Consider the following 72,089-nt stretch of genomic DNA (forward strand, 5'->3'; position numbering starts at 1 on the left):
CTATGATGGCCGTGTGTGTGCTCAGAACGGAGACCCTTAAGAAGAAGGCTATTGTAGATGGGGGGAGGGGTAAGAGCCTCACAAGGACATGGGAGGATGATGAGGAAATGAATTCAGAAGACCCTTCAGAGGACAACAGTCTTGACAGCAAATTTCACATGGGTGAGAGAGAGAAAACGGACAGAACGAAGTCTGAACATCCTAGCTTGTCTGATGTGAACACTGATGCCATTCACGGATGCATACAGCAGGGAGCAGGTTGAAATGTTCTGGGAAGAGAATGATCAGAATGACATGATTGGACCTTGGACCTTTTGATCTTGAGGTGCTTGTGAGACACTCAAATGGAGGTTCCCAATCAATATTTGGATGTTGAGTTTGGAGCTTAGGAGAAGGGTGGAAATAAAGGTGGACATTTCCAAGTTGTCTGCATGTATGTGATAGACAAAGCTCTGGAAGTAAATGAGAAAAGCCAAGAAAGTGCAAATGAATGAGACAGAACTGTGGATGTCGTCTTTGGAGAGGCAATATGCCCAGTGGGAAAAAGCTGGGACTTTGAACAACTTACTTAACTTTTCTGTGCCTCAGTTGCTATTGCTGTACAATGGATTATTTATAGTAGTAACTCCCTTGTGGAGTATTGGGGAGATGAATTCATGGTATGCAAAATGCTTATTTAGGACAGTGCCTGGCACATTATTGGATCTTAAGGTACCCCGGTTAAGAGAAGTGGGCAAACAACCTGAGTCAGAAGATACTGTGAGAGAGCAGTTCTACATGGGAGCACACTGAATAGTTTCAGCAAGGGTGTGGTCAATAGTGTCAAATGTTACACTAAGTTTCCCTAAATAAGGGTTTATGAGAAGTTTTTGGCTCTGTCGGTTAGGGAGTCATTTGAGTCCTTAGAAAGGGCAGGCTCAGAAGAATGGTTTCAGAAACCAGACTGCATGGGTTTAACAGAAATGGAAATGACCTCTGTTCAGAGATGGTAAATTGAACACTTTCACTTCCCTCCACTCCTACGCTCCACTGACATAAGCGTGAAGTGTTTTTGTTTTGCTTTGCTTTGCTTTGCTTTGTTTTGGGCATAAACAAAGAGAAAGAAAAGACAAGAGATAACAGCAACAAAATTTGGAAACTGGAAAGAAGAGGGATGAGTGTTACCTTTCTTACTACAACCAAAAAAAAAAAAAAATCCCAAAAACTAAGGCAACAGTGAGGGAAGGCCAGAAGCAGGCTGAGTTGCTCTTCAGAACCCCAGAAAGGCCCAGAAATTAGGGATTTCAGGGGTCTCTGAAAGCGGGATTGAGAGTGAAGATGAAAACAGATGGACTACTTTAGAAGCAGTTAGACTCCTCCTTACCGCCTCGTAATGCCCCATCATGACTTTCCCTGGCCCTGTGTGGCCCAAGGGACTGAAACTCTCACACTAGGGCAGACACCTGGCAGTAGAGAAGGTGAAGAGAATGACTTTGATGGTGCAATATCACAGTGAAAAGAGGAAGGTTAAGTGGAAGTCCACATGCGGAATGGTAAGATACCCCAGCTTCGTTCTCTCACTCTCTTCCCAGGTGCTGCAACCAAGTGTGTATCTTCTGGGAAGAAGAATGGAAAACTTTTTCTCTGGATTTGTGAGTGCCTCAGAAGAAATGACCTAAATATACTGGCATTTAGGGGTCCCCCAATGAAATGACTCAACCAGGTCATCTTACAGTGATGTCCACCAGTTAACAAGACTTGTTCATGTGCAAAGCACGTCCATAGTCTTTCTGTGTGTGTGTCTAAAATCTAAAAACAGAAGACAAATAGCACCTTGGGTATTTCTCTCTATCTCTCTCATCTTTCTCTATAGTGTCTACATTATGGTGTGAGTGCTAAAAGCCAAAGAGAACAAGCCAGAAGAAGTTATATCACCTTCAATGACCTAGCCTTGGGAATTACTCAAACATCATTTGTACACCATTCTGCTTACAAAGGTCCACCAGGTTCACCTAGAGGCAACATCGTCCCCACCCTTGATGAGGGAGTGTAAGTTGTTATTCTGTAAGAAAGGATGGGGAAGGAGAATGACATCACAAGTCCTTAGCAGTGCTGGATGCCGGCAGACAAGGAACACTGCCTCAATGAGGAGCAAGGAAGATAACTTTCAACCTGGATTTCTATACTCAGCCAAGCTATAACTAAAGAGTTAAGACAGGATGAAGACATTTGTATATATTCAACTTTTAAAAAATTTATTTATTTATTTCTGAGACACAGAGAGCATAAGCAAGAGGGGCAGAGAGAGAGAGGGAAAGAGAGAATCCCAACCAGGCCCCATTCTGTCAGCACAGAGCTGTGTACAAGACTCGATCTCACAAACCATGAGATCACGACCTGAGCTGAAATCAAGAGTCAGATAGTTAACCAACTGAGCCACCCAGGTGCCCCTATATTCAATTTCCCAAGGAATTTATCTTGTGTATCCCTTGGCCAGGAAATTCTTGGGAGCTCCATCAATATGAAGGCATAAACAGAGAAGGAAGGAGAGCCAGGAATTGAGGCTCTGAACAGGAAGAAACTAAGGGAACGCCCCCTAGAATGACAACCAGGCAGTAGTTAGGATTAGAGAGGACAGAGGACTCAGGAGTAATGTCCTCATAAAGGAGATATATTTTCTGACATGTTTGAATGCCCTGAGTGATAGGTACACAGGAAACTGAGAAAACCAAGAAAAAGACAATATTTAAGTCTAGGAAAAACCATAAGATTTACGTGAAAGTAAATATGTACATACATGGCTAACCTGTGAGTAAAATCTGCATATTCATAATAATATGAAAAATTAAATCTCTATTTGGAGAATAAGAAACTGTGGGGGGTGCAGTGTACTTAAAGGAGCTAAACCCTAATTTCCAAAGGACAAATTCAACATATAATATTTAAACTTTAAAATAGTCTCAAAGTCAACATAAGCACATTATTAGAAAATGTAGAAACAAATATGCGATGGAAAAGTGAAAGAGGTAAAAGCAGTTGCCACTGGGGAGCAAAATTTGGAGGAGAAATTATTTTTTACTTAGTGACTTTAATGGAAATATTTCACTTAAAAACTGTATACATAGTTGATTTAAATAAAATTTACCATTTAAGAAATCATGAATGAAAATTTCTGTCAAAATATGGAGATTTGCAAATGTCTTCTTCCCTTCCCAATTCCACTGAAAGCAATAGATCAACTTACAAGGACAAAGAAAATGGAAGAAGAAATGAGAACTAGGTAGGCGCTTATACAATTGAAGACAGCAGGCCCTCGTTTAGAAAAAAGTACAAAATTAGCTGTGAAAATGAATTTAGAAGAGGAAAAGACATCACAACAAAGTACTAGTTTTTAAAAATCTAACAGGGGCACCTGGGTGGCTCAGCTGGTTAAGTGTCTGACTCCTGGTTTCAGCTCAGGCCATGATCTCACAGTTCTTGAGTTCAAGCCCCACGTTGGGCTCAATGCTAACAGTGCAGAGCCTGTTTGGGATTTTCTCTCTATTTCTCTCTCTCTGCCCTTCCCCTGCTCATGCTCTCTCTCTTTCTCTCAAAATAAATAAATAAATTTAAAAATAATCTAACCAACATCATGAAAATATAAAAATAACAGCATTGGGGTGCCTGGGTGACTCAGTAGGCTAAGCACCCAACTTCAGCTCAGGTCATGATCTCGTGGTTCATGGGTTTGAGCCCCGTGTCATGCCCTATGCTGATGGAACCTGCTTCAAATTCTGTGCCTCCCTCTCTCTCTACGCCTCCCTGATTCGTGCTCTGTCTGTCTCCTTCAAAAATAAACATTTAAAATTTTAATTTAAAAAGTAAATAAATAATAAAAAATAACAGTATTTTATTAAGTTTATATATTTATTTTGAGAGAGAAAAAGTACAAGTGTGTGAGTGGGGGAGGGCAGAGAGGGAGAGAATCCCAAGAAGGCTCCACTCTCTCCGCACAGAGCCCACTGCAGGGCTCACTCCCATGAACTGTGAGATCATGATCTGAGCAGAAATCAAAAGTCAGATGCTTAACCAACTGAGCCACCTAGGTGCTCCCCAAAATATCAGTGTTTTATTAACTACCTTAAACATTTTATAATGTTTTTTTCTTACATCATTGGCTATCTATCCTTTGATCTCTTATTCATGGAATAAACTGTTAAAATATCATTTTCTTTAGTGTGAACAAATTTAGTCTTCCCTCTAATACATTTCATCAAAAAAATTTTATTATTGGTTTTGAAAACTTTCTTTCAGCTTCAAAATGGATTATTGGTAATGTGAAATATCAGGACTGTTGCTAAAAATAGGAAAATTGCTATGACTTTTTTCTTCATATATAACCTGTAGAACTTGAAAACATACTGAGTTTTCTTATGCTCTAATTATAAATACATTTGAATTGAGATTATTATTAACCATTTTGTCATTGATGTCCTTACATCATAGTGACATATTTTGAGCATGATAGTGCCTTTCTCTGCACCAGTTTTTTTGTATGTCAAGTCAGCTGGAAATTTATCTTTTTCTAGTTCTTCTCATTCATTCCTCTTCATTTTATGGATTATCAGCGCTCGAAGAACATATTCATTGCTTCTATGCAAAACACGTATCTTGCTTTTAATCGTAGAATGGGGATATTGGTACTTGTCTTATTGTATTCTTGATATGAGCCAAAAGCTTTTTTGATACAATTTGGCTTTTAGCACCAGAATAATTCCTACTGATTTAACTGCTCAGTTTTATTGTTTTTATTTCATATTTCGATAATTTTTAGTGTGGATTCGCTCCCAATCCTTTATTAAATAATTTATAGATAGCTAAATAAAGTACCCTTTATATGTAGAGCCAGATGAGGAGTCTGTAATTTCTCACGTGCTTTATTGAAATTATCCTAAATTTATTTCCAAATTGCAACAGTTATTCCCTACAACTACCAGACATATACACAAATTCTGATCAATCTTTTTTGCGTGAATTCCATCAAAAATAGAGACGAGGGGGGCACCTGGACAGCTTAGTTGGTTGAGTGTCTGACTCGATTTCAGCTCAGGTCATGATCCAAGGGGGTAGAATCAAGACCCACATTGGGCTCCTTGCTGAACATGGAGCCTGCTTAAGATTTCCCCCCTCTCTCTCTACCCACCCCCTCCTGCCCCTTTCCCCAGCTCATGAATGCTCACTCTCTCTCTTTCTCTCTCTAGAAGAAAAAATTAAAAAATAGTAGAAAAAAAGTAGAAAAATAAAAAAAGTATGACATGTTCAACAATTATATACATATTGAGTTATCAAATATATCCTGGGAGGAGTTCTGTTTTAACTATGAGAGTCAATGAGAATCAGATGCCTCAATTATAGTTTTACACTTGACACCCCTGGAGTAACTTTTCCCAGAATAGCTTCTGACTCAGAGTCATGTGACACCAGTCTTGCGTGTTTATATCGTGACAGCACAAGTAGCCATGGAAGGCAGTAAAAACAGTCTTGAAAGCCATTTCTACACTAGGATGGCTGGTAATAACATGGAAGCAATTGGAATCTCACTCACATATCCTTCTAAACCCAATCTAAATGTAGCCCAAACTCATCTTCCCCTTAGTTAGATCCCAAAATGCCTGCAGTGACTCCCAAACCACCCCTACACATAGGAAGTGAAATAGTGGAGACTTCTGATTGAATGACACAGCAAGTTTAGCCAATAACAGTTAAAACAGCTCACTTTTAAGGTTTATATAATCATGTGACATATTGTTAGGACACCTTCCAGGACCATGGAAATGAAACTCTAAACTCTGAATGAAGCAACATTTATCTTCAAGGTTAATTTGCCTCTAAAATAGCAGTGAGATTTTGGAAAACAAATGGATGTGTGTAAATGGCTTGTCAGACCAGAGAATGTTGAAACATGAGCTAGAAGCAGAAGATCTAGAAGCAAGCAAATGGCCCACTACAGATCCACAAATAGGATCAGGAAATGGAAGTGCCAGGTATTTCTGAACATGGTGGTAAATGCCAATCTGAAAACAAGAGGCCTGTGGGTGAAACATAGACTCTAGGCGAGAGGAAATGCTTCACACACCACCCCCAACTTCTCTCAGTGTTGTCAATATCTTACTTTCCACTCTTTTTCTTTCATGGCTTTGGAGTAAAATTATCTTTTACGGATGAAGATTAGCAGCCAATCTATAGCCCTCTGTCTCCAACCTGTCTAATAGGACAAGTACCAATACCACCATTCCAGCAGAAGACTGGAGGTTTATTTTCTAAATGGGCGAAGCCAGAGGGTGCTTGGATCCAAGGGCACCTACCCGGCAGGGTGGAGAGCATGTGTACAGCGATCCCCATCCCTGGGATTCAGTCCAAATTGAAATACTGAATCCTAAAATTCTCCCTGCTTTGCTCCTCTGCCTCCCTTGATTCGCTGGGGAAAATATTAGAAGGCAGACAAGAGATTTTAGAATTCCTCTCTGACAGAATTGGCCAGTCCAGGAATAGAGAGTCCTTTTGGAGTCCTCAGCAAAAGAACACAACCTAATTACCTAGCACCCTTCCATTGACAAGCCTTTCCACAAAGAGTTTTAATTAGTTTTCAGTGCTTCCCTCTGAAATAGGAACGGACAGCCAGAGATCACCTGACGATTGAGAAAGCCGCTAACACAACTAACCAAAACAAAGAGAAAGATGAGACAATTTTAAAAAAGGAGAAAATCTTGACAACAGCAATGACATTCTAATAGCCTTAGAGGTAAATAAAGATACAGGATCTCTGAAACAGAACAGGATCCTGGGGCACCTGGGTGGCTCAGTCGGTTAAGTGGCTCAGTCGGTTAAGTGTCCAACCCTTGATTTTGGCTGGAGTCATGATCTCATGGTTTGTGAGTTTGAGCCCCATATCAGACTCTGTGCTGAGAGCATGGAACCTGCTTGAGATCCTCTCTCTGCCTCTCTCTCACTCCCTCTCTCTGTCTTTCAAAATAAATAAATAAACCTTAAGAAAACAAAAACAGATTTCTGTGAAAATGAAATATTCAGTGAAAAAAAAGAGCATTTAGAATCAAAAGTCTGATAACACAACGGGAAATATTAGTGGAATATTTAAAAGATAAAGTTGAGAGGTGTCTGGTGGTTCAGTCAGTTACACGTCCAACTTCATCTCAGGTCATGGTCTTGAAGTCCATGCACAGTCCTACATCAGGTTCTGTGCTGACTGACAGCTCAAAGCCTGGAGTCTGCTTCGAATTCTGTATCTTCCTTTCTCTCTGCCCCTTTCCTGCTCATGTTCTCTCCCTCTCTCTCTCTCAAAAAAAATAAACACTTGTAAAAAATTCTAGAAAAAAGAAAGACAAAGTTGAGAAGAAATCTCCCAGAAATTCCACTAGTTTTGAATGGTGGCAAATAAGAGAAGAGAGGTTTATATTGGGACCTAGTTAGTATGAGCGGAAGACAGTGAGTTTTTGGTAGAGGAAACACATAAATATTAATATAAGTTGAAGATAAAGAGTCATCAGAGGTCAGGAATGGGAAGTACGAGAGAGAGGAATAATTGAGCCAAATCTTAAGAAATCTGGGGGGAGTATTACAGTGTTTGGGGCAAGGGTTTGTCTTGGAAGGAGTAAAAGCTGTGGGCAGGAAGTGAGGGTGGCTGAAGTTGCTGCTATGAAGGTGGAACTCAGAGGAGAGAGATCAAAGCACTGACACTGTTTTCCCCATGAAAGTAGGAGGCTAGGGGCGCGTGGGTGGCTCAGTCCATTAAGTGTCCAACTTCGGCTTGGATCATGATCTCACGGTTCGTGGCTCTGTGCTGATGGCTACCTCAGAGCCTGGAGCCTGTTTCAGATTCTGTGTCTCCCTCTCTCTCTGACTCTCCCCTGCTCACGCTCTCTCTCTCTCTCAGAAATAAATAAAACATAAAAAAAAAAAAAAAGTAGGAGGCTAGTTATTCTCCTAGGAATAGAGGAGGAAGAGGCGGGTTGGATCTTTACAGGAGATTGTGGTGGAGAGGAGGAGTTGGAAAGTACCTGGAGCATTTAGGAAAGAAGAGTAGAGTTGCCAGCCTTAGCAAATAAAAATACAGCTCACTCAGTTAAATTTGAATTGCAGATTAGTGACACATAATGTTTTTGGTATAAGTCCCATATATTACATAGTATTTTCTCTGGCAACCCTTAAAGAGAGATAGTAGTGCATGCATAAACAACAGTAAAGTTGCTTTGAAATAAGAAATGTGGAATGGAGCAACCTCAGTGTGAATTGGGCATCAGATGGCAACCTCATTGCCAGGAGAAGTGAGGTAAAACACTGGGCTGGCCTTCTAGGCAGCAGAGGAAAGGCAGCTGGGCTGAGAGCCAGGAGATAGCTTGAGGATGCAATTCTTAGGGCCTCTCCTGAGAGTAATGGGAAGAGATATGTGTGGGAACCAGAGACTGGGAACCGGCAGGGAAGCCATTTGCTGCAGATTGTTTTGCCCTGCTTTCCAACTTTGCATTTTGTATCTTAAAGGTGTGCACTAAGGATGGAGAATGCTAAGTAATCATCTGCAAAGGACTAGAGCTCTTTAAAACACTGGATTAATACTGAATGAATGTTGCCCTCACCAGCGGTATTCACAAGAAAAAGACTGATCTCCCCGACGTAATTCTTTGACATGTTTTGAGGTTTATCGTGGTGGTTTGTACTAGTGGTTAAGAGGCTCCAATCCATCTATGGTCACAGCCCACGTTAACCAAGTTACTTAATATAATACGTCTGAGACTCAGTTTCCTTCTTTGTACAATTTGGGTAATAATAATTCCTAACTGTTAGGGTCATCGGAAGGATTAAATTAATTAATATGTATAATACTTAGAATCTGGTACCCAAATGTACAACCTTACATTAAATGTTAGAGGCGGATAATGAGAAGTTTTAACATTCATTATTTAATTCATTATTCATTATTCATTATACATTTGTATACACTTTGTCAGGAAATATATAGTCAGGAAATCAGTGGTTTTTTAAAAAGACATTCATGGGGGAGGGGAGACATACATAGACAGAGCACAGAGGATTTTTAGGGCAGTAAAAATACTACGCATGGATTATTACACATGGTACCGGAATCACGGATACATGTCATTATATGTTTGTCCAACTCCACAGAATGTACAACCTCAACAGTGAACTGCACCAGAAACTACACACTATGGATGGTTATAATGTGTCAGTGTAGCGCCATCGACTGTAACAAAGGTACATTCTGGTTGGGATGTTGCTGGTGGGAGAAGCCATGCATGTGTGGGGCATGGGGGCTATGGGAAATGCCCGCGCTTCCCACTCAATTTTGCTGTGACCCGAAAACTACTCTTCTAAAAAGGCTTAATAATTTAAAAGGTGGTAAAAATAAAAATAAATGTATTTTAATAAAGAATGTAACATTTAATAATTTAATAAAATAAGTTTAATTTAACAAAGTATTTCAGCAAAAGAATGCTTTCTGGTGAAAAAAACATTTATTAACATACTTTTATATGTTTCATAGACTTGCATGGTTAGGAAATAAGTGGTTTTATTCATTTATTTATTTTTAAATGTTTTATTTATTTCTGAGAGAGAGAGACACACACACAGCGTTAGCAGCGGAGGGTCAGAGAGAGAGGAAGATACAGAATCTGAAACAGGCTTCAGGCTCTGAGCTGGCTGTCAGCACAGAGCCTGACTCGGGGCTCGAACCCACCAACCGCAAGATCATGACCTCAGCCTAAGTCGGCCGCTTAATGACTGAGCCACCCAGGTGCCCCAGAGGTAAGTGGTTTTAAAAGGACATTCACTAGCATATCTTTGTTTACATCTTATACATATATAGCCAAGAGATCAGTACAATTTAAATTTTTTCTTTTCTTTTTTAAATTATTTATTTTGAGAGAGAGCAAGCGAGCAGGGAAACGGCAGAGAGAGAGAGAGGGAGAAAATCCTAAGCAGGTTCCAAGGGGGGTACTCAGTCTCATGCCGTGGCATCATGGCCTGAGCCAAAATCAAGAGTTGGTCACTTAAGGGACTGAGCCACTGAGGCACCTTACAGTTTAAAAATTTTTAAAACCAAAGGTTTGCTTCCCTTCAGAGGACATACACCTCAATTCCTTCACTGTGTATTAACTGCAGGTGTTTTAACTAGGAGACATGGCAACTGCACTCATTATGTTTTGGAACCCAGTCTGGGCTACCTAGTGATTTAAGCTGTCTGAGTGACGTTTCTCTCATCAGTAGAATGAATAACAATGCTTGTTCAAATCAGAAAATCTATCATGATAAGGGTGCCTGGGTGGCTCTGTTGGTTAAGTGTCCAACTTCAGCTCAGGTCATGATCTCACAGTTCGTGAGTTCGAGCCCCATATTTGGCTCTGTGCTAATGGTTCAGAGCCTGAAGCCTGCTTCAGATTCTGTGTCTCCCTCTCTCTCTCTGCCCCTCCCCTGCTCATAATGTGTGTGTGTCTCTCTCAAAAATAAATAAAAATTTTAAAAAATATATTTAGATAATCTATCATGATAGAGTTTGGGTATGCAAGTTGCTTTAATTCCTTTCCCTTCAAAGAACTCATAAATTAGTGGATGGGGTGGATTTTGCCAAGTCCACACCTTATGTGGTGCAGGGTAGACTTTTTTTTTCCTTTTAAATAAATAAGTCCTCAAACCCAACCAGAGCCTATTCTAAAGTCTAAAGAACACTTATCTTCATTTCCATGTTATATGCACGTACTATTGTTTTGTGGCTATGTGCTCCTGGCAACTCCGTTGATGCTGACTTCAAGGCAGCTGTGAACTTGATTTTTAACTGTCACTAGATTTCTTTCGCAAAATCATAAGATCCCAGAAGTCAGGGGTCTGTTGTTTATTCATTCAACCTCCTTCTGAGTCATTCAGGTACAGGGTGTGTCTGTCAATTGAAACTGCACACGGAGACGTTTTGGGTTCACATCTGCCAGGATGGGAAGCCAGCGCGACCAGGGACTGGGTGGAAGTCTATGTAGCAGCAGAGCAGGGCAGAAGTGCTCTGCGCCTATCCCCTTAGGCGGCTGACCAAGGCTGCCTCTAAGTCTCACCTTCTGAAGTAGCATCAAAGCGGAAGAAAAGAGTGGGTGGGCGTGTTGGGAGTCTGAGGGGTGGGGGCCTCTGAATCCTCCCAAGTAGAAAGGGAGAGAAGGTCACTGGCCTCAGACTACAATGGCTGGGTCCTGCGGCTCTTCCCTTTTGGAAATTCTTGAGCTGCCCAAGCTTTTTAAAATCTCTCAGGCCCCAGCAGCTGCCCACCTCCCCAAAGGTCTCGGAATCTGGGACACACGACCTGACCTTGTGCCCAGCTGAGTGAAGAGAACACCAGCCCCACTTCTCGCCGGGCGTTAGCCCATTTCGTCACGAGTCCCGCGACAGTCACCTTCTGCCCCTCAGACCACAAGTTTTCAGGCAGCGGTGGGATGGGGGTGGGGAGAAGTAGAGGAACCTCCCGGGCCATTCTCCCTTCTAGGCTGCTGCATATCTCCTCCGTGTGTCTCGCAGCCCCTTGCCAGCCTCTCCCCAGAGCGCCGCCGGGGACTCGTGGGGTCTCGGGGGGTGAGGGGGGTGGGGGTGGGGGGCGCCGCGCCACGATCTCGGGACTCCAGTGCAATGGAGAACTTGCGGGGGCTGGAACCAGGGAGATGAGCTGCGAGACGCCGGGCCGTCCTCTGCCCCCTAAGACTTTTCAGGAGAAAACTTTCCAAAGGCTCCCCACCTCCTCTCTTGCCTAAGACTCGGGAGAATGGTCACCGGGAGCGGCAGACCTCAGGGCGAGGGCTGTGATTTATGCATCAGAGTCCAGGGGGCACCAGCCTCCGTCCCTTCTCTGTTCTCTTTTCTTTCTTTTTTCTTTTTTTTTCGGTTGCCTGTGGGGGAGGAGGGTGTGTGCACACGTGTGTGTGTGTGTGTGTGTGTGTGTGTGTGTGTGTGTGCGCGCGCGCGCGCAATTGCGCTTGCTTCTGCCCCAGATCTTTCCTGGACAGTGAGTCTCCGAAGCTGAGATCCGGAGGCCCGCGGCCGCAGGCGGAGGGCGTGGGGTTGAGATGTTAACCCCTCCCCGCCGCTTCCTAGGGAAGCCACCCAGCCTCAGCGGGGCGCTCGGTGACTTCAGCTAGCGGGCCGGCGCGGGCCGCGGCGAGCAGGGCTGGCCATTGGAGTGCGCGGCTGCGGAGGGAGGAGACCCCGACTCGAGTTAAGTTTCTAGAGCGTCGCAGTCGGTCGGGGACAGCAGCAAGATGCGGAGCGCGCAGTGGAGACCCAGAGCTCGCCCAGCGCAACTTCGTCCTGCCTGAGCGAGGTAAGGGGCCGAGCGCGTTGCCAGCGCGGGCCGGGGGTGCGCGGGGACCCCCGCTGCGGGAAGTCGTCAGTGTGAGAAACGAATTTTTAAACCGGAACGAAGCAAAACAGAAACTTCTGAAACATCCATCTCTGGGCGCTAGAACGATTCATCCCTGGGCTACGAAGCCCGGTCCGTCGGACTGTACTTGGGGCACTTGTGATTTATGAAGTTTGGAAGAAGGGTTCAGTCCGGTTGTAAAACCGACTAGACGTGGGGGATAGTGGAAACTGCGGTTGGTCGCAGAGGGGTGGGGGAAGGGGCTTATTTTTGGAAATCTTATAGACAAAGAATATGGGGCGGGGGGTGCGGTGTAAGGGCTTAAACTTGCACTGCCGGCGAGGAGGGTGCGGAATTAGATGGGAGAAATGCCGAGTTTCTGGGCACGAGCAGCCCCTGCTGTCCCAGGAACTGCTCTCTGTTATGCCACTTCTATCACTATCACGTTGCGGCGTTACCTTGAAACATTTCAACGAGTTCCAAGTAGACTTCTGCCAACCAGTGCCATGTTTCATTCTCTCCACACTTTGTAGCCCTGTGAGAGGAGGCAACATGTTGGGGGAGGGCAGTAAATGAAACTGCCGCCTCTAGTTTAGCAATGCACCAGACGTACGTGCATGCTTCTGGACAGTAGCTTTGCACCTGGAATTAGGAATGCAGTGGCACGTATTGTTATCGTTAGTAGTATAACTCATCTCTTTTGTGTGTGTGCGCGTGTGTGTTGGCCAAACCCACAGTAACTAAACATACTCCGTCTGCAATCAATGAATGCACAAAACTCCTGGGATTTATTGCAATCTCTCGTGAATGATTTCCACGGAACCTTTATATTTTCTTGCACTGGGTTACAAGAAAAAGAAAAAAAAAAAACAGAAGAAGAAGAAGAAGGAGAAGAAGGAGAAGAAGAAAGAAAAGGCAGTTGCTTCACAGAGGCGTTAAGCTTTCCTGTTTACCGCAAGGCCAGGGCGGGCTTGGCTGCCCACACCACGCGGCGCCCTCGGACCCTAAGCACACCTGTTCCTAGAGAGTTATTAATAGAGCCCAAAGAATGACTTACTCTGTCAAATGATTTTCGTGCAAATCTAATGCCTTGCATGACAATTAGGAGGTGGTTCTCTGTTCTTTTAGCTGGGGGGTGGTGTGCGTCTCCACCCACATATTGGCGGTTGGGTCTCTTCCGAGGAGAGACCAAGAGCTGGTGGTGAACCCGCTGCTGAGAGGGCGAATGCTTCAGAGAACCTCCAAGCTGGAAACCTGGAGGGGGTTAGTGGTGGGAGAGTGAGGGAGCGGAAGGGGTGTTAAATGAGGCTTGCTCCTCTAGTGTTCCCATTTCTATTGGGATGTGACATAGAGAGTTTTCCTCTGGTCCAGTTGAGAGTTTTCAGTTTGGGTAAATTTTTGTTTTTTTCTTCCCTTCCCTTAGCCCTCCCCCAGCCCCGCTCCCTTTATTTTGCAAGAAATGAGATTTTAATTTGTTTTAAATCCTTCTCTTTACACTTTCCCCAAGTTTCCTTAAATCCATGACAAAATTGGAGCAGTGCCTTAGGCTAGAATGAATTATGCCAGTGTGCTGTGGCTTTTCCCCTGACTCTCTCCTCTTTGTGCCTTGTTTAAAGCTGCTGTTTCCGAGGCCCTCTCCAGCCAAGGAAAAGCTACACAAAAAGCCTGGAACTCTCTGACCGAACCAACCCCCGGGACCGCAGCAAGTGTTCGGCCTCGCCCTCTAGCGTCCTTCTGGAGAAGCGCCACCCCCGGATTCCTGGAGACCCGGCGCACCATGGGGTCCACCAGCCTCCCGCTGGTGAAGACCCACCGCAGTTATGTCTCCGACTATGTCAACTATGACATTATCGTCCGGCATTATAACTACACGGGAAAACTGAATATCAGCGCGGAGGAGAATGGCATTAAACTGAGCTCCGTCATGTTCATTCTCATCTGCTGCTTAATCATCCTAGAGAACATCTTTGTCTTGCTGACCATTTGGAAAACCAAGAAGTTCCACCGACCCATGTACTATTTTATTGGCAACCTGGCCCTCTCAGACCTGTTGGCGGGAGTGGCCTACACAGCCAACCTGCTCTTGTCTGGGGCCACCACCTACAGGCTCACCCCCGCCCAGTGGTTTCTGCGCGAAGGGAGTATGTTCGTGGCCTTGTCTGCCTCGGTGTTCAGCCTCCTAGCCATCGCCATCGAGCGCTATATCACAATGCTGAAAATGAAGCTCCACAATGGGAGCAACAGCTTCCGCTCCTTCCTGCTGATCAGTGCCTGTTGGGTCATCTCCCTCATCCTGGGTGGCCTGCCCATCATGGGCTGGAACTGCATCAACATGCTGTCCAGCTGCTCCACTGTCCTTCCGCTCTACCACAAGCACTATATCCTATTCTGCACCACCGTCTTCACCCTGCTTCTGCTCGCCATCGTCATCCTGTACTGCAGGATCTACTCCTTGGTCAGGACTCGGAGCCGCCGGCTGACCTTCCGCAAGAACATTTCGAAGGCCAGCCGCAGCTCCGAGAAGTCGCTGGCGCTGCTCAAGACCGTGATTATCGTCCTGAGTGTCTTCATCGCCTGCTGGGCGCCCCTCTTCATCCTGCTCTTGCTGGACGTGGGCTGCAAGGTGAAGACCTGCGACATCCTCTTCAGAGCGGAGTACTTCCTGGTGCTGGCGGTGCTCAACTCCGGCACCAACCCCATCATTTATACTCTGACCAACAAGGAGATGCGCCGGGCCTTCATCCGGATCCTGTCCTGCTGCAAATGCCCCAGCGGAGACTCTGCCGGCAAATTCAAGCGACCCATCATTGCCGGCATGGAATTCAGCCGCAGTAAGTCAGACAACTCGTCCCACCCCCAGAAGGACGATGGGGACAACCCAGAGACCATTATGTCCTCTGGAAATGTCAACTCTTCTTCCTAAAACTGAAAGCTGCCAGCCCATGGGGAGAGTTCTTGCATGGTCACCCCACCACCCAGTGTTTGGAGAAAAAAAAAAAAAAATCTGTGTGCCTCCACCACCGCCTAGGAGGAGCTGCTGGGAGCCAGACGGAGGGGGGGAAGGGGCAGAGTAAGCGCGGCCTGGTGGTGCCGGGGTGTTGGTGGTTTAGTTCCTGTGTACAATGCACTGGGAAGGGTGGAGATCAGGTCCTCGCCTGGAATCTGTTTCCTACCCCCCGCCCTGGAGCTTTGATTTTGCACTGAGCCAAAGGTCTAGCATTGTCAGGCTCCTGGAGGGTTCATCTGGCCCCTCCTCTAAGACAAACGCCCCAGTGTGAAAGCATCTGTGGAGAGCTTGGAGGAGACGTTTTCTCTCACCTTAGTTTCCAACCCGAGTGAGCTTGTGCACTTCTGTGTCTCTGGGTGTGCTCTGCATATCCCACCCTCCCTTCCCCTTCACACCCCTCCTCTAAAATTCTGTTACTTTATATTTGAACTACCTGGCGTTCATCAGAGCTGGGGGTGTGGCACGGTCCATTTCTTGATCGTCGGTAGCAGGTAGGCTGTGTTCAGGAGGCAAACCGGGAGGAATGGAGATGGTCTGGAGATGTAAAGCAACTCTATTTGCTGAGGCCAAAGTTGCCACGTAAACTGGATCAGTTTTTGGAATTTGGCTAAAGTCACTTTGATTTTTTTTTCTTTTAACGACTTTACAGTGAAATATGTTACAGCATCGTTATGCATTGTGGCAGGAAGTCTGCGTAAGTCCAGTTTATGTAAATGAAATCAACCGGGACCCTTTGTGTGGTAGGAGAATCAAACAAGCAAAATGAGGTGAAAACTGACGGGGGTGTGGCTTTGTAAACCAAGAGAGATTTCTTAATGAATTTGTCTAACAAATCCAACATCTGTCTTTGGCACTTTCGTGGACGTTTATTTCAGAGCGTTGTGTGAATTATCCAACCAACGGGATGGTTGTGTTTTGTTGTGTTAAAAAGTACTTTCCGTGATTTTTGAATGTATTTGTTTCAGCATTTTATTGGACTTTTCTAACCTGTGTTAACACCGTTGAACGTGTATTTCCTAAGAAAATACAACCCTCTTGTGCCATTAAAGCATTACTTTAACTGATAGGGAATACCAGAAGGTTTTCAATAGAGCTGTTCATTAAATAGTCAATTAAAGATGTGTATAAATGTTACAAAAAAATAAAAATATATTGCTGTCTCTTTAGTAAGGTTTTCAGTGCAATTAAACCGAGAAATGTCTTTTAAAAAATAGTATTTAATAGGTTTCTGACTTTTGTGGATCATTTTGCACATAGCTTTATCAACTTTTAAACATTAATAAACTGATTTTTTTAAAGATTCCTCTGTGAATAGCATTCTTTAAAAAAATAAGACATCCTGTTTGACCATGTGGATCTTTAGAATCAAAGTTAAGGGCAAATTTCTGTTATTCTTTAAAGGATTTTACCTTGATAAACTAGGGTGTGAAAAAAAAATGTGGTTTGTTAAAAACCACTCTATCTTTTTCAGGAAGAGAAACTTCAATAAGTTAACATTGAAGAGTAGTAAAAAAAAATGCGATGAAAACCACCAACCTCTAAATACCTCGCTGACAAGTAAATGTTATTATTGGAGCTTTAAATTGCGTTCAAGTCAAACTAACTTATACACAATAATTTTGGTCCTAAAACATGGGCTCTTAAAGAAATAATATACAAGAATGTAGTTGTAAATCTAATTTAAATCGTGAAATGCGATGGTCATTTCAAACTCATCAACAAAAGCTTACATTCTTGGCTTTCCACCAACATGCTGGGGAAATAGGGATATGGATCTGGGAGATAATATATTAAATCACTTTTTTTCAAGACACTGTCTTGGCTTCTCCCAGACTATCTTTTGAACAATATGGGAACTACACAGTATCCATGGAGTAGCAAGGTGTAGAATGTAGGCTGAGTGGTATACCCCTCATATCTGAAAACTTTCAATGATATCCGAAAGCTTTGGCACCCTGGCCATTAATTTCTCCCAATTTTGCAATGAGGCGAAGGGCACTTCGTAAGCGTCACAGAGTTACTTTAACAGCTCATTCTTGTTTCAATATTATTGTTATCTTCGTTGGGAATTAATTTGAAGGATTTTGGTGTGTTTGGCCCTTCGTTCCTATTATTCCTTTCAGAGTCTGTGCTTTCCACTGTCATTGCATATGCACAGGACACAGTTGGGAAATGAAGATAAACCTCACCTAACAGAGTAGATGTCCTTTCTGGGTAAGGTTTACTGTGGGAAACAGAAGTGTGTTCACGAAGGAAACCTTAGGTCACAACCTCCAGTTTCCTGAAGGAAATGCCAAAAATGCGCCGAAGACAAAAGACTGGAAACAAACTGGAATGTCTCTATCCATCTGTCTGCTGAGGCGGAAGGAATGAGTTCATGTTGTACTCACTTCCTAGAGCTTTCGTTACAGAGTCAAGCATAATGGAAAAGCACATCCATTTTGTGTTTCTGTGGAAGATAAGTGTTCCCGCTCTTGGTTTTATCTTTATAAGCAAAGCAATGACTCACACAACATGGGGAAGTTGAGGTAAGGCAGCTGACCGTGGTGGGGATTGGGAGGCTCATGACAACGAGTGACAGAGAGGACAGCCTTACTTGCCCACCTGTCAGCACATTATCCAGTCATCATATGTACATTCTTCCTGGAAGCTGCAGATTGTGCATTTCATTCCAAGAGAGCTAGACAGTCACGGACTGTGGTTTTTCCTGGGCAGGTGCGGGACAGAACCCTCCCTCTGGCTGAGAAGCAATGGCTAAGATCAAAGAATCCTTGGTTGTATCTCAACATGAATATCTGGTTTTAATGGAGTATATCCTGAGAAATGAGAATGAAAACAAAAATCTCAGTAACTATTTTTACACCAACATAAATGTTCATAAAGTTTTGATTAAAAAAACTTATGTAGTATTTTTTAAGAGGAATAAAACAGGCAGCCCAAGCAGTACTTGATACCTTCTTGTAAATGAACCTCTGGCTCATAAATGTTCAGGGAAGTTAAAAATGACATCAAACAATATTTTATTCCCAACAATTTTAAATGTAATTACAATTGTATAAAACAGTCACATAGAAATTGTGTCTAAGACAAATGCTTGTTCTTGCTTTTTAGCCTCATTACAGGTAGGAAAATTCAATTCTTTAGTAAAAGTTAATCTAATGATATTAGAAATTCCAAAATTTAGAGTAATAGAAATTTTGCATTTATGTTAATTGGAGACAGGATTTTATTTTAGTAATATCAGCACTTTGGTTGTGATTTGTGGCATCTTTAATATTCCCCCAATGTAAAAAGTCTTATTATGAAGGGTTTATTTATTTATTTGTTTTTTAATTTTAGAGAAAGGGAGCAAAGGAGAGGTACAGAGAGAAAGAATCCCAAGCAGGGTCCACACTCAGCATATGTGACGTGGGGTTCGATCCCACAACCTTAGGATCATGACCTGAGCTGAAATCAAGAGTCAGATGTTCAACCAACTGAGCCACCCAAGAGCCCCTTTATGATGAAGCTTTTAACTTACTTTTTCAAATTGGATTAATTTCTGCTATGGACACTGCCTATGATAAGGATGTGCCCAATGTAATATCCTTGTAGTACTTCTAACCCGGAATGTACTTTTTGAATGATTTTGACTCTTCATGCTTCCATTCAGTGGATCACTCACATTTTCTAGGTAACTACAGATGTAGCTCTCTTTGGGAGCCACTACTCTGAAATAGCAACTTCGAAAAGATGATTAGCTCTACTGGGGTACTGGGGAAGTCCTACAAAGTGAGGACTTGAAGTTCAAGTAATATTAAGTATTGGCAACACCACTTTCAATTGAGAAGGAAGGGATAATACTTGACTGACACATTGAAAAAATGTTCTCATTACAAAACTGTTAAATTTGAACCTGTAAATAGTCACTGGCTCAAAAATTAATTTCTAACTAGGAACTCTTTTTTACCTACATGATTTCCAATAATGATTTTCTGTGATCTCAGTGTAACCTTCAGTTATTCTTTAATATTGCTTTCCCCAGAGGCGCCTGAGTGGCTCAGTCAGTTAAGCGTCTGACTCTTGGTTTTGGCTCCGGTCATGATCTCACGGTTTGTGGGTTTGAGACCGTGCTGGGCTCTGCCCTGACACCGTACGGTCTGCTTGGGTTTCTCTCTGCCTCTCCCCTGCTTGTTCTCTATCTTCAGTCTGTCTCTCAAAATAAATAAATAAGATTTTTTTTAAAATATTGCTTACCCCATACTCAGCTGGAATGGTGTTTCCTGTGGACACCTAACTATCTAGATCAATTAAATAGATCTCATTTGTTTCTTAACTAACTACGTCAAACTAGATTTGTCTGTTTTCTGTTAAGTTTTAAAACGTCTGGAGGGAGGGATCAGAAATAACCAAAAGAAGCCTTTATAGGACCTGTTAAAGTATTCTTCCCCTGTGGACAAAGTAAGTTCTCAATGATGAGAAATCATAACAGCTTACATCATTTCCTCCAACACTGCTGCTTTTTAGATGTGTGCTTCACAAGGTCCAAGGAAAGGGACTGAAAATGCTTTTTCACACATACTGTTGCCTTCACTGCCATAATGATTGGAACTAGAGGCATCTTTCAGAATACCCAAGCAAGCAAAGTCTACTTGAATTACTAAAAGCCTTTAGATTGTTTACCAAAAAAAGAATTTTTAACCAGTGGTCAAAAGAGCTAGGAGAGATAGAAGAGGGCGATAACACTGAGGGAGGGTTAGACCTGCATTTAATTTAGCCTTTTCACAATCCTTGACAAGAGCCAGGATCAACAGCAAATGTGGTTCCTGTTGAAGACATCTTGCCTAATGCTCCTTGTGCTTTCTTCATAGAATTAGACTTTCAAGTGATTCCTGCTTTTCTCATGCTCTTTTTCATCCCTTTGAGGATTGAAGGATTGAAAATCACATTTAGCTCTGGGTATAATCATTAGCAAAACCACGTGCCAATTGCATATTTGAATGAACAAGAATTGCTACATTTTGTTTTATTGAAGCACCATCATGTGCCCAACCAGCTCCTGTGTTAACAATGGAAAAACAGGTTGTAGTAAATCCATACTGTGGAATACTAGTCAGAAATTTAAACAAGGAACTAATACTGATATTTGCAACAATTTGCATAAATCTCAAAACCATTCTATTGAGAAAAGAAGCCACACTAAAAAAGAACACACTGCATGATTCCATTTATGTGAAATTCAAGGACAGGTAAAACTGATCTACGGAGATGGAAATCAGAAGAGTGGCTGTCTCTTGGAGAGGATGAACTGGAAAAGAAAGTGAGGGAAATTCTGTTTAGGTTGTTAGCAGTGTTCTGTATCTTCATTCTTAGGGTGTTGTTTCCTTGGGTATATGCATTTATGTAAACTTACCCAACCATATTAGGGCCTGTGAAACTAGAAAAAAAATCAGTCGGTAGATTTCCACCTGAATATGAGGGCTATATGGGCCTTTCTCTGTGAAATTATGCAATGAGATTCCAAAGAGTTCAATAGAACATGGCAAAAGTTCCAAACTGTTCCATAGAAGGAACATTTGTTCTTTCAGCAGTCTCCTAAGTACCAGAACTAAAGCATTAAAATGCTAAATAATTGTGACATGATAATATTCTCTTTGCTTCTATAGGATGAGAATTAGGCTTGGTATTGGTATTTGTAATACCTAGAGAATTTCTGCGTCTTCAAAGAGCCTAGGGTTATAATGAAACTGTCACAATGAAAGTTTATTGACATTCAGATTTCGGTCCTAGGAATATATAACGTATTGTAAATAGCCTTATGAAGAGAGGGCTTTAACACACTGGCAAAGATCCCGAAACATATTAGTATTGGTGACATACACACTGGAGTGTGTCAAACCATTTCTTACCACCTGACCAAACCTATAAAAAGCATTCAGGCAGATAATAACACTTGTCCCGGTACAGGCACTACATTGTTTGAAGTCCTGGGCAGAGACAAAATAAAAGGAAGACAGGCTGGTATTCTCCAGGGCTTTATAAGCTGTTGTGGCTAGATACACTGTTTGCGGGTGCTCAGCCCTGAGGGTTCTCTCCTTCAGCCTCAGCAAATTGCCTCAGGTGCTACAGTACTGGGTCAGGCTGATTAGATAGAAGGAGGAATGGGAAGGGGGGAAAAGGGGCAGAGATACCTGGGAGGCAGGACGGGAGAGGGGGAGGTGCATGGTAGCTTATCTACTTCCCTAGAGCTTTGATCCTGTTATCGCTCCACTCTTCTGCTGCTTTGTGATACCAAGGCAGAAAGAAGGACCGATTGAGGAAGACTGGTGTGGCTCAGGCTTCCCGCTCCCACCTCTTTGGATGGGTACACTTATCCATTCACCTATTCTTTCAACAAGAACTTGTGCCCTAGGCCACGTGCTCTGGCTATCAAGAAACCCATTTTTTTGTCCGGTCCCTGACTTCACAGAGCTGACGGGATTCCTTCCTTCAGCTCTGCACTTCATTGGCTCCTTCTCTTTGGGGTCCACGGCACCTGATATGGTAAGAGACAGTTATTTTCATGAGTTTGCCCATACCTGTACCATTCCCCTATTATACTGAATTCTTAAGCAATGTAAAAGAATTTTATTTAACAAATACAACTAATGTTAGCAGCGACCGTTTAACCGATGGGACATTAACTTTTAGATTTGGAATGGAGACAAGTCCTTTATGTTACTGGATGCTGTTGTAAGTATCAGCATGTGTATTCAGTTTTTCAAATCCTAGGCCCCATGTGAAATCAAAGCACCCAGCATCTCACCTTAATTTGCGTTTTCCTTCTAGAGCACTGCTGTGAACTCTTGGGTGTAGCCGCTTGGGTTAAGATGAGCAAATGAAGCCTACATTTGAATAAATCTTAGGTGGCGTCCTTATTTAACTTGGATGAAAGAGAAGAAGACACAAATGGACCAGTCAAGAGGAAACATGATACGACCTTAATTATCAATGTCATTATGAGCAAATCCACCTAATGGTGGGCAATTGCCAATCATCTAGAGAGAAAGGCCTTGTTATGTTCTGTATGTTTCAGTGGCTACTTCTGCCAGGGAGCACTTCCAGCAGCCTAAACCCACCGCACCAGAGCGAGGGCCATTTTTGTAAGGAGGACCCTTGAGAATGCCCGTAGCTCAGATGCCCACTAACTATTACCGGATCTACCCCTTGGAGGCCTTCTGGAGGCAGAACTAGCGGTTTCATTCTTTTGTACAAAGGAAAGCATATTTATTTCTAATTTCAGGGCTTCTCTGGTGCCTGTCTAGACACTTGAGAGAAAAACAAATTTAATCACCAGTAAAATTATGTTCTAAAATAAGAGAAGGCATATAAAGACATTAACTATCACATAGTTATGCCCAGAGAGTCTTCACTCAAACTTCTTTGGTGGCACCCGAAATAGCGGTTAGCGCTCACATGCTGTTCCGCTTCAGCTACCTTCATGCGGCCACCTGCACAGATAGTTCTTGGTTTCTCTTCCTTGTCTAGATGCATTTAGAAAAACACAGATTTTCATATTCCCATGCACACGCGCAAAGTGATTTGGTATAGCACAGACTTACTTAGATTATTCAATCCATAAAATCCTTTGCCTCAGCTATCTGAATGTTTAATGTCTCCTTTTCTTTCCAACTGAATTATTATACTCTATTAAGCACTATAGTAAACGTTGCAGAATTATAAGGCATTTAGAAGACATACCCACAAGACCTTCTAACTTAACGGGCCAAAAAGACCAATATAATAACATAGAGCTTGAAAAACAGTTTTTTATACATTATCTTTTCTTACGTATTTATTTTTTATTAGTTTTTATTTTTAAAAAGATGCTTATTCATAGTGTTTTTCTTTTCATGATCAGCTATTTTGAATTGTAGCCTCAAGTTGCAGGAATTGAAATGTGTTGAAATGATTTAAACATCTATAGGTAATTTGTATCAAATGGACTTCTGCTCTCTGCTCCTTTTCTTTTTTAAATAAAGTCTGGAGATGCTAAAATGCCTAATTGATTGATTGATTGATTGATTGCTCGCTCGTACCTGTGCATGAACAGAGGAGGGGCAGAGACAGAGGGAAAGAGAATCTCAAGTAGGCTCCACACTCAGCACAGAGTCCGACCCTCAGATCATGACCTGAGCTGAAATCAAGAATCAGATGCTTAACCAACTGAGCCACCCAGGCACCCCTCTCTGTTCATTTTCTAAAGAACTCAATATAAGCCAGTTTAGTTTCTGAACTTATTACCAAGGTAAAGTTAAAGGAGATATGGATTACACTTTCTTTCCTTAAAGGGGTATTGTCAGGGACAGGAGCTGGGCTGAGGTGTATGTGGCCTGAAGATAAGGAGATTTTGATTTCTAGGGTTGTTTATTTGGTATCTTTTTATGGTCATCTGGGTTTTATATTAGATTTGTAGAAAGGCCAGTGTTGAGTATTTTCAGAAAGTCTTGGTTAAATACCAGTCATGGGGCTAGAGACCTATGTGAAGTGTGTGTGTTAGTACTGAAACGTTCATAGCAGCTAACTACTGGAGAATTAGTAACATGGGCTCATGTCTGCCCAAATACACGTCGGATTTCCACTAGGAAAAAAAATTGCTTCATCTTTTGTTTGTCTTCTCAGAAAAGGAGTGAATTAACTAGTTCCTCCCCAAAGTAAAAATTTAGAATAAGTGTATTAATTCAATGCAATGCTCAACATTGAAAATCTAAAATAATTTTAACTTAAGGCACGGACAGGTAATTTTCTTTGTGACATAAAATTTTGTGTTTGAAAACTTTCTTGACTTCCGGATCATTGCCTTTTTGGAAGCACTATGTGATTTTATCGGAGTCTCTTACAGGAAGCAATTATTTATTCATAATTTTTGCCTAATGGATAGAAAATGCTTGTGGAGAATTTGGAGGAATTACATAAACATTGAAAGGGAAAATAAAAGCACTCAAAAGATGAGTTTCACTGAAAAACCATGCAGTGACCAAATGTTATGATTTCTTTCCTGGAGAGGATGATTTTCAGGCCACCGCAGCTGTCTTTCAGTCAAGTCAGGGTTGAGTCTGGCAGCATCCCTGGTTAAGAGTGATGCTAATCGGTGGTTTGCAGAATTTTGACTCATATGGAACCGTGTTTGTGTTACCACAGGGAGTTCACTTTAGACTTTGCATTTCATTATCAATTAAGAATGCACTGGTAACCGGCAGGAAACTTCTATTTGGAGCAAAGTAATTACATTTTTTTTTATTGCTGAGAGCACTTTTACTTTTTTCCTACTTTCATTTCAATCTATTTGAAGGAAAAAGAGCAACTTGTTTTCCATACGAAAGAAGTCTTAGACATCAGAGGTTACTACAGTTTCTCTGTGTTCTAAACTATCCACACTCTTTATGTGTCGCTCCATGAATTTTTCTGTAATTTGGAGGAAATCGATAACATTAATTTTCCTTTCAGAGGCTGTAACACCCTGCCTAAAGCAAACAAAGTTGGCGGTATCATTTCCCCTTCCCAGACTTCTTTTATGATAGGTGTAAGGAGGGGCAGAAATTGAGGGTACAACTATGTTTTCCATGTTTTTGAACTGACAGAGTGTCCCTGGGATTTGTGGCTGCCTACTTGAATAATCTTAGGACGAACGCCATTCACCATTCACATTTCATGGCTCTCACTAGGAATCATTAACAGCCCAGTGCAGAGTTTTGCTTTTCACTTAACTTGTAAGAGAATGAAGAGGCACTGCCAAGGTTCAGAAAAGGATAACAAAGCGTAAGCTCTTTAATGGGATGAACTAACATAAAAGTCTAAGTGCATCGAGCTCTTTCCCACAAGCAGGACCTGATTTGGGGACTGGCATTCAGGCTGACAGCCATCATATATTGGGAAATAGCGCAGAGAAACAAAAGTAATTCCCCCAAAAGGAGCCAAGTATGGACTTTGGGAAAATAAGGATCTATCTGTTAAGCTCTGCTAAGATTGGGATCTCTATAATTTATAGTATTTTCCATGGAACTGGGTTTATTTTTATTGAAGAGAATTGTGGGACATAGAAAGCATTTATTTTAGTGAACCACTGTTTGAATTCAACTTGAAGTGTGCTGAAATATTCCTTTATATTGTGGAAATGTCTCCCTATATTTGTCGGCTAATTAACATGATATCTTATAAAATGACATTTTATATTCCATACACGGCAGAACAGTCTGAAAGGAATTGCAATATTAAAATCATGCTTCTGGAGGGTGCCTGAGTGGCTTAGTTGGTTAAGCATCTGACTCTTGATCTCAGCTCAGGTCGTGATCTCAGGGTTGTGAGGTCAAACCTGGCATAGGACTAGCACTGGGCATGAAGCCTACTTAAAGAAAAAAAAAAAACAAAAACAAACCACCAAACAAAAAAACCCACCTAAAACAATTGTTGCTGGCCTGGACCTGATTCCTTGTCAGTGTTATAAGGATCTCCAGCCCATTTGCTACATTACTTACCTTGCCAGTGTTCTTCCATCATTTGGTTTTCAGGGCTCCCTAGAACAGGTCTCTGGCTAGATGAACTAGATGCCCAAGTAGCCACTTTGATCCAGCCGCAATTGCATCCTGGCAGCTGAGGGCAGTCAGAAAATTTCTAGTTTGGGAGCCTAGGTGGCTCAGTCAGTTGAGTGTATGACTCTTGATTCTAATTCAGGTCATGATCTCGCCATTCATGGGTTCAAGCCATGTCTAGGGCTCTGTAATAACCATATGAAGCCTGCTTGAGATTCTTTCTCTCTTCCTCTCTTCTTACCCCTCTCCCAACTACTCTCTCTCTCTCTCTCTCTCTCAAAATAAATAAACTTGAACAAAAAAGAAAGAAATTTTCTAGTCTCGATGCTCTGAATCAGTGATTGCTCTGAAATGCCTCTAGGAATTAGGCACAGACCTTACCGGGTGAAGTGCACCAGGTGGGGACTGGGGTGAACTTGAGAGTAAATGTCCATCTCATTGGAGACGTCTTTATTTCCTCCAGTCCTTGCAGCTGAAAACGTGAGCCCAGCGTGCTTCCGTGTCCCACGAGGAGCTGAAAATATGGATTTTGATGTGTGATCTCTTGATTTTTAAATATTGGTAACTCCTTCAATTTCAAAAAATCTTGGAGCACTTGGGTGGCTCAGTCAGTTAAGCATCCAACTTGAGCTCAGGTCATGATCTTGTGGTTCCTGAATTTGAGCCCTGCATTGGGCTCTGTGCTAGAGCCTGCCTCGGGTACGGTGTCTCCCTCACTTTCTGCCCCTCCCTCACTTGCGCTTTTTCTCTGTCTCTCAAAAATTAATAAATGTTAAAAAGTTAAGAAAAAATCTTATACAGGCTGAATGTAACATGATAGTAGCCATAGGTGACTTCAGGATCCTATTTTACCACCTGATTTAAATTGGAATAACTGAGATCTCAGAGCTGAGGTTCACCATAGGTACTAAGTCAGTCCCACTTCAGAGAAATCTTTTGGTGGCCTGGGGTGGGGTAAAAGAACTGAGTGGAGTAAAAGAACAGGCCAGCCTGCGTTCTGGGACTGAGTGTTAGGTAGGCTTCCAAGTTGGCATGCCTGGTCATTGGAGTCTGCCACATATCTAAATGGGAGGTTTCTAGCTCCTGTATTTCCACTGCATGATGATGATGGGTTCAAAAATAGTAGCATCTCAACCTTCCTAAAAGGTGCTGTGTTGTACAAAGAAGTAGCACGTTGAGAAAACCAGCCATGCACATCCTATGCTGCATACTAGGCATTTACCAAATGCTAGGTCCCTTCTTCATCCTCCCTATGGAAAAGTCCTTTAAAAACTAAGGCTTTAAAAAGTATATGAGCAAGTCTGACTTCTCCATTTTTTCAGTAGCTATACACAACAATCCTGTGAGCTGTGTGTCCATCTGACCCCTGACAATGAGGACTCTTAAACTACTGGGGTTCAATAACTTCCCCATGCTGAGTAGCAAGTGGCCAGAGAAGCTGGGCTTTGCTTTTCCATTACACAGTGAAGCCAGGAGAACTTCCTCAGTATTCCTCAAACTTACAGAACGATTGAGTTGGAAGGGATCTTAGAGATTAATGTATCCTGCTGTCTCATTTCAGAGATAAGTGACTTGCTCCTGACTTTCTCTCCTTTCTTTGTGCCGTTTGGAAATCAGAGTCATATTAGCAAGAACAATGATCAAAAGTGCATTATTTGTGTTGCTGGTGACATTTCCATTTCTGTGCTTCCAGCTTCATTTCGTTTAGATCCAGCCAGATTTTCTTTAGACTCAGGCCATTGGCCCTTTGCTAATTTTTATAACTGGGATAAATGGAATGCATGTCTGAAATGACAATGATTTTGCTTCTGTGTCCTCTTGAATGTCTGTTGAATTTAGAGGGGGCCTCAGATCAAAGCAGAAGGGCGTGGCAAATGTTAATGTCGATGCCTGCGTTTGACCAAACCACCCACCAGCGGGTGAAGGCCCATGCTGTAATTTAGATAGATGGTGGAGTCTTTGCGGTTTGTAACGTCACTGGAAACCCAGGAAAGGGCTTATTTTATGCAATTTAGCCTATTTTTTGTTTGTTTATTTTGATTACACAAAGCTCAAGGGTTCTTTTGACGTTTAAAAATGCTTATTTCAGTTAAAGTACTGATTACGGTTATGATTTCCCTTTTTTCTTTTTCTTTTTCTAGGATTGCATTTCGGTTTCCCACATAGCTCTTTCTACTTTCCTGTGATTTCTTCTTACTCAGATAACAATTCTATTAGCATTTCAACGTAGCTACAGCAACTGCCACAGGATCCGTGTTGCCTTGCCTTGTGATCATGGCAGCAGAAGGATTATTTTTTCACTGGGAGTCAGGTCATGGCAGAGAGCATCAGGATCTTTCTTGTAATATAAAATGGAGGGTAGAATTATCACTAGAATTTATCCTATAAGATACTTTCTTTCATAGGAGGAAATACTTCGAGAAGTCACAGTGGTCCATTTGTCCTGTTTTCCCATCACACAAGTCTCTGGTGTGTGACTGAAGAAGTTACTCAACCTTTCTGACCTCCTTTTTTTAAGCTGTCAAATAGCGATCATCGTACCAACTTCAAAGGCTGTCATGAGTATTAAATAGGATCATGTCAACAATGTCTGGCATAAAACAGGTACCCAATAAGTGTTTATTTGTTGAGTGTAAATGTTCATTCACTTGACCCAGATCTGCAGAGCACCTACTATGCTCCAGGCATGGTCAACATATAGTGAATGAAATAGACAAAAATCCTTGTCCACAGCCAGCTCCCTTTTCTTCTCTTTCCTTCCATCCCAGTCACTCTATCCTCTCCACTGAGGCCAGACCACATAGGATGAATATTCTTGTTCTTTCAAAGAATTCATTCCTTTGGAAGTTCTGCCAGTCACGACCACTACATATTGTGCTTAGATTGCCTTTCCGCATGAAACCAAAGAAAGAATGTGTAATGGGATTGCGAAATGTAACCTACATTACAACTTGGGTGTGCAAAAATAAACTTTATTTAGTCTACACTATTTTGGCTTCTTTTGTAAGCCCTTACTTTCTGGATAGAGGAAGGAATGCCATTAACTAAACACCGGTTTAAAATGTAGTCCCATTCAATAATTTAATCCATTCGGGTACTAGTCTGCTTCCCTTAGCTAAAAATGGTCAGCCTCTCAGATGACTGACCTCTTCCCCTGCAGCTGGTCGAACGGGGGAAGGGCTGAGGCTTACGCAACCTCATGGCAGTGTTGGTGGGAGGGGTTGGTGTCTTCAGGCAGAGCTCTCGGCTTGCCCTGGCCCCAGGCTGTTGTCTCTTCTCCACTGGGTGCTGCTGGCCCTGTGGGTGTTTATGGCTGAAAATTGGGTGGGTGTGACTTGTGGTTGATCTGGCTGGTCAAAGTCTGTAGTGTGCTCTGTTTGACATGCCCTCATTTCAGTTTCCTCTGGTGCTAGAGAGCCCTTTGAAGTCTGGCTGGCCCCTCCAGCCTCTGCCTCACCTACCTCTGACAAGCACAGAGGCTCTATTTCTGGCTCCTGTCTTCATCCCTCTGTCTACCACACTGCCTCAGGACGGGCCCTAGGTTTGTATGGAGCATGACACACAGGGGGCCACCTTGTTCCAGAATCTATGGGGAGGGATCTTCATTCAAATGACCCCTGCCCTGTCTTTGGAAGTAACTTTGCTTTCCCAGTGCACCTTTCCCGTCCCGGGCCATTTCACACACATCCCCATCCCCCACTATCCACACTTCTCCCTGGCTCTTCTAACTTCCCACAATTCCCCATACTAACAGCAGATCTTTCTTTCCCTCATTGCTTCTTCCTGACTTCATTCACCTGGCTAAATTTTAGTGCTAAAGAGGTTACTTTTTTCTTTAAAACATTATTGTGAAAAACTGATCTGAAGCCTCCATGATTCATTGCTGAATTACAAAGGTCTTGGGCACCTGGGTGGCTCAGCTGGTTAAGTGTCCACCTGCAGCTCAGGTCATGATCTCGTGGTCCATGGGTTCCGGCCCTGCATCGGGCTCTCTGCTGTCAGCATGGAACCTGCTTTGGATCCTCTGTCCTCCCTCTCTCTGTCTATCTCCCCGACTTGTGCTCTCTCTCAAAAATACATAAACATTTAAAAAAGATATGAAAGTCTCATAAAGGAGTCCAGCAAATCCCTTTTCAAGAAGCTTACTTCATCCTATTTTTTTTTGAATGACAGAAGCAGAATGTTGCTCTTTTTCTTCTCCTGTCAAAAAATTCAAACTTTCGGGGCGCCTGGGTGGCTCAGTCGGTTAAGTGTCCTACTTCGGCTCAGGTCATGATCTCATGGTTCGTGGGTTTGAGCCCCGTGTCGGGCTCTGTGCTGACAGCCAGCTCAGAACCTGGAGCCTGCTTCTGATTCTGTATCTCCCTCTCTCTCTGACCTTCCCCTGCTCATGCTCTCTCTCTCTCAGAAATAAATAAAAATATTTTGAAAAAATATTCAAACTTTCCTAAGGCAGACTGGTGCAAAGATTTCTGCTCAGGAAGACAATAAGTGAACAGCACTTTAGAAATTTAGCCCTAATATAGAGCCACAGCTGTTGCCTTCAAGGAACTCATTGTTTTATTTTGTTTTTTGTTTTTTAGCATTGCAGTACGCTAACTGTGCAGTCAACTGGACTACCCTGATGTCGGTAGCTCTGGGAAGTTGTCCCACCAGCCCTTGATTTGGCATCGGTGGCCAACTCCTTGCTCTTCAGTCCAATTCATCCTCTTGCACCCAGTGGGGGGGGGGGGGGTCTCCCTTCCTCTTCCTCTTCATTATCCTTTTCTCATTACTGGGTTTCTGTTTTCTCTTTGATCCACCACTTGAACTTTGCTCCCACACAGGGCACACATACAGATACACACATTCACAAACACACACATCACTCTCTTCTATTTGTCCCTATGTACACATTTACAGCTTCTGTCACCCTCGCTCTTTTTTCAGATCTTTCTCTTGTCCTTCTATAAATGTGAGCATTCATTCATAATGTAATGATAATTATTGCTATAATTTGTTGAGCTTCTGTGACACAGTAGATATGAGAAAGGTCTCTTTATACTGGCTTTATCATTTAATTTAAAAAATCTCCATTGTTTGCGGGACCTGGGTGGCTCAGTCAGTTAACTGACTGGATTTCAGCTCAGGTTATGATCTCACTGTCTGTGAGTTCGGGCCCTGCATCTGGCTCTCAAAATAAATAAATAAACCTTAAAAAAAAATCTCCATTGTGCATAGGAAGAAACTGAAGCTCAGAGAAGTTATAAAGTAATTTGGTCAAGGCTACAGAACTCGGACTTGAATACAGGTTTCTTTGGCCTCTAAACCCATTCCACTGAGGCACACTGTTCTGAACAATAATGTAGACATCCATGTAAAGATTTTATATAAATTGAATTATCCTGAATATAACAATAACTCTGAACATGGAACTCAAACACTGTCTTATGGTGACTAGTCTAAAAACCATTCCTTTGATCCTTCAAAGGGTCAAATGGGGAATCCCTTTTTAAAGATGATTAATCTTTGATGCAATTCTGTTAAAAGTGCTGACTAATGGTCTGATGACTGCTTATTTTGAATTGCTGTTGGTAAAGAGGACAGTACAAATCAGGAAATGGAAAGAAGCTCATAGATTTTAGCTGCTCAAAATTGCTAACAATGGAGGTCTCCATATTATTTTGGTTCCAGCTTTTTTTGGGGCTGAAACCCAGCCTTCTTCCTCTTCCATTCTTTTGTTTTGTTCTTGCAAGCCAAATTATTTCCCCCTTTGGTGCTTGGGTGATTACTCATTTTTAAAATAATATTTAACTTCCCAATTTTTTAGCATCTTTTACCATTTATCTTTATTTCTCCCATTTCTTCTTCCTATTTCCCTCTCTTTCTCTTGCTTTGTTTCTTCCATCCTTGCTCACAGTGTTCTGCCCCATTAAGTCACTGAAAATAAAATATACTGGAATCTTGATCTCTAAAATCCTGGCCATCATAAGCAGTGTCCTTTGAAGTTTGCTTTCAGCTTTGTTCTTGGATGGCTAATTCGTCCACCAATTATACTTGCGCCATTGTAGTATTTGGGGGGTGGTTTGTGGAGCTCTGCTGGTATTTTTTATTCTGTGAGGTTGGCTGAAAGATAATAGGTGGCTCAATGAGAAAACCTGAAGGAGCATTCACTCAGAAAACAAAAATGAATCAGTGTGTGTTTTTGAGACTGAGAAGGAAGATGAGTCCAACCAAAAGAATGTATAGTTATTTGGTATGAGTTAACTTCTCGGTATCCTCTTGAATCAAGGTAGGCTTTAATATCAAATCAAAATGATGATTCAGAGTGACTGACTTTTTCTTTTTAATTTTTTTAAATGTTTATTTACTTTTGAGAGAGAGAGCATGAGCAGGGAAGGGACAGAGAGAAGGAGACAGAATTAGAAGCAGGCTCCAGGCTCTGAGCTGTCAGCACAGAGCCCCATGTGGGGCTTAAACTCACCAGTGATGAGACCATGACCTGAACTGAAGTCATGACCTGTGCTGAAGTCAGGTGCTGAACTGACTGAGCCACCCAGGCACCCCTGGAGTGACTGACTTTCTAAAAATATCTTTAGGGATGCTTGGGTGGCTCAGTCGGTTAAGAGTCGAACTTTGGCTCAGGTCATGATCTCACAGTTCATGGATTTGAGCCCCATGTCAGGCTCTGTGCTGACAGCTCAAGCCTGGAGTCTGGTTCAGATTCTGTCTCTCTCTCTCTCTCTCTCTGACCCTTCCCTGCTCGTGCTGTCCTCTCTCTATCGCAGAAATAAATAAAACATTAAAAATTTTTTTAAAAAATATTTTTAGTGTTTTATTTATTTGTTTGTTTATCTATTTATTTAGAGAGAAACAGCAGAGGAGGGGCAGAGAGACAGAGATGAAGAGAGAGAAAATCCCAAGCTGGCTCTGAGCAAACCTTGAGATCATGACCTGAGCAGAGATCAAGAGTCAGACGCCTAACCCACTGAGCCACCCAGGTGCCCTGAGTGACTGACATGTTAAGGATTAGAGAAGAGAGGGAAGAAAAAGAAAAAGTTTTCAAAAAAAACCTGTATAAACTAAAACTAAAGCATATTTAATCTCTCTCCTTTTCTGCTGCTGATGTTCTCCTCTTCCCTCTAATTTCCTTGATTGGTTTGTCCTTAAGGGAGAATGGGGAGGATTCCTACAAGGCTCCTCTTTTGAGAACAGAGAAGATCTTCACAGGTTCCTGTTTCAGAAGAAGTGCAGGGGTGGGAGCAGGGGGAGGGGGCAAATCCTTCATGGCTAGGAAGAAGCTAAGGTTAGTTCCTCAAATTTCTCTGTTATTTTGAGATACAATATTTCTTTGTTCTCAGACTCCTGTGACTTTTCACTACTAGTGATATCAAAGGCATTTGGAGGAAATGAAGCCTGATGCAATACAATTATTGATGGGCTCAAGGTGTTAGTGAAGACCAGTTTCAATGTGTATTGTTTATTAATTGCTCAATTTTAAGAAAATATTTGTATAAACGGGACTATCATTGAATCACATAACACTGCACCTTTGTGTTTATTTCATGTTCATGTCATTTAATTCCAGTCCCATGAAGAACACATGGACAGGTGACCTTTAGGTATTTAGAACCATCCTGACATCCAGCCTGAGGTGACAAATAGTGGTGCACATATCTGTCTGAGACTATTTACTTTTAAGATTCTACCAAGAAATGAGCAGACAGGTGGGATGTCCAAATGATCTGCTTCTGGTAACTTCTCCAAGCACTCTACTTTACTTTCTTTGGAAGCAATGCCATGTCATCCTGCCAGAATTGACAGGGATAAAGAAAATACGGTTTAAGGGCAGCAAAATATGTGACCACAAAACATGCCACTTTGGCAGGTGGGTTGAGCTAAAGGCAATTACGACCCAGCAGATTCAGGAAAAACTTTTACCTCTCCCTTAACTACCTAAAAGAATTTAGACAGGGGAACTGGTCTAGAAAGAGAGTTTTACCGAAGGTAACTTTTTGTCTGAAAGATCTATCAGTACGGCCGGCAAACATCTAATTCCCAAACATCTGCTTTTCCTATTGTCCTATGAACCACCTTCCTCTCCTTTGAGTCCCCAGGCCCCTATCCCATTTCTTTCTTTCTTTCTTTCTTTCTTTCTTTCTTTCTTTCTTTCTTTCTTTCTTTCTTTCTTCCTTTCCTTTCCTTTCCTTTCCTTTCCTTTCCTTTCCTTTCCTTTCCTTTCCTTTCCTTTCCTTTCCTTTCCTTTCCTTTCCTTTCCTTTCCTTTCCTTTCCTTTCCTTTCCTTTCCTTTCCTTTCCTTTCCTTTCCTTTCCTTTCCTTTCCTTTCCTTTCCTTTCCCTTCCCTTCCCTTCCCTTCCCTTCCCTTCCTTTCCTTTCCTTTCCTTTTCTTTCCCTTCCTATCCCATTTCTTAGCTAAGGATGGCATATGAGCTTCCACTGACTGACTTGTCCTTGGATCTCATATATTTTATGGGGGTCCTTTACAAACATAATTAAATCTGTTTTTCTCCCATTAACCTGTCTTATGTCTGTTTGGTTCATAGGCCAGCCGAAGTGAAAGACCCTAGAATACAGAGAAAAAAAATTTCCTCCCCTACAGATGGCAGCCCAGATGGGACAAACTTTACTTGCTGGACACTGCTTGTTCTGGGGCTGTTGCAGCTGAGAGATCTTGGGACCTCTGACAAAAAAGGCTAAGAATTCTTCCAACATCAGCCACGGGGATCTCTGCCTCCAGGGGGCATTGGGAGTAAGACAGGTTAAGAGTACTTTCCTTCCTTTTCTAAATTTAGAGTAGCAAGAAAAAAATATTTGTGGAACTAGTTCTGGGTATCGTAACCCTGGTAAAGATTTGATATGAGTACTCTTGATTTTTATTGATCCTTTTCCTCCCAGAGATGGTCACTGTTTTTCTTGGTCTCTGTTATCTCATTCGTCATAAGGATGAAAGCTGAAAGGTAGAATACAGGCATAGGCCCTCCCTATAAGCCTGCTTACAGACTGATGAGTTCACAGTTCGCACCAGAACGATGTCTGTTTAGGTAAAATTTGGTGTGGGTTAATGTGCACATGAGGTAAAGGCTGTTGCTAAAAGATATCTTAGAAGCCAACACCACAAAGTTGGTGAGAATGGGTGGATCACATAAAAGCTATTAGAGTACTCATCACCCATGTCAGGGTAACTTGGTTATGGAACATGTTAGATTGACACTGGGTCACCCACCAACCTCAAGAAAATTTCTGTGCAACAAGATACTCTGTAAAAAAAATATCACACAATCCTCAACCTAGAAGCACATCTCTCTTGCGTATTAGTTTGACTCCAAAAGACTCAAGGCTTAGCTAGAGCTGTTAATGTGCATATAAGAAAAACCAGATGAGGTTTCCCTTTCATCTTGTTCTATACTTTGAGAGCTTGGCTATATGACCAGTGAGGATATTTTCTCTGGTCCACTAACTAAGAGGTTGCATGCATCTGGTGGACAGCTGAATAGACGTGGATTTGATAAGCAGTGTTCTCTTTGTCCAATGGTGCCAGCAATCGGGAGTTTGTCATAAAAGGTCCCAGTCCTTAAGGGGTCTTTGTCATCTTGACCTTCAAATTAGTTGTCACTAATTTGGGGTGACAGAAATGTGAATTGTGCCCCATTTGCAGCTAGATCTTTCTTAAGCTAACTTTAGGGGTGAACTTTCTGGATCTTGTGAGAGCTGCTGTTTTCCCCCCCACTCTTCTTTAGGACTGCCTCTTACATCCATGTGTAAGCCATAAAAAGGTTTATTGGTTTGGGTTGCCATTGACATTAACATAAGATCCTTTGCATCAATGGCCAGATGATGGATCCTTTGAATTGGCTATGTTTGAAAGAAAAAAAAAATCAGAGAGCTCTAATCCTGAAGAAACTTTCTTATTGGTACATATGGAAAGACCAGATTAAAAAGAGGAAACAAAGAGATATAATGGCTAACTTTAGCCATCTTAAGATGATAGCATTGAAATTAGAAGAAGAATTAAATCCAAAGAAAATTTACCTTCTCAAAATATGGTCACATCTGTATGTTTTAGCTTTTATTTCCCTAAAAGATTTAGAAAGCACTTTAGCCTGATGCCCAGTATACAGTTTACTTGTAAAGATACCGAAAGTCAGAGGGTGAATTTGGCAGAAGCACCTAATACAGGCAGTAGGGGTCATTTTGCTGAGTGCTATAACCAGCCTCTGTCAGCTTGAGGTCTTTCTGCGCAATGTCCTTTACAGATGTATCCTAGACTGCCACCAAGGAATTCAGGCCTCCTGGAAAGAAGAAAATAAAATTTCACATTGTTCCTTTCTTTACAACCCTAGGGCTATTGATTATTGATCCTTTCCCTTCCTGGGATAGCTGTTGTCTTCTTTTTTTTTTAAATTTTTTTTTAATGTTTTATTTATTTCTGAGAGAGAGAGAGAGAGAGAGAGAGAGATAGTATGAGCAGGGGAGGGTCAGAGAGAGAGGGAGACACAGAATCTGAAGCAGGCTCCAGGCTCTGAGCTGGCTGTCAGCACAGAGCCTGAGGCGGGGCTCGAACCCACGAACCGTGAGATCGTGACCTGAGCTGAAGTCGGACACAGCCAACTGAGCCACCCAGGCACCCCTGTCTTCTTTTTTTCTTTTAATTTTTTATTTAAATTCCAGTTAGTTAACACACAGTATATTATTAGTTTCAGGTGTGCAATTTAGTGATTCAACACTTCCCTACAACACCCTGGTGCTTATCACAAGTGCCCTCCCTATTCTCCTTCACCTGTTTCCCCACCTCCCCTCTGGTAATCATCAGTTTGTTCTGTGTAGTTAGCAGTCTGTTTCTTGGTTGGCCGGCCTCTCACTGTCTTAATTCCCCTATGCTTGTTTGTTTTGTTTCTTAAATTCCACATATAAGTGAAATCATTTGTTTAGTTTTTCTCTGACTGACTTGCTTAACATAATACTCTCTAGCTCCATCCATGTAGTTACAAATAGCAAGATTTCATTCTTTTTTATGGGTGAGTAATTTTCCATTGTGTGTGTGTGTGTGTGTGTGTGTGTGTTTGTATATATATATATATATATGTATATATATATATATATATATATACCACATCTTCTTTATCCATTCAGCAATTGAGGGCATTTTGGGTTGTTTACACAATTTGGCTTTCTTGCTTATCTAATGTTGTATCCTAAGAACTTGGCTTGGTTTTCTGCCTGTCCGGGGTATGCACATCTTTTATTTTCTCTTTTGGTTATCTTTGGGAGTGGCTTTGGATCTTGGAATTTCAATATCCTATGCACTCTCTTTGGTGACCCATCTTATGTCCAAGGTGCGTTGTTCAAGACTGCCAGAAATATTTACTTTTGTCCCTGCTAAAAACTGATAAGATATTTAAAAGGAAGAATGGTTTTTTTTAGGTCCTCCTCTACCCCCGAAGCTAAAATGAAGCTAAAAGTACCCAGAGGAAAAGAAAAACTTTCTAAAACCTTTGCAATAGGATTTATTAAAATATTCCAAAGTTTCTTGATATATATAAAAAAAAAAAGTAAAATGAAAATAATGTAGTTGGGTGACTGAATCCATTTAAGATGTCATTTAGGCTTCAACCCAGTTATTTGAGGACTTGAGAGCAGGTGTCCTTATCATATAAGGGTTATAAAGTTGAGTTTTAAAATCAGTAATGTACTTATGTAAAACTAAACCTTAATTTTCTTTCATGTGCTAAAAGGACTAAGTTTTCTTGTACCACTCCTGCTAAGAGATTGTGGAAGTTTTGCTGTTGCCTTCTTATTTGTTTGCTTGTTTTGTTTTGTTACTTTTAAATTTTTATTTTATTTGTTTTTAAATTTATATCCAAGTCAGTTCGCTTATAGTGCAATAATGATTTCAGGAGTAGATTCCAGTGACTCATCCCTATGTATAACACCCAGCTTTGTCTTTACCTTTCAAGTTACCTGCCTAGAAAGCAAATATTCTTTGTTTTATCAAAATAATTTTCTATGCTTTATCATAGATATACCTATTTTGAAAGACACACACATAGAGAGAGAGAGAGAGTACTTGAGCAAGGGAGGGGCAGAGAGAGAGGGAGAGAGAACCCAAGCAGACTGAGTGTTGTCAGCTCAGAGAGTGATGTGGCAATCAAACTTACTAACCCTAAGATCATGACCTAGGCCAAAACCAAGTTGGGCACTTAACTGACTGAGCCACCCAGGCACCCCAGGAATTTTTTAAAAAATTTTAAATGTTTTTCTCTCTTTTATGTCTCAACCATAAATGCCTCAAACTGGAATTATTAGTTCAGCAGATAGATTTGTAGCTTTGGTTATTTATTTCTGGTATTGTTTTAATTTTAAAGATTTTTTTAATGTTTTATTCATTTCTGAGAGACAGAGAGACAGCATGAGCAGGGGAGGGTCAGAGAGAGAGGGAGACACAGCATCTGAAGCAGGCTCCAGGCTCTGAGCTGTCAGCACAGAGCCCGACGTGGGGCTTGAACCCACAAACCGTGAGATCATGAACCTGAGCCGAAGTTGGATGCTCAACTGACTGAGACATCCAGGTGCACCAAGGAATTTCTAAAACTAGTGGAAAAACCTGATTCAAGCAGAACAAATATTAATAACATGGAACTGAGTGAACTGAGGAGGATGAGGGGGACCTCAGGAGGAGAGGAATTAACCCAAATCTATAGGTTTTGTAGGCAAACTCTGATGGCAAGTCTTTGACTTGTCTTTCTAGCCTCAAGAGGCTTTTAAAAAGTTGGAATCTGAGATTCCTTATGAAAAATGCCTAACAAAGTAGATTTTAAAAGTCTATATGGTTAATCACTGTTCTTGCTGCACTTATACAAATAATCTGGCAAAATTTATTGACACTAGACTGACTTTGCAGACAAATTAGTCTCATGATCGTTTTCTTTGATAGAAATAGGGGTGACTACAGAGAGAAAAATTATGTTCTAATGGAAATTATAATAAGCACTTATGGGACATCAGATTCTAGTGTTCAGTACTTTGAGGGTTTTTTCTACCTATACACTGTAATAGATCCTGAATTCTTCCAGAGTTCTCCAATATTTGGCCTACAACTCTCCAAACTAACATTTCCAATTTTATCTCACCCTTCTGACTTGGAGTCGTGGAGAACTAAAGTTGCCCTTTTTCTAAAGCCCTGCAAGCTATGTTGGACAGCTTGATGCAAACTTCAGAGAAATCACGACAGCAGTTCATGCATGGGTCATCTTCATGCCTGCTGTCCTAAGAGCCACTTAGAAAGATCACCAGAGATCCTCAAATTGCAAATCACGAAAATCTATCACATTATCACTGCCTGTCCTCATTCCATCTGAAGATGCTTCAAGCTGGACATCTAGAAATCTCAGCTCGCTGCCTTCAGAACTCATAAACTGTGACTTTAGTCTTCTCTGATCATTAGCCATTATTTTTCTTTTGTTTCCATAGAAATGCCTCTTATTAAATACCAGGTTGCTTGCACCATAGGCCTAACATGAACCCATTAGCCTCTGTGCATCCTGCAATGAGACACGACTGTTTCACTGAACTGACCTATTCTCAGGACTAAGAGACTAGTTCAATTAGGTGAAGCAATCTACCAACTCAACTTCTGGACTGTGAAACTTCTTAGGGAACTTTCAAAGGTAAAACAGGAGGAGCAAAACACGTGACCCTGAAAAACGCCACTTTGACATGTAGATTATTTTGAGCTAAAGGCAATCAAGGCCCAGCAAGTAAGAAAAACTTTTACCTCTCCCTTAACTACTTAAAAGAATTTAGATAGGGGGACTGGTTCAGAAAGAGAGCTATTACCAAAGATAGCTTTTTGCCTGAAAGACCTATATATATGACAGGGCAAACAGCTAATTCCCAAACATCTGCTTCTCCTATCCTCCGGTGAACCACCTTCCTCCCTTTTGAGGCCTCAGGCCCTTATCCCATTTCTTTTTTTTTTTTTTAATTTTATATTTTATTTCTTTCTGAGAGACAGAGAGAGAGCGCGCATGAGCAAGCAGGGGAGGGTCAGAGAGAGAGGGAGACACAGAATCTGAAAACAGGCTCCAGGCTGGCTGTCAGCACAGAGCCCGACGCGGGGCTCAAACCCACAAACTGTGAGATCATGACCTGAGCCGAAGTCGGATGCTTAGCCGACTGAGCCACCCAGGTGGCCCCCTTATCCCATTTCTTAAATCAGGATGGCATATAAACTTCAACTGACTGACTTGTCGTTGGGTCTCATATATTTTACGAGGTTCCCTTACAAACGTAATTAAATTTGTTTTTCTCCAGTTAATCTATCTTATGCCAATCTAATTCATGATGAACCAAAAGAATCTAGAGTAGTAGAGTAAAATTTTTCCTCCAATACACAGTGAATATGCTGATCCTCACAAAGAAGAGGTCATCAATACACTTGGAATGGATATGCATACTCCTTTACTAGGCCCAGCCACACCCTTAACCAGTAATAGGCATTTGGATTAAAGTTAAGAAACACTAATTGGCTGGTAGAGGTCTTCAAATCCAGATACATGCAGGGTAATTAGAAACAAACAGGGTTGGGGGAGCACCTGAGTGGCTCAGCTGGTTAAGCATTAGACTCTTGATTTCGGCTCAGGTCATGATCTCACAGTTGGTGGGATTGATCCCTGTGTCGGGCTCTGCAAACACAGCACAGAGCTTGCTTGAGATTCTCTCTCTCTCTCTCTCTCTCTCTCTCTGTCTCTCTCTCTGTCTCTCTCTCTGTCTCTCTCTCTCTCTCTGTCTCTCTCTCTCTCTCTGTGTCTCTCTCCTTCTGACCCTTCCCCCTCCCCTCAAGATAAATACATATTAAAAACATTTTTTAAATTACAAAAATAGAAACAAACAGCGTGCATAGCAGATACAAGCTAGGAAATAAAACAGAACATTTTAACCTCTGAGTGTGTTTTCTTATACTTTTACTGTTTTTTCTCTTTAATTCAAATTAAGGTCTTATTCAACTTGCAAGGAGTAGCTTCCGAAAGGAAAGTTTAGATTTATAAGTCTTAGACTCTTCCTATAAATCAAATAAGCATAATCGGTTCAGGAAACTACTCCCTAGAAACTATGGCAAAGTAGTACAATATTGGGGAGTTTGGCTGGTAGGGTGTCAGAAAGCCTGCAGGACAGATCAGAAAACATGATTCTAGTGGTTCTCTGGCCCTTTCTTTACTAACAGGAATTAGGAATGCTCCCACTCTCTCCCCACCCCCCATCCCCAACTGCTCTCTTGAAACTAGCACCCTCAGAGAGGTTTTGCTAGGAAACTCTAGCCAATAAGAATGCCAATATTCAGGTAATTTTCATCTTCAAGGGAGAGAAATAGGAAAGAAGATTGCCAGCAATTTTAACCATACACCTGTCATTGTCAGCAGGCTTAACTGTATTATATCTATAAGAATTTAGGAGGCAGCCTAACTCTATAACACAGAACTAAATTTATAGAAGACAGAGATGAGTGTTAAAAAGTACTGAGTTATTTGGTTGTCAGGATACCTTTTCCTGGTTGGAACATGACTGACACATGATACAAAAACAGTTAGTTCCTCTGAGCATATGTTTACCATCTCTCTTCTTGTGCCCAAACTTTATGAGAAAGAGTCAACATTTCTTTCTCATCATATGAAAAGATGCAACAGAAGTAGAGTAGAAAATGAGACAATTAAGGGTGGAGAAGAAGCCTTTATTACCCTCTTCTGATAAATTGCAAGAAATCAGTCACAGGGTGGAACTGCTTCTGGCACTCAAGTAGTTAAGAGATTTGAGGTCAAAGCCACAAACACTGAAGTAATGGGGAACCATGCATAGACTTTTAAAAAATCAGAGAGCTTCTTTGAGTCGAGAACAGAAATTAAAACATTAAATTAAGCTAATGTTGCTTAACACATGAAATTTGTTTTTAGTGATTTACAGAACCCAGAAGATAATCAGTTCTACCAGGCATTCCAAACTCAGACCCAGTGTTGACAAATGTTAAAAAGAGCAGAGGGAAGTCAGAGCAGAGCAGAAGAATCGTCCAACCTCATGTCTGATACAATTATAGGTTGCAAATGGGAGGAGGAATCACGGAATCTGGATGTAAATGACAGGGTTTACCAGGGGCCTGATACTGGCTCTAAAACTGACTCTAAAAATTTTACAGGAAAAAAATTGTTTAAAATAAAATTTAAAAATTTACATGGGGTGTCTGGGTGGCACAGTCAGTTAAGCATCCGACTTTGGCTCAGGTCGTGATCTCGTGGTTTGTGAGTTCGAGGCCCGTGTTGGACTCTGTGTTGACAGCTCAGAGCCTGGAGCCTGCTTCATAATTCTGTGTCTCTCTCTCTCTGCCCCTCCCCCACTCACACTCTCTGTCTCTCAAAAATAAACACTGAAAAAAAATGTACAGAAGTAATGCATGTGGAAAATTTAGTAACTACTCATAAAATTTTTAAATAAAAATGTCATTTTATTTTCAAAACCCAGAGCCAATATTATAGCTGGCATATAATAACCACTGTAAAAGTGTTAGCCATTTAAAAGTATATATACATTATATATGTCTTTGAATGCATATCTATTTATTGATCTACACATTTATTTATTTATTTAATGTTTGTTCATTTTTGAGTGACAGAGAGACAGAGCTGAGCAGGGGAAGGTCAGAGACAAAGAGGGAGACATCGAATCTGAAGCAGACTCCAGGCTCTGAGCTGTAAGCACAGAGCCTGATGCAGGGCTCGAACCCATGAACCACAAGATCGTGACCTGAGCCAGAGTCAGACGCTTAGCCCACTGAGTCACCCAGGCACCCTGATCTATACTTCTAAAAACCTACATATATTGTTAATCAATATATTGGGACTGTTTTCTTTGTTCTACCACTAATATCTGTACGCTTTTTATTTATTTATTATTTTTTAAATGTTTTATTTATTTCTAGGAGAGAGAGAGAGAGAGAGACAGCGTGAGCAGGGGAGGGTCAGAGAGAGAGGGAGTCACAGACTGAAACAGGCTCCAGGCTCTGAGCTGGCAGTCAGCACAGAGCCCGACGCGGGGCCCGAACCCACGAACCGCGAGATCATGACCTGAGCGAAAGGCGGACGCTTAACCGACTAAGCCACCCAGGCGCCCCTGTATGCTTTTTAATATAGCAAGATATAATGTTGATTATCTTGGGTGCATCTGGAAATCAACAGACCTTATGAATGAATGCAATGAAATCCCCTCTGGTCAAGGAAGAGATTATAAAAACAACAGAGCTTCAAAGGGAAAAGGTACAGCAGAGATCAAATGTGCACACATTGAATATATGCAAAGATATGAACGAAAGAAATGATCAATTTTGAGCCCAGAGAAGAGAGATGAGCCTCTCCCTTCCTTGCTACATGACTCCTCCTTCTTCTCTTTTCCCTCCTCCCCTGTCTGTCTCCCCAGATGTGTTCTTGCTGGCTAGGTCACTCCAGGATTTCCTGATCATAATGAGGAAGCACAGCTGATCACTCTGGTGAGTTCAGATGGAAATCTTGTCACCTTTTGACCTTTGGCCCCACCCTCTGTTACTAATCTAAAAGCTGGCACCCCTGACTGTAAATGGTAGAAAAAAAGAAAGAAGGCAAAGAAGCAAAGCAACATATGCCAGTGGCTGTTAGCTCTGCAAAGCCACACCTTGTTTCTCTCTTCCTGTTTAATACGAGAAGCAGAGTCTGGGACCATTATAGTTTAGGGTGGGAGTAGAACTGCAATGTACAAGCAGATAGTCCCCTACTCAAGGCAGTTATGTTTCATTGAGAAAATAAAGTACATGTTTGGGAATGTATTTATTCTCCTACCAGCCAGTCAATAATTCTGCTCACATCTTTCCCCATCTTTCCTCATGGTTCTGCTCTTACCAAAGGCTAGTCTCTCCCATTTGGCCCTGAGACCCACTGCCTCTGGCAGCCAGACATTGACCTTTGTCCTTCTCTTCTCTTTTCTCCAGAAGCATCCGTATCTCCCCTCGACATGCAAACACATTCTAGTAGTTATCAAATGAAAAATCAAGCACAAATAAAACAGATGCAAAATCCTATGTTGAGCCCTTATGTACCTCCAGCTACTACCTCCACCTATTTTTACGGTCCCTTTTAAGTAAGTCCCAAAAAAGCTGTGTTCGTAAGTAGCCTCCACTTCCTGAACTTCATTTCATCCTTGGTCACACTCTAAACTGGCCTCTCTCTCCACTAGTCACTAATCCAGCGTTAGGCAACATTACCAATGACCTTTATGCTGGTAAGACAATGGGCATGTGGTGTCTGACGCTTTTCCAGACTCTCAGCGTCATTTCCCATGGGGATGATTCTATCCTATCCCTGATCTCAGTGACACCTTGCTCCGCTGGGTTGTTTCCTGCCATTCTTACAGAGGCCACTTTCAAGCAAGCTTGTTCCAGCAGTGGACACGGCCTACAGCCACCCTCTGGCTGAATACAGACAGGCCAAGCAGGTGACCCACCTCAAAATATCCAGAGACCCTAACTGACCAATGGGCTACTTACAACAAGGCACAGTTACCAAGAAAAGGGAAGATTTTACACTGCACCAAACCTCCTCAACTTCCCCTTCCATCCACTGCCTCTTTGCAGACAGCCGCATTTCTGCTGACCTGCCCACTGCTCCCTTGCACCGTATTCCATGGCCTTCTAGGTCCTATTTTCTGCCTCAGGCAAGTTTTTCCACGTCAACTGCCATTGGCTTCCACCCGATTATTGCCCCACATTTGAAGACTCCCAATCGATCAGACATACACCCCATTTAGATTTCCATAATTCTGGCGGCTCTTTTCCCATCTCTTTACCAGCTCTCCCCCTCTGGCTTCTAATAGATAGATTTAGGGCTAGGTCCTGGGTCCTATTCTCTTTACTCTCTGCATTTTGTCCCCAGGATCCCATCCACGTCCGTGGCCTAATTTTTCTCTATAGGCTGGTAACTCCTACCGGAGGCTGTGGTCTAACATCCAGGTATTCCTTTCAGGACTAAAGCACTCGTTCCTCCTGCTGAACTGTTGGCTGCTGGCAGTTCACAATTGATTACTTCACTGAATATTGTCTTCAGCTCAAGATTAGACCCTTTCCCCAGGAACAGTCTGCATCCAACGTTAGTTGAAGCAAAGATACAAAGGCCCTCTAGACAACGCTAGAGGGCCATGCCAGTTCCAGAATTCCCTGCGGAGCGGGAGGAACACTGTTAGAACCACATCACAGTTCAGCTTCTCCACCTGCCCAGGCATGTTTCCCCTACAGATGTTTTCGAGAGCATTCCTGTGGAAGACAGTGTGACCCAGCGCTCAAGTGTCCCTTCAGGCATGGAGGACTAATTCTGGTTGTTGGGAATGCAGCATATGTATCGTTAATATATACATACACATAACAAAATTATTTAGGTATATAACAACATTGTATATAACATATACATATGTATATAACAGACACACACACACACACACAGATGCCAGAAGAGACCTTATATTCTAAAATTTTGGCTCTCCATGGATCAGGTACAATAATACAAAACTCACTAATTATAAAATACGTTGAATCCAAATTATGGTTTTGGCAGGTGGACTAACTTAACCTTAACTAACTTACCTGCTTAGGTGGCTATTTTACTAATATTTGTGGAGAAACCACCTAAGATTTTGTATTCACCTAAATTTCAAATATCCTTCTGTTTTTTTCCTTTTGATAAGAATTACCTCCCTGAACTTTGCATTTCAAAGACATGGCCTTGATGAGAGCTCTTGGAGAAGATCAGGTAGAATATTTACATCTCAAAAGCACAGGGACCGAATGCCAGTTCCTCTAAGAAGGACTTTTGTTTCCTAAGGCCAGACTTGTTAGAATATTTATAAGCCCTTTAAGATGAATGGAGGAGGTTTGGGGATTGATAAAAAGATAGGTGGTCTTTAAATTATTTCTGGAGCCACATTTCTGGTTTTGCAAAGATTGGTAAAATAAGGAAAGTTGCTTTTAATTCCTCAAAGACTTGGGTTGTGACTAAGTGACGTCAGGAGACTGGTCCTCCATCCTATCACATTTTCATCAATTTGCTTTTTCATATCAGGAAGATTTCCAACTAAGATGTAAATAAAAAGGTTTCTGTGTTCTGGATTTAGAGCTTGTCTTTGGAATATTTTAGTAAATCCTCCACAAAGGAAGTTTTCCTGGGAGCTCATCTGCAGTTTCCGAGTGGGGTTTAAAGTGGAGAGTGCAAGGGCGCCTGGGTGTCTCAGTTGGTTAAACATCAGACTTCAGCTCAGGTCATGATCTCATGGTTTGTGGGTTCGAGCCCCGCGTCAGGCTCTGTGCTGACAGCTAGCTCAGAGCTGTGTCTCTCTCTCTCTCCAGGCTCTGTGCTGACAGCTAGCTCAGAGCTGTGTCTCTCTCTCTCTCAGAAATAAATAAAACATTAAAAAATAATAATAAAGTGGAGAGTGCAGGTCTGATATCTACTAGAATTTGACACGGCTTCTGATGATTTTTTATTAATTTTAAGATTAGCTTCCTCTGGCTGTTTAAGAGAATAATGTAGCAGTTTACCAGAAAATCCCTCAGAGTCCCATCGACCCTGGGTGGTGCCCACATGGGGCTCTCCTTCAAGGGTAGCTCTGGGGGTGTCTGTAAGTGGCCACTAACTTGGTGTACTTTTGTTTATGGTCATGTAGTCTCTTCAGAGGGAGAAAGACAATTCAGATGGAGCATTACTAGAATGAGTACTTGAATAAAGAAAAATCAAGGGAGCAGTAAGAGCTGTATCCATCTGTCTTTTGTTTTAGGTACCACATGTATCTTTAATTTTTTCTTTAGCTCTTTACAATGACTTTTTCAATGAAGCATTTTGGAGTCTTGAAGCCTTTAGGAAGCTTCTGCACGGCTATTAAATTAGTTATCCCATTCTGTTTGATTTGGGAGCCCTTGCTTTGAAGTGTACGGTTTAAAACGAATAACCTTGCCTCATTGAACTGTTCTCCATAATGGCCACTGTAATTCTAGGCTGGGATTTCCCTGACGGCTGGCAGTGGTTGGGTAGGATCCATAGCCACAAGTGGAATTTAACTCACGTTTCTGTCCACACATCTCTAGCTGCAAATGGGGGTGCAATCCACATTTCTATCCAGCCATATTCTGGGGCCCCCAACCTGACAGCAAGCCAAGTTTAGGACACAAATTTAATCAGATTTTGCCACTTTTGTAGATATTTATAGCTTCCAGGATCATAGTTTGGGGACATAAAATAAGCAGATGTGCTGGAAGGTAGCATGCTCAACTCCTTGGAATTTAAGGATCCCATTTTTTTAGCTAAGCCTTTGGGCCCTTAGGAGCCAAGTTAATTCCTAAGAGGGAGGGGCCACGAGGCTGGGGATTGTGTGGTGCTTGACAGTGTACCTCACTGCATGGAAATTTCTTGAGGTTGGTGGGTGACCCAGTGTCATTCTAACCCATTCTGTGACCAACTTACCTTAACACAGGAGTCTTAGAGTTCGGTGGTGAGTGCTCTGATGCCTGGCTCATGCCCACCAATTTTATGGCTTTTGGCTTCCAAGATTCCCTTAGTAATAGCCTTAACTGATACAAAGCAAGATGGATAAACACATTTACATTAACATGCCAGCGATAACCACAGATATTACTGCAGACTGGTCAGTAGAAAGCCTTGTGTACACCACCAGTAATTCTTAACATCGAACCGAGGGTCTGGGGAACGGATTGAGCCAGCAGACCCCAATAAATAGGGACTATGGACTAGGATTCCAAACAAATGGGGAACTGTGGTCTGAAGCAAGGGCTAGGGACTCAAGTTCCTGATGGAACTGTGTGCCGTTTCAAGTTCACCTGATAAACCCTGGACTGGAAAGCCAGTTAAATCAGGAGTGTGATGCAGAGACAGTGGAGCTCAGAACCCAGAGAAACTAACCCATGGCCCTCAGGAACAGTGAGAGAGACAAACAATTCAAAGGGTACATGGGTACCATGCCTGTGTTTCTTGTTGTCCCCCAAACTGTTGAAAGTCTCTTTCAGATCCCATGACTGCCACAAAATCTGTTAAAAAGCAAAAGTTACCATAGTAAAATTTAAAGTTCTTATTGGCTTCATTCAATGATTGATGCATTGGGCAGCATTTCATCTAGCAAATAGGAGCTCTGACAAAATCAAAGATCTTTATAGGCAGAAGGGGACAGGACAAGGAAATCATTGACAAAGAGTGGATTGTTTGTGGCAATGTCATCTTCCTTTAGGGGATAGCAGAGGTCTATCAGGCAGATCATCTCAGGAAATTCCAGATTAAGTGGCCCTGGTCTACTTCTGGGAGAGGTTGAAAGGATTAAGTCTTGCTTTGGTGACATGGGTTTAGCAAAGTGACTCCATTTGTGGGCTGTTGTCCCTTTTTTAACAGTAGCAAGCAGCAAGTCTGGGGTTTGCAGCCAGTTATTCTGTCTCTAGAATCTATGCTTCCACTTAGAATATTATGCTGCCTTTCTTTTTCTTAACATTTTTATTTTAACTCCAGTTAGTTAATGATGAGGGAGGACAAGGCAAACTGAGACTCTCCTAGACCTCCTCCCTACCCCCCACCCCACCCCCTAGATTCTTTGTGTGATATTCCTTAGGTACTTCTGGCTGCCCAAGAACAAAGGAAAGGGGGAAAACAAAGGGCTAACTGATAGAGATCACAATTATGTAAGACACGAATTTCCTTCAGTTTACAAATATCTTAGTAAATTATAAGAAAAAGGCAATCTTTGGGGCCCCTGGGTGGCTCAGTTCGTTAAGCATCTGACTTTGGCTCAGGTCATGATCTTGTGGTTTGTGAATTCTAGCCCCGCATTGGGCTCTGTGCCGACATTTCAGAGTCTGAAGCCTGCTTTGGATTCCACATCTCCCTTCCTCTCTGCCCCTTCCTTGCTCACACTCTGTCTCTTAAAAATAAATAAACATTAAAAAAATTATTTAAAAAAAAGAAAAAGTTCTTTATAACCTTCAGCCCATTGACAAATACTTGAGGCAAATATAGAGAATACCATTTCTCAAGGAACCTCCTACTGTCTTTTTAAAAAATACATATACTTATTTATTTTGGGAGAATGTGAGTGGGGGAGGGGCAGAGAGAGGAAGACAAAGGATCTGAAGCAGGCTCTGTGAGGACAGGCTGAGAGCACAGAGCCTGATGTGAGGCTCAAACCCACCAAAGGTTAAGATCGTGTGACCTGAGCCAAAGTCAGACCTCAACCAACTGAACTATCCATGTGCCTCCAAACCCCCTGCTGTCTTAATGATACCTTACTAGAGGGAAAACAACCTTAGCTTGACAATAGCAAGGCCCCAGGCATCTTATGAGTCTCCTATAGCATATGAAAGTCCTTCTAGCGGCCTCCCTTTTGCCTTTACCTCTCCCAACTCCATAGTATATATAACCAGTCACTCTTCACAACCCCAGTGCCGCTCTTTCACTCTTTCTTCCCATGTGTCCTGTCCCCATGCTTTAATAAAATCAGCTTTTTTTTGCACCAAAGATGTCTCAAGAATTCTTTCTTGGCTGTCAGCTCCAAACCCCCATCATTCCAAAACCACATACCCTGTGCTTATAGAAAGTGCATGCCTTAATCCCCAGCATTTATTTGATCCATCCCCCTACCCTCCTCTCCTCTGGTAATCATCAGTTTGTTCTCTATAATTAAGAGTCTGTTTCTTGCTTTGTCTCTTTCTCTCTCTTATTTAACCCCCTTTGCTGGTTTTGTTTGTTTGTTTGTTTTTTAAATTCTACATGTGAGTGAAATCATATGGTAGTTGTCTTTTTCTGACTTACTTACATCACCTAGCAGAATACTCTGTCACTGTTGTTGCAAATGGTAAGATTTCATTCTTTTATAATGGCTGAATAATATTCCATTTTATGTTCCATTTTATATTCCATTATATATACATACCACATCTTCCATAACTTGGCTATTGTAAATAATGTTGCTGTAAACATATGGGTGCATGTATCCCTTTGAATTAGTGTTCTTGTATTTTTTGGAGTAAATACCCAGTAGTAGAATTGCTGAATCATAGTCAGTTTGTTCCATTTTTGACTTTTCGAGAAACCTCCACATTGTTTTCCACAGTGGCTGCACCAGTTTGCATTCCCACCAACAGTGCATAAGTATTCATTTTTCTCCACATCCTCACCAACACCTGTTGTTTCTTGTGTTTTTGATTTTAGCTATTTTGACAGGTGTGACGTGATATCTCATTGTACTTTAGATTTGCATTAACTGGTGTGCCTGGGTGGCTTAGTCGGTGAAACCTCTGACTTTGGCTCAGGTCATGATCTTGCAGTTTGTGGGTTCGAGCCCCGTATCGGGCTCTGTGCCGATGGCTCAGAGCCTGGAGCCTGCTTCAGATTCTGTGTCTCCCTCTCTCTTTGCCCTTCCCCTGCTCATGCTCTGTCTCTCTCTCTCTCTCTCTCTCTTTCTCTCTCTCTCATAATAAATAAACATTTAAAAAATTTAGATTTGTATTTCCCTGATGATAAATAAGGATGAGCAATTTTTCATATATCTGGCCATATGTATGCCTTCTCCTGAGAAATGTCTGCTCATATCTTCTGCCCATTTTTTAAATTGTATTATTCATTTTTGAGTTTTAAACGTTTTTTATACATATTCAATACTAACCCTTTATCAGATATGTCATTTGCAAATATCCCTTCCCATTCCCAAAGTTGTCTTTTAGTTTTGTTGATTTTTTTCCTCCTTTGTGAAGAAGCTCTTTATTTTGATGTAGTCCCACTGTTTATTTTTGCTTTTGTTTCCCTTGCCTCAGGAGACATATCGAGAAGGAAGTTACTACAGCCAATTTCAAAAAAATTATTGCCTGTGCTCTCTTCTATGATATTTTTGGTTTCAGGTCTCACATTTAGGTTCTTAATCCATTTTGAATTTATTTTAGGTCTTGAATCCATTTCGAACTTATTTTTGTGTATGATATAAGAAAGTGGTCCAGTTTCATTCTTTTGCATGTTGCTGTCCAGTTTTCCCTACACCATTTGTTGAAGAGACTGTCTTTTTCTTATTGGATATTCTTTCCTGCTTTGTCTAAGATTAATTAATAATATAATTATGGGGTTTTCTCTTCTGTTTTCATGATCTGTGTCTATTTTTGTGTCTGTTCTATACTGTTTTGATTACTACAGCTTTGTAATATAACTTGAAGTCTGGAATTATGATACCTCTAGCTTTGATCTTCTTTTTCAAGATTGCTTTATCTATTGTTAACATTTGTTAACAGTGTTAGCTCAGCAGGGTCTTTTGTGGTTCTATACAGATTTTAGACTTATTTGTTCTAGGTCTGTTAAAAATGCTGTTGGTATTTTGATAGGCATGGCATTAACTGTATAGATTGTTTTGGGGAGTATGGACATTTCAACAGTATTTGTTCTTCCAATCCATGTATGCTGCCTCTCTTTTTAATGAAGAGTGGAAAAGCCATCACCCTACTGCTTAACAAACTACAATGGCACAGACTGCATGCAGAAGACAATTTTAACTCATTTTACAGCATTTGCAGGCCCTCATGATCTTGTCCCTGCCACGCTCTCTATAGACAAAACCACATTGACCCCCAGTCTCTTCTTTGATAGGCCTGTTCTGGGTTTTGTTGTTCAGGTCACTTTATGGCTGGCTGTGTCATATCTTTCAGATGTCTGTGTAATGTCCCTTCGTCAAGGGGCCTTCCCTGACCGTACAATTAACTAGTGCTCTTCCATCTTTCTCTACCCTAACATTCCATTCACCTTGTTCATAGCATGTAATCCAACCTGTACTTATTTTCATCATTTGCTTGTTCTTCATCTAGTTCCTCTGAAGAGTATAACCTGCTTGGGGGCAGGGACAGTTTAAATCTTGGTCTCTGTTGTATCTGCACTTATCACAGTACTTGGCTAACAAGTGAGTACTCAGTAGCATTTGTTGAATACATGCAAAAGTGAATGAAAAACAATACTGAAAAGTGAGCAAGAGCTTGGCTCTAGAATCAGACAGACCAGGGTTTGACTTAAGCTTCTGATCTTAAGAGATTTGTGAAGCCTCTGGAAACACATTTTTTTGTCATCCCTAAAAGGTAGATAATATTAGTAGCCGCTTCATAGCATTGCTGTGAGGATTAAATGGAGATAAGCTATCTACTACGCATATCAAAAAACCCACAACACATCCCAGATGTCATCACCACTGCCGTCATCATTCCCAGGCTGCGTCACAACTCACTGTCCAACCTATGGGTTGACAGCCCTTGGGTCAGATCCTATTCCTGTTCCAACCAGCTCAGGTTGGCAGTGAGGGCTGGGAGAAGAGTCGTCCATGAGCCTGTGGGTGGGGCAGGCACATGACTGTCATGCCAGTGACAGTGCTCAAAGTCAGGAGCACTTCCCATAGAGCCTCCTTCCCTTGCTTCATTGCCTTTCTCAGCCTTTCTCCCTTGTCACGGTTTGTATTGCTCTTAACCCTGGGTGAATGAAGCCAGTCCTTTGCTTAGCTCCCTTTCTGCCACTAGAAAGTATTTTTTGGGAGTGTAAAAAATTCTTCTCCTTTTGTTAACAATGTTAGCTCAGTAGACACAGGTATTTGATGTTACAGTAAGATAGGTTAACCAGGCTTCTGAGGAAACAGTGGCTTGTATAGCCCAAAACTGATAACCTCTGTTTTCTCTGCTTCCTGGGTCACAGGAAACATTGACTACTCCACCCTTCCCAGTGGTTACAGGCAGAAAACATTGATGTGGATTAACATGTAGGGTATACACAGAAGACAGAAGGGAAAGAAAACGCAGATAGGAAATAAACTATTTTCATTGGTGGAAAAGCACTGGAAATTGGAAAATGGGAAAGGGAGGATAGGAAACCTTGGTTGCCTCCTGTTTATTCAGAGAGAGAGGGCAGAAGCTATTGCTTTTCTAGGGATCAGCCTGAGAAAGCTTCTTGGAAAAGGACCGAATTATCCAGGCTCACGTCTGCCAATTCCTAAAGACTCCTGGCTGTAGCCCTTCCGAGCTAACTTGTAGTTATCTGAGCATTTTGTCTGAACTGTGTGATGCTGTCTTCTCTCCCAGGAATGCCTCTTTATTCCTTGCTCCCTTAATGACCTCAAGAACTCCTGCCCCTTATAGCTGTCCCACTGCAGATTTCAGTAACCAGCTCTGTGCCTGAGACAGTAAGGGCATCTCATAAATGCTTGTTGAATGAATGGTGGCTATTCAGAAGCTTTCGATGCATATAAAGATTGTAAAGTGGTGAAAAAGATAAATGTTGGGTGCCTACTAGGGAGGTCCCACAGTGTGGCTGAGTCTTGGGAAATAGTCATCCCCAAAGGTGAGATACATTAACGAAAGAAAAATGTCAAAAGAAAGGCTGGATATAGTCTTGGAGGACAGTTTCATCCTGGAGGACAGAGGGGAGCTTAAACTGGCAGACGCTTAGGGGGAGTAGTGACTGGAAGTGGTGCCTGCATACAAGTCTGGCAGAGGCTAAGTTCCTGGGGCTGACGCTGAGCCCTCTCCCAGCTAGCTGTCTACCATGGAGGGGATCAGTGGCAGCTCGGAAGATGGGACACCTTGTTCTAACTGGTCCCCCTGGAGAAGCTGAGTTTTTTGTGATGTGCACAAAGTCCCAAGCTAGCGTTGGTTCTGGGGGTGGGGTGGGGGTGGGTATTTGGATATTCTTTTATTGATGTAAAGTAACCCTTGCCCTCTGAAGGGCACCACCAGAAACTGTGCATCCACAGAGCTTCACGGGATAACAAGGCTTATCTCTCTCTCTTTTTTGTTTTTGAGGGATGGAAGCCTACTTGGTGGGTGAAGGAAAAGGGAAAGATTTTCCGTGTTGAATTAGAATCTGTACTCTCGGCAGATCCTCTTGACTCATCCTTCCTTGATGGTTAAATGAAGTGTCACGTGAACAAGCTCTTGACTCTCTCCTTGAAAGGAGCACAGATTGTCATCTTTCCTTAGATGGTTTCAGTGAGGCTAGGCTTGACTTTTTTATTTTTTATCTGTTAACGTTTTATTTATTTAACTAATCTCCACAGGCAACATGGGGCTCGAACTCCTTATCCTGAGATCAAGAGTCCCAAGCTCCTCCAACTCAACCAGCCAAGTGCCCCAGAGGCTAGTCCTGACTTTAAAGATATACTGTGTCTCTTACAACCTTGTATTATGATGTAATTCTAGGATTTAAAATTTACATGTACTGAATATTCATATATGCAATCAGCTTTGATTATTCTGGGGCAGAGTGTGTATATTGATTGGGTTAGTGGCCCATTCACAATCACTTTTGATTTCAAGTTCTTATTAAGATAATCACAGACTCTGCTTAATTAATTCCTTTGTTGAAATTATTACTATCGGTGTTTATTCCTACATGGGAGTTAATGCAAGGATGCTTTTCTCATGCAAAGCACTGCTTCCCCCATCCTTTCTTCTGATTGCCATTTCAGGAGGAAAGAAGGCAAATAAGACCTGTGTGTCTTAGCCTAACAGGGATGCTGTTTGTGAGACGCACATGATGCAGTGGAAAGCAGACGAGGTGTGATTTGTTTAACAAATATTTATTGAGTGCAACTAATTCAGTACTGGGCTATGTGTGCTGACTTCAAATCTTAGCTCTGTCACTTACTAGCTCTGGGACCTAGGGTGACAAACAATCTCAACTTCCCCAGGAATGTCTACGAAAACAGGAACAGTCACTTGCTACGTCACTTGCCCGTATCTGTAAAACAGGGAAATTGATTCTTTTTCATATCGTAAGTTTAGTGTGAGGGTCAAATGAGATACTGCAAAAGGATATTGTAAGTTGTGAACGGCCGTATAAATATTAAGTACCATTTGCTTTTTTAACCCCAGCTATGTGTAGTGAACGGCTTGAATCTAGAACTGGAGTTTTACACTGGGTATAAGGCAGGTACTGAGGGTTTGGGGAACCCTTGACTCATCAGCTAGTGGGATACATTTCCATCTGACAGCAAAGTTTGGTGCCCAAGGGTGGTGGCAGTATTTCATCAGAGTCCTGCAGGTAAATTGTAAAGAGGTCCAAACAAAGAGGTAATGGACTTCTGTGTGTTCTCACGGGCATCTATCTGCAAGTAGGTATTAGGGCAACAGCTATTGGGCCACGATTCTGAGCATCTCTGTGGGAGGGGATTAGTAAGAGCAGCCCATGAGGTCCTATAGGGGTACCTGGGGTGATGGGCAGGTACCTGCAACATGAACAAGGTTGAAATAGGACCAAAACGGCACGAAAGCAGAGCCCTGTTATCAGACAAAACTAGAAGCTGGAGATGGAGTATTAGCCAGGATGACCCTAAGGTTGGGCCACAGAATGTGGGACCAGAGCTGGAAGTAGGAAGAAAAGGAAGAAAAGTCTGGGAAAAGAATGGAAGTAGAAAAGAGGACTTCACAGCTTGGCTGGGGCAGATCTCTGCATGGATTTCCTTTTTTTTTTTTTACAGTTTGGTATTCTAGAGAGGCTAACACTTTGAACATTTTTCTTTCTTTTTTTGTTTTAGGAGTCCTCTCATTACCCTTCTGCTTAATTTTTATAGTGTTCAATCCATTTCCATAAGTGTTTATCATAGGCCAGGTCTTGGGGATGTTCACAAACACCTGTCACATGCTGTATAGTGGAAACGTGTTCTTATGAGGCAAGTCTCATTTCCTCGGTTCTACAGACAGGGACGTGAGGCTCAGAGAGGTCAGCTAACTAACGTCAGTACACCCTCATAGAGCTGGGATTTGAACTCCATTCTACTTTACTCAAAAACCTGTAGTCATTCCATTCTAGGACCCAGCTTCTGGATTTGAGCCCTTCAAGATTTAGTTCATGCATCAGTCTTTCAGCATCTTCTCTCTTCTGCACCTTGGGGTACCGGTTTTTCTTGCAAGCATATACTGTCCGCTTCCCTCTCCTAGCCCATCGTGACTGAACTTTTCACTTGGATCCAAGTCATCATCGGATCGGAACGGACTTTCAATCAGTGCCACTCTGCGAACTGCTGGTTTCTGGTCCACAACGATAAGGCACTTGAGTCAGAGTGGAAAATGTAAAACAACTACTTCACTAAGCACACTTGTTTCCCTCTAAAGCAAGGCTTTCTTGATGAAGGAAGAACTGCCTTCGGTTCACTTTCTAACAGAAGTTCTTATCTCATGGAGGATCACTAGAGACAGGTGGAAGACTGACCCTGGGCCAGACCATGGCACTGGTCCAAGTACAACACTTTGAAGAACGTCACCAGCGCTACCATCACGTCTCCCTCGCACCTGTTAACTCTGGATTCATGCAACAGCCCCTTGGGTGGCCTCGCCGTCCAGCTGTTTTCTCCCATGCATTCTCAGCTCCTTGCCAGAGAAATCTTTCTTATTCTCCTTTTCTTTTCTTAAAGCTTTATTTGTTTATTTTTGGGAGAGAGGGAGAGAGAGAGAGAGTACAAACAGGGGAGGGGCAGAGAGAGAGAGACGGAGAGAGAGAATCCCAAGCAAGCTCTGCACTGTCAGCATAAAACCCTATGTGGGGCTCGAATCCATGAACTGTGAGATCATGACCCAAGCCAAAGTCAGATGCTTAACTGACTGAGCCACCCAGGTGCCCCAGAGAAATCTTTCTAACACGTAAACCTGTTTGTAATGCTCCCCTCCACAAAACCCTTCACAGGCTCCCACAGACTCTTGATAAAGCCCAAACTCCACGTGGGGCCCGAGGTTCTGTGTGACCTGGCTCTGTGTACCCTCGCCAGCTTTCCCGCTCGCTGCTTAGGTCCTAGTTTGATTGAATTATATGTAGTTTTCCAAATGGGCTTCCTGCTCACTTCACGATTTTGTGCATGCTGCTCTGTCAGCCCCCGTTGTTCTCCGTGTCCCTTGTCAGCCTGTCACACGTGCACACACGCTCTCTCTCTGCGTGGTCAAAGCCACAACAGCTACGTGGAACTTCACAGAAGACATGGGAAGAGAGGTGGGATGGAGAGATTTTTTGTTTCAATTTTAGGATTTGAGTGGGAGGAGAGAAACAGGGATGGCTAGGCTGGGAGTATGCAGGATGACTTAGATATTCTAGAAGGCTGCTGTTGAATAGGAAGTGATAGTTAGCTGCCAGTTGACAAGGAAATGCTACGGACATAGGCTTTGCAACAAAACAGTGCAGGTACCCACTGGCGATAAGTGACAGGTAGAGTGATTAATTTTTCCAAAAACAGGGAATGAAATACAGTAAACAAAGACAGCTCCTACAGAGAAGTTCCCTTGGGATGTTCTGGAAGTGGCCAAGCAGCTTGTAAAAAAGACTTCTCTCCTTTGGCTGTCAAAGTACCCACGGCTCTGAAGAGCTCCCAAGCATGGTTTTTAGACGAGGAATGGCTACTGTTATCTTGGCAGAATGGTGGTGAACTTGGCAAGCTGGCCGAGGAAGCAGTTAAACTTTATCCATTCTCTCCTCCCACACACTCAGCGTGGAGGCTGTGGACGTGCGCATGTCAGAGGCTGAAGAAATACCCAGCAGCCCAGGGAGAGAGTCTCTGTTTCTTTTCCCTTATCCGGGACAGGCAAGGCAGACCGAGGGTCACAGCTCCTGCCTGGCCGCTGGTAGCCTCTGATAAGCCAAACCTTCAGTGGGAAGAGATCATTCCCCCTTTTGTCACACACGCAGATAGAGTGAAGTGTGTGCCCTTTTCCCACTTCTGGGAGGCTAAGATTTATTAAAATCTGCAAATTGCCTCCTTCACGAAAACATCATATAAAAGGATTAGCTTCCTGGCAGGTGTTTAGTCTGATGTGGGTTCTCAAAAGACATGAATAGGAACTTGTCCGTTTTGTGTATCCGAATGCTCTGCAAAGATTAACTCATTCATCCTCGGTGCCGGCCTGAGCGCTGTTATCCCTGTCTTTCAGCTGTGGAATTGAGACACTGCGCTGCTCTGAGCGGCCTAGCCCAAGGCTACGCAGCTGGCGGCTGGCGCAACCGGGCTCTGTGCCGGCGTGGCTCGCAGGCAGGCTTCCTCTCTGAGGTAAGGAGAAGCCTTGGGCCTCTGTCGAGGTAGCTGGCACAGCCCGCAGTGAGCTGCTAGAAGCCCGGAGCCTCAGGACGACAAAAAGCCGAAACACACTAATTGTGGGTGCCAGTCAACGACAACGTGGGATAATGCAGACAGCAGCTGGGTTGGAGTTTGCCTTCCACAGTTCTGTGATAGCCTGAAGGGACGGTCAGATTAATAGTGCTGGTGACATTGCAGGAGAATGCGTCGGCCGTCCTTAGGTGCTGCTTAGGGGTGTCCGTGGCTACAGAGTTGCAATGACTTCTATACCGTGGCTTTGCATTTGTATAGTGTTTTCCAATTCTTTGTTTACCTTAAAAAAATGTTTATTTTTGAGAGAGCACAGGTGCGAGCATGAGCAGGGGCGGGGCAGAGAGAGAGGAAGACAGAGAATCCAAAGCAGGCTCCGTGCTGTCAGCGCAGAGCGCGATGTGGGGCTCGAACTCACAAGCTGTGACATCATGACCTGAGCAGAAACCAAGAGTCAGACGCTTAACCCACCGAGCCACCCAGGTGCCCCAGCGCCTTCCAGTTCTGAAAGCACCCTCACATATACAATTATTTCTTCACAATCGTTCTTTGAAGTAAGTAAATATTACAGGCTCAATTGTGTTCCCTGCAAAATGTATACATTGAAGCCCTAACTCCTGTATCTCAGAATGTGACCATATTTGGAGGCAGGCCTTTAAAGAGGCCATTAAGATAAAATGAGACACTTAAGGAAGGTCATGGTCCAATCTGACCAGTGTTCTTTTTTTTTTTTAATTTTGTTTTTTTTTTTTAAATTTCTAGGCACGAGAGAGAGACAGCGTGAGCAGGGAAGGGTCAGAGAGAGAGGGAGACACAGACTCTGAAGCAGGCTCCAGGCTCTGAGCTGTCAGTCAGCACAGAGCCTGACGTGGAGCTCGAACCCACGAACCATGAGATCATGACCTAAGCGAAAGTCGGACGCTTAACTAAGCCACCCAGGCGCCCCATGACCAGTGTTCTTATAAGAAGAGGAAATGTGGACACAGGAGGAGATGCAGGGGGATGCACACAGAGGGAGGGATGCAGGGACAGAAGGCCGCCTGCAAGCCAAGGGGAGAGGCCTGGGTGGAAACCAGATCTGCCGACGCCTCGATCTTACACCTCCAGCCTCCAGAAGCACAGAAAAGGTAAGTCACCCAATCTGTGGTATTTTGTTTACAGCAGCGCTAGCAAACTAATACAGTGGACTATTTTGGACTATCCTTAACCATTTTAGAAGCACTCATTCCCGATCAGAAAATGGCCATATTCATCAGAGGACTTTCACGCAGTCTCAATAATATCATTAGAAGTGGCCCACACTTACTGAGCTTTCACTGTGTGCCAGGCATCGTTGTCTTCCTTTATTTCATCCGCATTAACCATTTATTTACTGGGGGACTGGGGAGGGAGACAGTTTTTTCTTACAGTAGAATTCCACTCAATAAATGCAGAGGGAATGAGAGAAATAGAAGATTGCCACTGGGCAAACACCATAGTAATAATCGTTGCAGGTAAGACCCAGTGATGGACATTCCAATTAGTGGGTGAAAGTATGATGAAAAGCCGGGTACTTGCATAGTCTCAGAGGGTCTCCCCACAAGAAAATTTTTTTTTAACGTTTATTTATTTTTGAGACAGAGAGAGACAGAGCATGAGCAGGGAAGGGGCAGAGAGAAAGGGAGACCCAGAATCCAAAGCAGGCTCCAGGTTCCAGGCTGTCAGCACAGAACCTGACAAGGGGCTCTAACTCACCAACCATGAGATCATGACCTGAGCTGAAGTCAGCCGCTCAACTGATCCAGGCGTCCCAAGAAATTTATTAACTACAAAGGGGTGGAGAAGCCTCCCAGACACCACCTAATCCAAGCTCTCGAGGTTAACCTCACCAATAGTCAGACATATCGACATGATGTACCCCTAGATATGATGCAGTGAAAGGGCACAGTGTCACATCTGGGGTGGTGTCCTTGTCAAAAATGTATGACTTCCACCAACTCATGAGAAAACATGATGGTGTGCCTTTCCGGAAGCATCACAGATGGGAGGAGATGAGATGAAGAAGTCATGACACCTAAATGCAGTATAGGATCCTGGGCCAGAAAAGAGAAATCGGCAGGAAAATGGATGAAATTCAAATAAGTCCTGTAGATTTAGTTAATAGTATTGCACCAATGTCAATTCCTAGGTTTTGATCTTTGGACTGTGTTTATGTAAGATGTTAACTTCAGAAGAAGAGGAGTGAAGGGCGTGTAGAAATACTCTACAGTTTTCAACTTTTCTGTAATTTTAAAGTTATTTCAAACTAAAAATTTACAAAACCCAAATCTTCTCAAATAGGTGCTATTATCATCCTATTATTAGTAGGTGAAGTAACTTGTTCGGTCACCCAGCTTGTTAAGGGTGAGACAATGATATGTACCTAGGCTGTATCATTCCAGAACTTATCTTAAATCCTGAAATATATTCTCTCAGCACCTTGGGGAGACAATGGAGTCTTATCTTAGTTTAAAATTTTTCATATACTTGTATCAAAAATTATATAATTTTAGTGATACTCTATACAATACTGTTTTTCTTTTTTTAAGACTCATAATCCTTTTTTTAAATGTTTATTTATTTTTGAGAGACAGACAGCGAGTGGGGGAGGGGCAGAGAGAAAGGGAGAAAGAATCAAAGCAGGCTGTGGGCTCTGAGCTGTCAGCATAGAGCCAGACGCGAGGCTCGAGCTCATGGATTGTGAGATCATGACTGAGCTGAAGTCGGATGCTCAACTGACTGAGCCACTCAGGGTCCCCTACAATACTTTTTTCTAAACCATTCTGCCTCCCATTCCTCCCCATTAAGGAGGTGTTGGCATAATTTTTAAGTTGGAAGGAATCTAAAGCTGGGGAGGGTGCTGTACCAAATACCATTACACACACAAAGAAGAGGCCGACTTCTTCGCTTTCCTCAGAGGACTTACAAATAGCTAAGGCCTATGAAAGATACCTAAAGGTAGGGAGTGGAAAATAACCAACTGGTATAGGCTCTGTGGGACATGGAAGGTCAGAAAGGAGGGAAAATGCACTTCAGCCTGATATGATTGAAAAAGGAGGAGGTGACATTTAATCTGGACCTTCAAGAATGAGAAGGATCAGGAGTGCCTGGGTGGCTCAGTCAGCTAAGTGCTTAAGTGTCTGACTTTGGCCCAGGTCATGATCTCAGGGTTTGTGAGTTCAAGCCCCCACGGGGCTCTGTGCTGACAGCTCAGAGCCTGGAGCCCTATGGATTCTCCGACTCCTGCTCTCTGCCCCTCCCCCACTCATGCTCTGTCTCTCTCCTTCAAAAATAATAAACATTAACAAAAAAAATTTTTTTTAAAAGGACACTTCTTGGAAAAGAACACTGCAGATAGAAGGATGATATAGGAAAAGATAAATGGAGATGAGAGAGCTCAAGATGTGGAGTAGACTAGTTAGATTGCAATTGTGGAATTATTGTGTATTTAAGAAAGACATTTTAGCACAGATCCCAATCTCAAATGCCTTCAGGGGCCATGCAGAAATATGGAGGAAACTTAAATATCTTTAATAAGACATTAAAGAGTGGTGGGGCATCTGGAAAACTGGAGAGAGCCTGCTCCTCCTAAAGTCATTTTGGATGAAGACAAAACAACAAAACCAAACAAACACTGACCTAGGCAAACACATTGCCACTGACCAGATTCTGCCCAAGGGCTGCTGGCTTGGGCCTGCTTTTTGACATCAGCGAAAGCATTCTTGGCTGTTACAACAGAGAGCATAGCTTATCAAGACAATGATGAATTGTTTGGAATTTGCACTAATAATTCTCTCTGAGTCTCAAGGCTGTGTAGCCAGGTCAGTCAGTTGTGTGATACTAATTCAGTTTCACGAAGAGCTCTGTAGACCTACTTCTTTAGTGTTGCTAGGACACTACTGCCACCTAGTGGTCGTTGGGGCTGTGCCAGCGTTGACAAAAACCTTACAGAGGTGCTTTCTGAATATGGTGCTTTTATCTTCCAAATGTTTGTCTTGTGACTCATGCTACAAAATACCCAAATAAACTACACAGTCCTTCATATTGTGTGGTTGTTAATAAGGTGATTTTTCATAAATATTAGGGTTATTGTCATGTTTTTAATACTGTGATAGTGAGGGCTATGTTTATTTATCTGCTCTCTGGTCAGTAATCTTTCTGTGCCACTAACGTGTGCTTATATTAATGGTATCTTTTTGGCATGGTTGTAGGATCTCAACAAGTATCTGTGATGCTACATATATTAAATGTCCAAGGAGGCATGGGGCAAAACACTGAAGGAAGAATCAGGAGATTTGGGTTAATTTACTAGTTGTGTGGCTTAGGGCAAGTTGTTGGGCCTCTCTAGGCATCAATTCTGGCTGTTAAGAAATGTGGGTTTGAGGGGTGCCTGGCTGGCTCAGTTGGAAGAGTGTGCAACTCTTAATGTGGGGGTCATGAGTTCAAGCCTCATGTTCGATGTAGAGATTACCTAAATAAGTAAATAAACAAAAAAAAAAAAAAAAAAAGGAAAAGAAATGTAGGGTTGACAAAGTTCAGCAGGTCTCCAACCAGATCCCATGGTGGTATCTTCTGAGCAACTTCATGGGATTAGAAATACTAACGGGTGTTTGCAGGAGGGTGGGGGGGCAGGTGGCCTAAGGGGGAGGGATGGCAAGGGGAAGCCCAGACTGCTCCAACCAGAGCACTTTCACTACAAAAAGTTATTGGCTAAACATTTTAATATTGAATAGGTGATCTATGCCCATGATTCAAAATTCAAGAGGTGCAAAACAGGATTTAGTGACAAGTCTTCTTGCTAACCTGTCTCCAGTGCTTGACCTTAAAGGAAACCAAGGTCACAATCTCTGGTCTATCTTTCCAGAGATAGCCTCCCCCCTCCTCCCCACCATTGTCTCATCTCCTTTCTTTTATTAACACAAGTAACAACATGACATTCACACTCTTCCACAGTGCTGCTTTTTTTTTTCTTTTTATTTGAGAGAGGAGAGAGAGAGAAAGAGAGAGAGGGAGAGAGAGAGAGGAGAGGAGAGGAGAGGAGAACGCATAAACAGGGGAGAGGGACAGAGGGATAGAGAGAGGGAATCTTAAGCAGCTCCATGCTCAGTGAGGAGCCAGGTGCAGGGCTCAATCCCATGACCCTGGGATCATGACCTGAGCTGAAATCAGGAGTCAGATGCTCAACCAGCTGAGCCACCCAGGTGCCCCCATATCACTTCTTTTAAAATCTGTTTTATGTTGGAATTTCACTGAAATCGTATGATAATGAGATTATCTATCTAAGAAATATTTGACTAGTTTCTCTATAAATCTTCCTCTTCACTAGGGCATTTCATGACTCTTAAGCCTACATTTTGATTTGATAAAAAAGAAATGATTCATGGACTTGGGACTCTGTGGAGACAAACACCCTTTGAACGTGCTCTCAGTGGCGGGCTTCTGAGAGACAGGAAGAAAGCAATCTCTTGGAGAACACCTTGGCCAATGCTTTCAGCCTTAGGCCATTTGGCTGCTATAAACCGTAATGGTGGTCTGCAGTTGACAAGTGTGGGGGGAGCACAGTGAAGAAACTGCTCAGGTCCTGGGAATATCAACAGTAAATGGGATCTGAAGAACTGGGAAGGACAGAGCACGAGAGTGAGGACTGGTCAGTCTAGAAATCTTGCTAAGTTTTAAGTTAACTGGAGATGGACTCCTTATTTCGATGATCTCCTTTGAAATTTTTATTTCCCTCTTTAAACTGGATCAGATTTTCCTTAGACCAGTGGCTCTTAGCCCTACCTGCTGTTAGAATCATCTGGAAGCTTTCAGAAACGTCCACAGTCAGGGCCCCACCAGCAGGGATCCTGATATAATTTGCCTGGGCATGGGGCCCAGCACTGCCTGGTGTTTGGAGAAAGGTCCCCAGATGATTCTAGAGGCAGCCACGTGACAGGAGAGCTATAGATATCAGTGAGTGGCCAGTGATGCAGTGCCTTCCTCCTCCAACGGTGGTTGTTCTGGGCAAATGTCCAGATTCTTTCTTAAAATCCTTTAAGCTAGCTTTCCCTTCTTCCACTCTTTCTATTGCATTGTCACTGAGTTGTTGCCTCTTTTGACATTCATCTATCTCCAGAGCATACAGAACCCCTTCATGTAGTTCAAACGAGAAATGATCGAATCCTGCCTTTTCTAGTTCTGCTTGGGTTCAACTGCTGAAAACTTTACTTGAGCTCTCTTGCCCATCAAGTTCAAGGCCAGTGGTTCTTGGACAAGAGCATCAACCCCACCTGGGAAAATCCTTAGAAAATTAAATTCTGCAGCCCACCCCACACCTACTGGATCCACAACTCTGGGGTTGGGGCCAAGCAATTTGTGTTTTGACAACCCCTCCAGACATTATGGTATATCCCAAGGTTGAGAGCCACTGTCCTGAGGCCACTTCTGCCCAGGACAGGGGGTTGTTTTGGTAGCCTTAGACCGCCAGCTGGTGGCATCCAGAATGGATGGTGCAGCAAGAGGGGCTCTATCCTGAGCATTTGGTGTGTGTCTTGGGTGCCCACAGGCCGAGCCAGCTGCGGTCTCCCTCTAATACCCTCCTCACTTCCATCTCGCGTGGTGCTAGAGAATAGATGCAGTTTCTCAATTTCTCTGCCTTGGACCTTGGCACTTTATCATGCTGGGCTTTTCCCAAACCCAGTCCATGCACCCCCACCCCCACCCCTGCCACCTCATGCCCTGGGACTCCTGACCCTGGGAGAGACCTCTGTAAATCCCCTGAGGCAGAAACAGATTTTTCTCAAGGGGGCTTCCTGGCAGAGTTTATCTTTACACCCTGTAACCTCAGATGACAGGCCGCCCAGCAGGAACAAGTCTCCTCCTCCGTTGTGGGTCTGCTGGTGACTCATTTTGTGCTCTGAAGCCTGATTTCTTACCTAATTGGTGTTTACTTTTCCTCTGCTGAGACACAATCATATCAGATGTGATTAATCAAGTGAGGGGGACTGATTTGTGTTACAGCGACCCTGGAACTTGGGCGTTCTGGTGAGTGCCATCCTTCAACACGCTCATCTCAGGAAGGCACCCATTTATTCCAACAAGGCTGTCATTGTTCAGATCATGACTTGGGGTGCTCTTCTGGGTCTCTGCTGCAATCCCACATCTGATATTTCTGCCCCCCCCCCCCCCGCCATGGGGTTTCATCTTCCACCGCCATTTCCCAAGTGCCCATTGCTGCAACCACAGAACTGTTTGCTATTGCTTGAACTCACCCTGCACTTTCACATGGCTGTGGCTTTGTTATTCTTACTCAGTTTGGAATGTTCTTTTCGTCCCTTTCTTTGCTTATTGATGCCATTCATCTCCTGACTGCCAGCAAAGCGCTCCTCTTTCTATGTAGATGTTCCCTGTTTTTCAGACCAGGATGGCTTACTCTCTTCTCACACATGGTATTTCACTTTTGTGGGTATTAAACATGCTCACTTGAGTACATACCCACCTTAAAATGTAAGCTTGCTGGTGACAGGGACCATGGGAACAATCCCGTCCCCCTGCACCAGCTGATGGAGTAAGAAATCAACAAGCTCTCTGTAAACCATCTCCAAAAGGAAAGGCAGGACACAATCAATCTATTTACTGTCATAACTGTGGCATCGTGCCCAGTCTAATCACACACCTTAGTCACTGGAGCTAGAACCAAAACACTTTTAGCCGTTTCACGCAAGCATCCACCTCAAAGGATAAAGATCGGACAAATCTTAGGAATAATAAAAGATGCAAGCCTGAGCACCAGCATCTGATATGAAGTATATATTACACATTTGAGGTAGTAGTGAAACTACTTAGAAACTGCATTGAAGGGGACAGCATTTCTGTCGTTTGTTAAAAGCACTTCTTTTTGCTGGAAACACGCCATCTGTGATATTAACGCTCTGGGTCTTTGTAACAGCTTTGAGTTCCCAAGAGAGGGAGAAATGCTACAAAGTTTAGCACCATCCCAGAAATGAAGGACAGATGACCCCAAGTTTCCCTACATTAGTGAGTTTCTGCGGTTTCAATTTTTTATTTTTAACCGGTGAAAGGAGAAATTGGATTTGATTAGCCCAGTGACTGAAGTAGCTCTGGGAAATGCAATACAGTAGCAAAGTTATACTTTAGTGGGAATGGAGTCCATACCCAATACCGCACTTAGGATTCTTCATTGCAATATTTAGTCTCTTCCTTTTTTGTGGGTCATCTTTCACTAATGCTTTGGGAGTGCATTTGCATTCCCCGCTTTCTCTTCCCAGAATCTAAACTGGTCTTGAGTCATGCTTAATGGGCTCAGATTTCCAGCTCTCTGCCACACCATAGACTTGCTGTTCTGCCGTGGTGAAGAATCCCCCTGCTGACTGTGGTATCCTGCATCCTGATCCTCTAATCCTTCTCCCCAGGTTGTGACTCACTATTTCCCGACTTGGTGTCCTCCCCTCCTTCCCCTATTGCAGACAAAGACAAAATCGTCTGCTTTTATTGGAAAGTTTCAATCTCTCTCCCCCTGTTCCAGGGCTGATTCAAAATCTACTTCTTCCAGGAACATTTCTCCGATAAATTCTAGCCTATTGGATCAATCTTAATTTTATACTGTCTGAGAATTTTTGCATTCAATTTAGAAACTCTATGATATAATTTCTTTTGTTGTAATCATTCTGAAGCTATTTTGTCTTATCAGATGTATTACATCAGGTAAAGAGATGAATTAAGATCTGATGAATTAAGGGTCCTATAGAACACCCCATCTACACTCCATTGGCCTTGCTAAAGTGACGGATCTCTGGGGTTAAAATGGAGGGATTAGGGTTGACATTATTTTAAAGAAGAGGTAACCCTTTGGAAAGCTCACCTAAATTTGGGAAGGATGGTTTATTGGTAGAAAATTCCAAGAATGTCAGGGATCTGTGCCACCCTCCATCATAGCACCCCAGGGACAAGTGGAAGCCAGGGTGGCCAAACACTAAAAGCGGTGGCCTCGGGGCCCATAGTAGAAGACCTCAGCCTAAGCTTGTTTCAAAGGGAGTGGAGCAAACTTAATTTGATTTAGAGACAGGAAAAACAAACAAACAGACAGACAAACCCAACAATGTAATATTTCTTTCATCTGAGTATAGAGCAATAATTTTTCATGCATGCTACATATAAGGTCTTTGCAAATGTGAAACTTACCTTTGCATTCTGCCTAGATTACAGTGATCTGTTTATAAGCAGATGGACTGACTCACTGGCTTGCACCTATTTATGGGAACTAGCACATCAGTATCTGTATAATTGCCATCCGTTCAGATTGGTGATTAGAAGTTAGATAGTAGGGGAAAAAAAAGAAGTTCTTTTGAAAATCATATATATATATATTTTTTTCAACCCATTACACCAAAACCCAAGCCGCACTTGAGTTTTCACAATAGATCTCTTCTAAATTCATAAACTCAGGGTGCTGCCTAAGTTGTCCGGGTGAATCAAGTATCCACCAACAAATATTTAGTGAACATCCGTACGTTTCAGAGATGGGTCTAGGTTTCCTTATGGAGCCTTCATTCTACCAGGGAGAGAGAGACCAGCAATAAAAAGAAATCCAAACCAAAAAATCCTACAGAACTCCCACCCCCAAATCATAACAAGAAAATTACATGGTATGTTATAAAATGCCACCTGGGGAAGGTGAGGGGTTTGAGAATGCTGGGCAGATTTTAAGCGAGGTGGTTTGTTGTGTAAGAAGTTGATCTTCTGAACACAGACCTGGGGTTGCTGAGGCAGTCGGCCCTGTGGATTTGTGGGGGAAGAGAGTTCCAGAAGGAGGGACAAGCCAGTGCAAAAGCTGGCAATGAGAGCGTGTTCAGTATGTTCCAGAAACATCAGAGGCCAGTGTGGCTGGCATAGAGTGAACAAGAGTGAGAGTGGTGGAGAGGAGGTGGGGAGGCCAAACCATGTCAACACTGTGGGCTCTTATAAGGACTTGGGCTTTCTTCTAACAGACATGAGGACCTACTGAGTTGTTTTGAACAGAAAAGTGACACGATCTGATCAATATTTAAAAGGACCAATTTGGCTGCTGTTTTGAGACTAGACTGGTGGAGGGGTGAGTGTGGGAGGGAAGCAAGGGTGGAGGCATGGAGACCAGTTAGAGGCCTACAGCATCTGGGTGTCTCGGTGGCTTAGTCGGTTAAGCACCTCAAGTTTGATTTGGGCTCAGGTCATGATCTGGTTCATAAGTTTGAATCCCCCATTGGGCTCTGTGGTGACAATGTGGAGCCTGCTTGGGATTCTCTCTCTCTGCCCCGCCCCCCTCAGAAAATAAATAAATAAATAAACTTAAAAAAAAAAAAAAAAAGAAGCCTACAGCAATAAATCTAGGCTGATAGTGATTTGGACCGTGCCGATAATGATGCAGATAATGGTGGGAAGTTCTAAGTTTCTGGGTACATTTTAAAAGTGGAGTCAATGGGAAAGCCAGTCAGATCAGATGTAGGGTGTCAGAGAAAGAGAGTTATCAGGGATGAATCCAATCTTATGGACCAAGTAAAGAGTACATAGTGATAGGTTGGAATTTCATGAGTTCAGATTTGGATATATGATGTTTTCAATGTTTTGCTAATTCTAGAGAGTTCTGTGATACTTGTTTGCCTAAACTTCATAAAAATACATGAAACCCCAGGCACTTGGCACATTTTGAGCCCTTTAGGCAGCTTAAGGGAGTCCCCTGGCACACACTGCCACATGGGTGGAATGGAGAATGGGTACCCTGGCCAAGGGGATCCTCTGAATGAGCGCCTTTGAGATGCCAGGTGCAAGAATTCTCTCTAGTGAGGGCAGTCTTCATTGGGTAGGTACTACCCCATTCATGCTCTTTCCCATGCAGATCTGATGCTAGATAGAAGGGCAGGCAGGGGGCAAGGAACAAGAGAAGCAGTGGAAAGGCAGAGGAGGAGAGAGAAGCTTTTTCCTACAAATGGCAGCGTCAACCAAAGGCAGAACCAGACTTACCTACTTCGGAGGGAGAGAAGACTGAGCAGGTCACCAGGATTGCTTTTGAATTCCAAACCAACAAGGAATCTTTACTGATTTACTTTTGGGTTCCTCATGGGGTCTTACTCCTCAGTGCTCAGATACTTTCTTGCCTACATTTGTATATTTACAATATTAAAATTGAACACTGCAAGTAGCCTAAGATGTGGCTTCTTTGCAATGGGAAAGCATCTTAATGATACATTATGATGTTGCAGTCTAGTATATGTTAAGATGATCTGGGAAATGAAACAGATATGGTAGAGAGAGTTTAAGCTTTGCCTTCCAAAGAGACTAAGTATGAGCTACAAGTGTGAGGACACCTGATTAGTTGTTTCATAGTACCTTTATCCACAAATATTCATTCAACTCCACAAGTAAGGCACTGTCCTAAGTCTTGGGGAGAAGCCAGACATGGCCCTGTCACATGCATCTTGATGTGTCTTGATGTTTTCATGCCTTTAAATTAGGTTTTTTGGTCTCTTTTCTCTCCTAGATTCCACAAGTATCTCCCTTCCTCTCCCCCTACTTGCCCCATTTTCCTCTCTTCTTCCCAGTTTCCTCAGCCAGGTTAACTCCCCACTCCCCCGAATTTGATTAGTTCCCCCACCTTCAGCTCTACTCTCTCTGGTTGCTTTCCTCATTAGGATTGAACTAGAAGTAGGTGCCCATATATATCCTCAGAGTGGACTCCCCCGTGAATATTTGGATGATGAACAAAATGACTTTATTTTCCTCTTGCAATTTTTTGGAAGCTATGAGGTTAGTCCTGACAGAGATAAAGCAGGACACATTGAAAAGGGCTGAACCTGGGTGACCATGAAACTCACTGCTGCAAAGCCTTCAGTGGCTCTGTGTCAGCCCACGTCATGGCCAGTCACACAAGAGTTGGTGTATCTCTCTACACAGGAATCGTGGTTACCTTCAGGGCAGAGGAAAGTCTTATTCTTCTCCGTATCTGTATTCCCACGGTGCCTTGCATGCAATAGGCACGTAACAAATGACCCTAGAGTATAACCTGAATAGAGTTGGATGAGTGGCTCTTGTCAGGCATGATATGGTTTAAAACCATAGGTTCAGGAGTCAGTTTCAGTCCTTGAGTGGCAGCTTCCAAAAAAGAAAACCTCCTTTTATCTTCTAAAGTTTTAGGCAGCTGATGACACTCACTGAGGAAACAATGATTAAGTCTCAGGAAGCAGAAAAGGAAGATAAGACACGATTTAACATAATGAGTCCGGATGGGTGGGCCTGATGTTAAGGACTTCTGATGTCAGACCAACCTGACTCATAAACTACTCTTTTGAATAACATCCTTTCACTTCGCGATCTTTACCCATTTAAAAATATTTTACCTTGATCCCACTTTCTCACACCAGCTCCTGTACCTTGTGATGCTTTTTGAGAGTCTATAGAAGAATCCATACCTCAGATTTCCCCACACTGGTTGTAAGGTATCCTCTGATAGCATCAAAAGAGACACATTATTCTGCATGGCTTTCTGGTTTCCAAATGGCAAATTTCTACCCAGTCATATTCTCATGTTTATTAATTAATTTATTCTTGAGAGAGAGAGAAAAAGAGAGAGAGGGAGGAAGAGCAAGTTAGGGAGGGGCAGAGAGAGAGGGAGACACAGAATCCGAAGCAGGCTCCAGGCTCTGAGCTGTCAGTACAGAGCCTGATGCAAAGCTCGAACTCAAGAACTGCGAGATCATGACTTGAGCTGAAATCAAGAGTCAAATGCTCTATCCACTGAGCCACCCGGGTGCCCCTCCACCCAGTCATATTCTAAAGGGGAATGATGAGAATAATGAAATGGGCCTACAAATGGAAAATAAAATCAAGAGAATAAATCATACACTTGTATCCCTCCAAATCCCACCTCCCTCCCCAGTGACAGGCCTTATTTGCTTGACATCATAAATATCCAGCTTCCTGCTCATCAGAGAGCTGCCATTTCCTTGGTTATACTGCCCACAATTGCCAATTCCTGAGAGCTTTGCAAGACTGTGAGAATATAAAGCAGGGCTCTTTGGGAATTATTTTTAGGTGCTTCTTGGACAAAGATGAAAAACATTAAAAGAATGAGAGACTACATGAGTGGGGTTGGAAGGGGGATCCTGAGTTAACTGTGAGGGGCCTTGTATTTATTTCTTCATATGCCTAGAAACCGTGATCATTCGAGGCATCTGCTTGGCTCAGTTGGTTAGGCATCAGACTTCCCCTCAGGTCATGATCTAGTGGTTTGTGAGTTTGAGCCCTGAGTTGGGTGAGCCCCAGTTCATTCTCTCTCTTTATCCTTCTCTCTCTCTCTCCTTCTCCTCTCTGCCTTTCAAGGGATTTCCCTTCTCTACCCCTCGTTCACTTATGCCCTCTCTCTCTCAAAAAACAAAACAAAAGAAAAACAGGGAAAGAAGCAGGGGTCATTCTTTCTTCTCCAATATCCCAGAGCCCGCAATTTTCATGAAGGCCCCTGCTACAAATAAAGAAATGAGAAAGTAAGGCCCACTGTTTGCAGTGTCAGGAAAGGATTGGAATGGGCAAAACTAACTCTCAGAGGGATGAATCCAAGGCATCATTTTGTGCCAGAGCCAGAATCTTCTTTTTCCCTACTTCAGTCGAGGGCACTGTCCTATGTTCCACTGGGCTGCTACGTTCAAGGTCTGAGGCTCATCCTTGGTGTCTTTCTCTTTTTACCTCCAAATTCAGCCAATGGTCAAGACCTGTGGACACCACATCGCATATCTTTCTCATTCTCTCATCCTACCTGCACCAAGTTTCAACTTCCTTACCTGTGCTATTTTAATGACCTGCTAACTCCTCTCTCCTCTCAAACCCCTCCTCTGCAGTGTTGTGAGGTTTCCCATCCAAGAGCCAGCTTTAATCATGCCACTTCCTTGCCTTTTGGAAACTTTTATTGGTTCCCTACTTTATAGATCTCCTGTTGCTCTCCCAGCTCTGTCTGAAACATCTT

General features: G+C 42.7%; 1 protein-coding gene across 2 annotated transcripts; it reads left to right on the plus strand.

Annotated features, from left to right (window-relative positions):
• The first annotated feature begins 12,029 nt into the window (after positions 1 to 12,029).
• S1PR1 (sphingosine-1-phosphate receptor 1) lies at positions 12,030 to 16,690 on the plus strand. Of its 2 annotated transcripts, none has more exons than XM_039222061.1 (2): positions 12,030 to 12,343; positions 13,999 to 16,690. In XM_039222061.1, exon 2 carries the CDS (start codon positions 14,160 to 14,162, stop codon positions 15,303 to 15,305), a length of 1,146 nt encoding a protein of 381 aa, XP_039077992.1. In that variant the 5' UTR covers positions 12,030 to 12,343; positions 13,999 to 14,159; the 3' UTR covers positions 15,306 to 16,690. The 2 variants fall into 2 exon arrangements, with proteins under 2 accessions (XP_039077992.1, XP_039077993.1); XM_039222062.1 differs by lacking the exon at positions 12,030 to 12,343 and adding an exon at positions 13,016 to 13,645.
• Positions 16,691 to 72,089: the final 55,399 nt, after the last annotated feature.

Source organism: Hyaena hyaena, unplaced genomic scaffold (genome assembly GCF_003009895.1).
Source record: "Hyaena hyaena isolate Hyena2069 unplaced genomic scaffold, ASM300989v1 scaffold_1046, whole genome shotgun sequence".
NCBI lineage: Eukaryota > Metazoa > Chordata > Mammalia > Carnivora > Hyaenidae > Hyaena > Hyaena hyaena.

Bases quoted from the DNA above. Each gene is read 5' to 3' on its own strand.
- S1PR1 (XM_039222061.1), top strand. From the start codon at position 14,160: ATGGGGTCCACCAGCCTCCCGCTGGTGAAGACCCACCGCAGTTATGTC.